This window comes from Coffea eugenioides, chromosome 9 (assembly GCF_003713205.1).
Source record: "Coffea eugenioides isolate CCC68of chromosome 9, Ceug_1.0, whole genome shotgun sequence".
Lineage (NCBI taxonomy): Eukaryota > Viridiplantae > Streptophyta > Magnoliopsida > Gentianales > Rubiaceae > Coffea > Coffea eugenioides.
This window is the reverse complement of record NC_040043.1, coordinates 37,860,744-37,925,950: the sequence shown is the minus strand read 5'-3', so window position 1 is coordinate 37,925,950 and position 65,207 is coordinate 37,860,744. Positions and strand designations below refer to the sequence as shown.

The following is a 65,207-nucleotide window of genomic DNA, read 5'->3' as shown; positions in this document are numbered from 1 at the left end:
AGCCAAGGCAATTTGGGAAGCCTTGGTAACAAAGTTTACTGCCGAAGATGCAACTAAGCAAAAATTCGTCGTAGGAAAATACAACCAATGGCAAATGACTGATGACAAGGAGATGAAAATCCAAATCACCGAATATCAAATGCTGCTAGAGGACTTGAAAAATGAAGACATCAATCTTCCTGAAAAATTCGCTGCAGGCATGCTGATTGAAAAGCTACCTGAGTCATGGGCCGACTATAAAAACAACTTGAAACACAAGGAGAAAAATTATACCATGGATGAGCTCGTGAAGCACATCCTCATTGAAGATTCAAACAAAAGGGAGTTGAGAGCTACCAAGGCAAAGGAGATGGCTTACAAAGCCAATCTGGTGCAAAGCAATAATAAAAGGTACGCCAATAAATCCCAGAATTATAAGCCCAAAAATTTTAATGTCAAGCCTAACAATCCCAACTTTAAGAAGAAGAAAGGCAATTGTTTTTATTGTGGAAAACCAGGACATTATGGAGTCCAATGCAGACATAATGAAGGTGACAGAGCAAATGGTAACCCTCCTAAGGTGCACTTAACCGAAGGAGATGATATAATTGCTGTTGTCATCTCCCAAGTGAACATTGCAGCCAATGTCAAAGAGTGGGTGGTAGACTCTGGGGCTACTCGGCACATATGTGCGAATCGAGAAGCATTTTCCTCCTATACTCCTATAGGGGATGATGAAGAAGTGGTCTACCTTGGTGACTCACGAACGGCTAATGTTCTGGGTAAGGGCAAAGTATTCTTGAAACTCACTTCAGGAAAAACTTTGGCTCTCAATGATGTGCTGCATGTGCCCAACATTCGGGCAAATCTGGTTTCCGTAGGATTGCTAGGAAAAGTTGGAGTGAAAGTGTCATTTGAATCTGGAAAGATCATATTGACCAAAAATAATGTATTTGTGGGCAAGGGCTATTGTAATCAGGGACTTTTTGTACTTAATATTTCCAATGTGCATCTTCCTCTGCTTATATTATTGATTCCATTTCTTTATGGCATGCTAGATTAGGACATGTTAATATTGGTTATATAAAGAAAATGCAATCATGTGGCCTAATTTCTGGTATTAATGATAATATGGACAAATGTGAAATATGTGCAGAAGCTAAAATAACAAAGAAAAGTTGTATAACTGTCCATAGAGAAACTGAATTATTAAATTTAATTCATACTGATTTAGGTGATTTAAAACAAACAATGACTAGAGGTGGGAAAAGGTATTATATCACCTTTATAGATGACTATTCTAGATATACCAAAGTTTATTTACTTAGAAATAAAGATGATACTTATAATGCCTTTTTATCCTATAAGTCTGAAGTAGAAAATCAACTTAATAAAAGGATAAAAAGAATTAGATCAGATAGGGGTGGAGAATATTTAACTTTAGATAACCTTTGTGAACAGGAAGGTATAATACATGAAATAACTCCACCTTATTCACCAGAATCTAATGGAGTAGCTGAAAGAAAAAATAGAACGTTAAAAGAAATGATGAACTCAATGTTAATTAGTTCTCATGCTCCAGATAATTTATGGGGAGAAGCTATATTATCTGCATGTCACTTACAAAATAGGATCCCACATAAAAAGACTGGCAAAACACCTTATGAGTTATGGAAAAATTATAAACCAAATTTGAAATATTTAAAAGTTTGGGGGTGCCTTGCTAAAGTCTTGTTGCCTGAACCTAAGAAAAGGAAAATAGGTTCTAAAACTTTTGATTGTATGTTTATTGGATATGCTGAACATAGTGTTGCATATAGATTTCTTATGTTAAGAAGTGATATGCTTGATTGAGACAAAGAATGCTGAATTTTTTGAACATATTTTTCCACTGTCTAGTAAAATTTCTCATGCACCTGTTGAAATAAATAAGGAAATTATTCCAATTGAGGAATTAAGAAGGAGCAAAAGGCCAAGAAAAGAATTTTCATTTGGAAATGATTTCCAAACCTTTCTTGTTGATAATGATCCTTTAACAGACTCCGATGCTATTTCTTCTCCTGAGTGTAAATTTTGGAAAGAAGGAATTAAATCTGAAATTGATTCTATCTTGACAAATAAAACTTGGATTTTGGTAGACTTACCTCCTGGTGCAAAACCTATTGGTTGCAAATGGATTTTTAAAAGAAAATATAACTCTGATGGCTCTATAGAAAAGTACAAAGCTCGTTTAGTAGCAAAAGGATTTTCTCAAAAACAAAATATTGATTATTTTGATACATTTGCACCAGTAACTAGAATTGCGTCTATTCGAGTCTTATTTGCTTTGGCTTCTATCCATAAACTTGTTATTCATCAAATGGATGTCAAAACAGCCTTTTTAAATGGTGATTTAGAAGAAGAAATTTATATGTTTCAACCTGAGGGATGTATTGTATCTGGATAAGAAAATAAGGTTTGTAAACTAATTAAATCTCTTTATGGCCTAAAACAAGCTCCTAAACAGTGGCATGAGAAATTTGATCAAGTATTGATGAAAGATGGATTTTCGTCTGTAGAAGTGGATAAATGTGTATATGTCAAAATTATAAATGATCAATATGTGATAATCAGTTTATATGTGGATGACATGCTTATATTTGGTACTAGTCTAGATATTGTAAATAGTACTAAATATTTTTTGTCTTCTAATTTTAATATGAAAGATTTGGGTGAAGCCAAAATAATATTGGGTGTTAAAATCATAAGAAAATGTGATGGTATAATGTTGTCACAAGAACATTATACAGAGAGACTTCTTAGGAAGTTTGAAAATTATGATGTGACACCTGTGAGTACTCCTTATGATGCTAACACTCAATTAAAGAAAAATAATGGTGACCCAATTGCTCAGTCTAAATATGCTCAGATTATTGGGAGTCTGATGCATCTGATGAATTTTACTAGACCTGATATAGCTTATGCTGTATGTCGACTGAGTAGATATACTCATAATCCCAACCGTGAGCACTGGTTTGCATTAGTCAGACTAATGAAATATTTGAGAGGTACCATGAATTTTGGTATCCTGTATAGTGGATTTCCCACTGTATTAGAAGGTTATAGTGATGCTAATTGGATCTCTGATTCAAATGATACGAAATCCACTAGTGGTTATGTGTTCACCCTTGGTGGTGGTGCAATAGCATGGAAATCTGCTAGACAGACAATCATTGCTAGATCAACAATGGAGTCAGAGTTTGTAGCTCTGGAACTGACAGGGACTGAGGCCGAGTGGTTGAGAAATTTCTTAGCTAACATTCCTTCAACTAAGGATTTGTTGCCTCCTGTGTCCATACATTGTGACTGTCAAGCAGCGATTGCCATAGCTAAAAATAAATCGTATAATTGTAAAAGTCGACACATGAGATTGAGATATGATGTCGTAAAGCAGCTGCTTAGAGATGGAATTATTTCCATTGATTTTGTAAAGTCAGAGTTGAATTTGGCCGATCCTCTGACTAAACCTGTAGGAAGAAAATTAATTCTTCAAACTACAAGGGAGATGGGACTTAGGCCAACAGTTGTCAATAGAGATGGTAACCCAACCTATGTGATTGGTGATCCCATGAAATAGGTTCATATGGGTAATAACAAGTCGATATTGACAGTAAAGCACTTGAAATTTAAGTCCCTTCGAAAATAAGTGCTTTGGCTGCCAGCAATTGTGAGGCTGAGTTTAATACTCTTAATGAGTTTATATCCCTTTAGGTAGGTGTATTTAGGGCAGTATACACTTGATAAATTCACCTATATGTGAGTGGAGTGGGGCCGCTCCTATAAGATTTTTTGGCCAAATCTTTAGAGCTCTCATGAACAACCAGGCAGGCGCACGGCCTAAATGCGCAAAACTGCATTGAACAGCAAAATTATGGGTTATAACATGATTGATAAGATCTCTGTCATACAACAAGAATTATTGGTTCATAGAAAGATATTTTTCACCAATAATTCTGTAAGACATATTTTATCAATTTAAGTTTGGTTCATAGTCCAAAAGACACCAAACTGATTACATTGAACTCAGACAAATCCAGCAGATGTTTATACTCCTTTGTCTAAAATCTTTTGAAATAAGTGGGAGATTGTTGTAAAAATAGATATTCCAAAAGATTTTATCATGTTTGTTACGGTTTGGATAAGAGTCTTAGCTGACAAAAATTTCATCAGAAATGTTTGTTCCTATTTTGAGGAAGAAATCTGCTAAGATAAGATTTTGATAAAAGGGCTAAAAGCCAAATTCAAGATTGTGAGACGTCTTGCTTTCTCGATCAAATGGCCTTCTGATGGTCTGACTATTTCCAACTTTTCCCAATAGTGGAAGACCTTTGACCACTTCAAATGCTAAAACTGGTACGGGAAGCATGCATGTTCTCACGGAAAATCAGCTCTCAAAATCCTATCCTCTATCACTCTATTCCGTATTATGTAGCCTATAAATAGAACCATTTGTCAGGTTCATTGGCACGCTGATCAACGAAGACTACACTTCGTGAACTCTCTATTCCTTCTACTCTATTTGCTTTCCTTATTTTTTTTTATTTTACCTGCTGGTTTTGGAACAAATTTTGCTGGTTCTACATCCCTCTAACAAAGTAGAGGAAGACTTGTTTAATCCTGGAGAAATATTTCAATACTCTGAAATAGTTTCTTAGGACAGTGCTTTCAAGTACGACTCAAGTGTTCAAGTGTTAGCATTGTTCAGGTAGCTTTTATATCCAACAGATTGTACCAGACGCACGTAATAAAGAGGCAATGCGTACTCTTAAGCAGGAAAACTAATTTACGCTTTACTCGTCCTCAAATTAGGAAATGACAATTAACAAAGAGATGATGGTCATAATGAACATAGAATCGGCAGATATTAGGGAGATTAACGCCCATGGTGTGAAGATGCAGCAGATTCAGGTGTGTCTCTATTACGGGAAGGGGATATTCCATGGAAAGGCTGCTGGTGTGATGATGCAACTAGCCCAGATTGCCTTTCTGTGTTCAGTTGAGCCATAGATTGTGGTGATGAGTGTCGAAGCAGCGTAGAATCAGCACCCTGTGGTGCAGTCTGCTGGCCCTGCATTTCAGAAAATTAGTCTTTGATTGCACACAACTAATGGCAATGATACAACTATGAACTAGAAATCCGTACAAGGAGCAGATTTGCATTGGCACCAATGAACACATAAAGAAGACACATACAAGGACTGCTAGGTAATTGAGTTGTTGTGTGATAAGGGCTTGCACATCAGATTCTAAACCACCATGTCAGGTACCTCAGAAGTCAAATCATTCCTTAGTATGTAGACATAATATATAAATATAGCCCAAGGACTTCCAGGTAATTGAATTGTGCAACCAGTGCTTCCCTTGCACTTCAACTATGAAAACCATGATCATGAAGTACCTTCAGAAGTTTAAATGAACTCTTTGCTGCATTCTGTAATATAAATATACAAACGTGTTTGTGTACACATATTTGGTAGAGATATATCTGTCTCTTTGAGTCTAAGAAAGAGCCGAATCTAATTAGCCAAGATGATTATAAAGAAATTAATGCAGCTTATAAAGTAAAAGGGTAAGGTTGTGGTTGCAGCAACAAAAGTCAGGGAAAAAAAAAACATAAAGGGACATTAAAACCATCACAAGGGGGATGATGTTTAAGAAACAGGAAATTAATGGAAACACTATGAAATGATTGATCCATGGACTCACTGAAGCTTAATCTCCTAATCTCATAGTTCACTTAGTTTCCCAGTGAAGACAGACAAATTTCTGATTATATTGCCTAGCTACTTTGGGGAAAGGCCAGGTATAGGAAGTATTCGTCAAATAACAATAGAGACCTGGGTTAAGGAAAGAAAAAGGATCTGCATCATAAAAGTGGAAGAATGGACAAAAGCAAAGGAAGAGCTACCATATTCCAAATTGGTTTAAGCTACCATATTCCAAACTGGATGAATATCCAGAGAAAATCTTGTTCAGAACATCCATGGACAGCCTCCAATACAAGGCATCATTACAAGAGTGAATTCTGACAGCAAATCAACGCCAAAACTAAGTCTAGGTGTCAGCACTGATGGCATCCATAATATTTCAATGATTGCAATTACCACCATCCTGGCTAAATGTCACCCGACGAATATGCAACGAATTGACATATGTCACCTCATATTGGAAATATGCAAGAGTGAATCTAATTTATAAAACCATCCATACCAGTTAAGCTTTGCTCATTCACCTAAAATGTTATCTCTTTTCAAACTATATTCACTCCTTTTGCTCTACTTTTTCCAGTAAACGTGTAGATGAGAATGTGCAAGGTAACAGGGTTGCACCACAAGCCAATAAATTGATGCTAATACACTAAAATAAACAGATGCTATTGGACTCAGTTCTTATAGCATTATAAAAGAAGTCATGGATATTAATTTTTAAACCAGTCAACAAGCTCTATTTGTTATTCAATAACAGTTACTCTCATACAGAACTTTCAACTGGAAATAATTACTCCCACTTTGACATGACCAATGAGAGCAACTACCAAGATGTGTTACCTTTGCTTTGCTTCCATGAAAAAGAAAAAAGTTTGATCTCATTTATAATTGTTGAAAAGAAGATTTGATAATCAGATGAAAAGAACTCACCCATAGATGTTGACTGATGCCTTGTGATAGATCCTGATTTGAAGCTCTCTTTTGATGATGCTCCTGCTGTTCATCTTGTTGCTGATGTTGTGGGGGCTGCTGCAGAAGCATTTGATTATAATGATACGGATGCTGTTGATGCTGCTGCAACATTTGTCCATAGCCTTGTTGATACAATTGGTACTGCTGGAATAATGTCTGATGTACTTGTGCTGCATGTCCTTGATATCCCTGTTGATGCATATCATAGGCAAGCTTTTGTGACTGATGATATAGCTGCAGCTGTTGCTCAGGTACTGGTGCAAATTGCTGCTGCAGTTGCTGAGCATGCTGTAGTTGTAACTGTTCTGCTGACTGATGGTAATGCGGCTGTACCTGTTGATGTATCTGCTGCAAGTGGGGCATCTGTTGCTGAATTTGCAGTCCTTGATATGGTAATGAAAGCAGCTGCTGATGTTGCTGATGATATTGCTGTTGTTGCCAGGAAGACGCTTGCTGCTGATGTTGTTGCTGTTGTTGTGGCAGAAGCTGCTGGTGGTGCAAATATGATTGTTGGTGTTGATGATGCAGTGGCAGCATTTGAACTAGCTGCTGTTGGTATTGCTGTTGCAGAAGATGTTGCTGATACGGCAATGTCTGACTTAATGTTTGACCATGATCTGTTGCGATATGTGATGGATTTGTGGATGAGGAGCTCATGTCTGGCATACTATTGACCAGCCAGACATGTTTACTTGCTAGATTCTCCTGTGGAGCATTTTCCTTGCAATAAACTTCAGCGTGGTCCCCTTGTTTCCAAACTAGGGAATGCTGAGGATATGGATGAGTAGTGGGCATCTTAGAGCCCAGTGCAACAGTTGGACTCTGTTGAAGTGTCAAAGGCTGCTGATGTAGATGCTGCAGATCCTTGGACTGCAAGTGCATCTCTGAAGATTTTCCTTCAGAAACTGTACCCTTGAGCATTTGATGGCATTCTCCACCGGCACTGGGGGACAGCATTGAACTTGGATGCATTTTCGTTGGTGTACTCACTTGTTGAGTTGCTGAGGATAACAAGCCAGCCGATCTAGTTTCATCTGGGGATTCTTGAACTTCAACAGAATCAGCAGCTGCAGTTCTGTTTGGAGGACTATTTGCATTCAAACAATCTGTAGACTTGGAAATATCTGAAGCAGCATCATGTTCATCAGAAGCCATAGCAATTAATTTCTGAGAGGCCTTTTCCTGAGAATTTAAGGAAAGATTACCAAAAGAAACTGGATTAGGATGCTGTTTGTGCTTTTGGTCTTGCATATTCATTGGACAGGAATGCTCTTCTGCAGATTCTAAAATAACAGTTGCACTTGACTGGCAATTAGAGTTAGAAGTCAATGCATTTGGTTCTGAGGTAGCTTTACTTGAAATTTGAACTGATGCAGGAGTCATCTGTGCAGGCACATTTTCTTTATGCTGTTCCGTCAAGTTGTCCATTGATTCCATTACTCTAGGTGTATCATCTGCTGATTGAAGCATTGAGTGATGAGCTACTTCATCCACTTCAAATGCACCAAAGTTTCGCTTGTCTGCCTCCTGGGTAGATAAGTGTTCCCCTCTCTCGCAGTCAACTGTGTTATTGCATTTCTGTGGGGTCTGATCAGCAGAAACCAATTCATCCTTGCTGGCATGATTTGCTGGTAACAAGCTTACCTGCTCTTCGACTGGTTGGTTACTATGCTGGTCTTCATCTAGCAAATTAGGAAAGGCACAAGAACCGCTCTCTCTTATGACCAACATTTGATCAGACAGGCATTTTCCTAAGTCGAGCTCCTTATCCATTAGATTGTTCCTGACCAACTGTGGAAACAATTGAATGTGACGATTCCATGCCTTACTAATATCGTGCACTGTTCCACAAAGGTCCACAAACTGCATAAATATCAAATTAGTCAATTATCAGAAAAATGTTTTGGTTAAGCAATATCGTGCTCTTCAACACAATGTGTAGTAAAGTCAACCAAATGAACCCAAAAAGAAAAAAACAAAAAAGTTTCAATTACCCCAGTGGGCATCCTTGCTAAGCTTAGATGTCAATTTGAAGGGATGCCAAAAATAAAAGCCCAAAAACAAAGAAGAGAGATAGCAGGAAATAACAAATTTCATAAGCAGATAGAATGTAAAATAAAAACAAGCATTTTATGAAACACAGTATTCTGATAGGCATGACGGCGTGCTTTTTTGTTCTCTTAATTATGTGAACAGGGCCAGCAATCGAAATCCAAAGCTGACAATAGTTGCACTAGGTGGAAATTAATGAATTTAAAGAAGTCTAATTCAGAGAGATACCAAACAGATGTAAAATTCATTTGAAAACGCTTCTATTCTGGCTTTTGTAGCAGAAACCTGAACATTTTTAATTTATATTCTCCTTCGGGGGAAATATAATAGGAAAATGGGTTCGAATCAAAGCATGGTTGTATTGTAATCAAGTTTTCTAATATATGCTTTTTCCAGTGAACTATTAAATCAGACTCCTTCAATCAGCCAGTAAAACAAACTAAAGTTACCATAATTTGTACCTAAATCAACATAAGATCAGCTCCAAAATCCACATAATCAGGCCTAAACTTGACATAGAAACCCACAGAACCAACACAATCCACCTAAAGTTTCTATTATTATATTACATGCAGAAAATCTGGTCAGATGGGCCATTTGAGCCTTAATTTCATCATTCAAGCAAAATACCCAGAAAGGCGAGGAATGACCATGGGGGCTGTGCAGTCAGGGAAACAGATAAGTACAACAGGTGTGTACGATGGGAATAAGAGAAGCTAGGGACAAAAAGAGGGACTGGAGAGGGACAGCAAAGTCTTTGTAGTGGTTTCCATGCTACAGGAAACCCATTTGATTTCATTTCTTGGATGAAACTGGGATGAGAATCCACAGGGAGTGGCACTGCAAGGAATGAGATCTGAATGTCAATGAACTGTCATTTAAAAATGCAGAAGGCTGGACAGTTCCTTGTGAAATAACAGGTTTTTCCAAACATGATATTAAAAAAAAAATTGCAACAGGCAAAAAGGTATATGACATTTCTAATACCTGTAGTTGTGATTTTCTTATTGGCCACTCTTATTTCTTTAGAACAGGAATCTACATTATAGTACTAGATTGATCTGGCTAAAGCAAAATGCAGAAGGATAAAGCCCAACTTACCCTGTATTTTTATATGCGATTATACAAATATGCAAATGTGTCACACAAAGATCACTTCAAACATTGCAGTCCAGTGTTAAAAAATCATTAAACAACCCAATGGTCATCATACATTCAACTACATGTAGTGTACTTGTCTGCAGATGAGATGTATTCATAGTGAGAGTTTTTATTTACTTATTTTAGCGAAATTTATTATCATCTTAGCACACATGACAGTTTCTCTGTCAATCTTGCATTATACTGATTTGCTGGTTCAGAAATTAAGAATGTCCATAGAAACAAGTGCCAATTTTCAAGGGTAATTAATTACAAACCACCATAAGCACATGCTTGCTTGGTACACAAATCAAGCAGTAAATCTGGTATATCCAGCAGCATTAATCACTACATTCAGATATGCATCCTGACAACACATGCATAACAGAACTTCGCAAGCAACTATGTTGATAGTCTTGTAGTTTCCAAAAATGATATTTACAGATTTCTTTATAAGCAAGAATTAGGTTAACAGGCATAATTCACTGGTTAGAACTCAAGTAATATTTGTTAGAAGATACCCCCACTACCCAACCAACTGATCCTTTCTGTGATGAAAAAAGGCCAGAGAATCTCTGTCAATGGAAAACTGCAAGAAATGCGCAATAAACTCGTGAAATGGTAGAACAGATAGAATTTTACAGAATTTAATAGAATTCTCAAACCTCCATAAACAAAGATGATACGTGTTCTCGATCTTTAAGGGCCAGACCAGAGGTTCCCTCAGAGCTGGGAGAAATTGCATGACCTATAATTGAGTCTATTAGATCTACTTGTTTGGCTCCTTCATGCATCATTGCAAATTTAATCAATTCCTGCAGAAGTGAACTTAACACTTTTCATTATATCCTCTCTTTAACAAGGGAAGAAATTGAAAAAAGTTATAAAAAACTGATTATAGTTACTCAAACACACTCAAGATCTGCACATCAGCACAGCATCAAGACATGCAGCAAATATCCTTTGTCCACAATCCAAAGAACACGAAAGCAGCTATTGTACAAGTTACAGCAAATGAGAAGCAATTCGATTTTCATTTCCTATGAAATGCAGAGTGTTCAACGAGAGCCAGCCTAAGCAAATAATTAATGGAAGTATCAAATATTCTTTTGACCATGAGTGCAGAGTTTTAGTCAACCAGAGGCAGCATAATTGATAATTTGGGGGGGGGGGGGCGGTGGGATGGTGTGGGGGGCTGGGATTAATACCTCCAAAAGTTTACTGCAATGAGGAATCCGTTGAATTCCATCTATTAAAGCATCTCTAGCAGCTTCTGCACTTCCTGTGATCTACCAATTATTGAATAGTAGAATTAGTACAACAAATATTATGCAATTGCAGACCACAAATCATGCAATAGAATCCAGCATATTTGGAAATCCAGAATATGAAGAATATATGTACACGAAACAATATACATGACACGACAGGGGACTGGAATTGAGTCAAATCAATCTCAAATGAGAATCTCTTACATGGCTGTTTAAATTTTTTCCTTTCTAACTCCAAACCAGCATTTAATTAGTAAATACAAAGATGGTTGCAAAGTAATATATCCTGAAGTATTTTTCCTTTTTGTTTACTCAGATGGCTAAATACCCAAGCTTGTCAAACCAGCAACAGGTTTGAAAGCATATACAAGCCAGACATACGTATTATAGATGAGATTTCATTCCTTAGGTGTTGTAGCATTTGGCATTGCAAAAGGGAAATGCGTTCTCGATGATCATATAATGCTTGCCCAACTTCTAAGTTTAAAAGCTTTGATAAAGAATTATTCAATTGACAGCCAAAGCATTTTTTAGTATGAATGAGATAAAAGGAAGGCTATCGTCGGTTGCTCTGGAAAGTAGACAGAGTCGTAAGTTCATCTAGTCCTGATTGAACTTAATCTCTATAAATTTTGACTAAGTTCATCTAGTCCTAAGGAATTCTGTTACATGCTATTAGTCTCTTAATAAATTTTGACTAGCTTTATCGTATACTATGTTCAGATCATCAATAAGGTCAATCAACTTTTAATCATAATCCTGGTAGGGCTACCAGTCTCTAACCCTTTACATCTGCTTTAAGAATGCAAAGAAATTGATCCGAATAGTCATCAGCATGTCGTTCAAAATTTGACAATCTTATACCATTACATATTTCAGTGACCCCAGATTCATCTTTATTAGAGAAGGTTCAGGACACAAAGGATAATTTGCATAAAGTTGAGCCACTAAAAGGCTATATTGTGTGCCATTTAAAAGAATTACATCTAAAACAAGCTCACATTAGAGATATTAATTTCTGTATCTAAAGTAGTTTGATTAGTTAGTCCTGCAACAGAAAGTGCTTTGGCAACATACAACTATCAGTCATTATTTCTACACTATTAACTCATATGCTATTTTTTGTCTAAGAAATAATCAACAAATATTCCATTTTTGATTAAGGTATAATTTAAAAATTAGAGTCAGGGAGGACAACAAACTCTGCAAACATATTCAGCATAAAAAGAAGTAAACTAAGATAATAACATCTTGTCCATTCTAGACACTGCTAGTTGATATTGACTTGATGCCCGGGTTCTTTCGTATTGTACAAAGACTGAAGCCTTTGTTCATCCACTCCCATGTTCATAGTTCCACTGCTACTTGGTTCTTTCTTTCCAGGCTTAGAGGGTTCTCAGGCTTCATTCAGCCTAACTACTGAGATTTATAAGCTTCAGTATAGTAACCAACCAGGCTTCATGAGCGGTTTCAGTTTTCAAAGGCCATCGTCAATTTCAACCTACATGTCAGTGGGGATGTCAAAGTTCAATGGTAACCCGGGGTTAAAGAACAGGTGGAATCCTAGATTCTAGACCATAGTTAAAATCCACCTTGCCTAAATTTGGTTCAAAAGTAAAGTAATGTACTTGTCATCTCCGATACACCAGCGCAAAAATGGGCCGGATGATTGTCAGAGGGCAGCAGATTTCAGACCAAGCCGCCTATTCTACTAAAATAATAAATTACCTACCTCATCCATAAGCTCAAGCAGGAGAGAGCAACCTATGAACTCATATAACTAAGTGATTACTAGCTGTCCCACTTTAAAAAAAAAAAAAAAAAAGTGACTACCAGATGAATGGTGTCCACTAAAAGGGGTGGGACCTATGAATCTTTGCTAACATAGTTAAGCTGCTTTCTCCTGTCAACAAACACTGAATTTCAGATGGGGAATCAGGAACTTTAACCCCGAGCCTCCCTTTCCTTGCGTAATTTCCAAACAAGGTTTCTATTTTTTATTGTCCATTTGGTCAACAATGACGCTATCCTATCATTTGACAAAAATAGTAAATGCTTTCTTCATTGGGTTCTAGTTTCTTGAGGAGACAAGATCCTGCAATGTTTGGACACAAAAGTCCACCAACATAGGATTTCATTTTAGGCATTTGCTTTCGGGTAAAAAGTCAGGAACATTGTTTAGAACCCATTTCTATCTAACCAATGAGGTGTCTTTATTGCTTCTGGCTTTCTTGATGGCTTCTAATGTGCTACTCCCTATTAGGTTCTAATTATCATCAACCTACTAGCTACTACAGATTATGTTGTCCATAGTTTTTCAGCTGTATGGATGCTTGCTTACATCACAAAACAAAAACATTCGTGGACATACCGTTTTCTGTCTTAATTGAGTGATACTAAAATATCTAGCTGCTCTCAATTATTTCCTAGAAGAAGCATAATCAAAGGACCCTCTTTGTAGATTTTCTTGCTACTCAAAACATGCATAAATTCCTTGTATCAGGCAACTCTCCAACTGGTTATGAAGACAACTTTATGTAACCTTCAATTGTAATCAGCAGCATATAGAAACAAACAATTGACTCTCGTCTATAGATAGTATAGCACATAAGGTCATGTCTCACAGCAATGAAGCAAGGATAGATCAAATTAAATTGGGTGTACCATGCTTGGCCTCTTAGGATCAAGCTTTTCGACTTATGTGGCATAAAAGCTAAAAAATAATATACTCATAAGCAATATAACCTTTTCCGTGAGTGGCAACTCAATTGAGGTGCAGAACTGAATTTCTTCATGCATGTTATTGAAATAAGAGAAAGAGGTCGATGTTACTTTAAGTAGTAATTTTGCAAGCAGAACACAGCTTAAAAAATGCACAAATGATGGCTTCAAAATTTTGAACCGGCACAAAGAAGAAAATTGGTCATCATTGCAAAGTGCCTTATGTCTCGGCTTTACCTGTACAGAACTGAGAATAACTACTTGAAGTAGATTGAAAGGCAAGAAAATCTGCAAACCTCTGGTGAACTTCATCTACTTCTTGTTCCCTTTTACCCTTTACCCATTCCTTATGTGTATTGCTAAAGTTCAATAATCACTCTTCCAAGGAACTGTAATTCTCATACTAGAATAAAGGCACAGTTCTCTTTTATTATCAACCTGAAAACCGGCACGAAGAGCTTTGACCAATATCAACATTTCTTCATTTAAAATTGCTGTTCCTCTTTAGACACCGCCATTTAAATAAAATCATCCATACCTAAAATGGTAGCGTAGTTGATGCAGGACAGCAAAGCTATCACAATACCTGAAGAAAAGAAAATTTACTTTTGAAATTATTTTAGCTCTAGAATTGATTTAAGACTTAACATTTGTGGCTCATTTGCTGAATGTGGTGAGCGTTTGATTTGCAAGTATATGTGCTAGTTTCGGGGGTAGCCTTGGTTAGTAATGGTTGACTGCCAAATAAATGACACCGAGATGCAGCTACTTGTGGAAGTTTAAGGATCAGGCCTCTATAGGACTTTAATGGCCAGGCCTTGCTTAGAAGTTCAAGAGCTAGGCATTGCTGGAAGTCCAATTGTCAATCCCCAGTGGAAGATCAATAATCAGCATCAATAACATCAGCTTTTGCAGACTACTTTAGCAATCAATCTGTGAAAGAAAGTTGCCAGTTTGTTGTGTCTAAAGAGTCTATAAATATGTATTAGTGATTTTATACGAATGAAAAAAATTTGAGAATGACACCTCTCTCTCTCTCGGTGTGAATCCAAAGTTTCCTTCCCTTTCCCCTTCCTCTTCTTATTGTCTCTTCTCTTCCTAGATTCCTTCTTCCAATCTCTAAACAGATTCCATTTGCTAGATCCTGATTCCACTTACATTTTCCCAAGCACACACCCTATCCTCAAGTACATCCGCTGAAATACCAATCCATGACCAATACAGTTAAACCAAGTAAGATCCTCCAATAATCCTAAGTTTTAATAGTCTTCTGCAAAAGATTCAAAAAACTATTGAAGAAAAGACAAGCAAAATGTTGATCCTAACATAGTCCATCATTATGAGAGCACATGCATAGAGTGGTGGTGTCAACCTGAAGGTATCACATACTATCAATCAATGGTCCGTGTTATGCCTGTTGCCTGCCAATCATGTTGGGTCATTTATGATGGGCTGCAAAAACTATGCTAATAGTAAGCAGGCATCAATACAATTAAGACAAAAAATAAGCGCACAACTAAGCAAGCTACACTGACATTATAAGCTACCTCATGTAAGCATATCTGGCACTAAAGTGGAAGCTATGTTAACTACTAATTAATGCAGGCATTTCAGCACAAGCTAATCCCCAAACAAGTTTTCAGAGAGAAAGCATCTATGAGACATACTTCCAATTTTGTAAACTCACTAATAGGTTTACCAGCTCTATATACAGATTTTGATCGCTATAAAAGATAGCAAAACCTTGAACATATATTAATAGTACTATATTAAATGCATTACCTACTGCTCGTTCTACTCCTCTCAAGCATACCCACCAAAAGCTATACACTCTTTTCTGGCCAAGCATAAAGCTCTACTGACCAAAACACTATTAAGACATAAAGAAAACTAAGTAGCTTCAGATGCAGCAGATTCAGGTACTCCTGGATTTCGTACCATATATTTGAGCCGAGAATAGTGAATGAACAGGCTAGGTAAACTATGCAACTTCTGCTTCTTTTCTGCCATATTAATTGCATTTTTTAATGTATCAGAAGCTGCTTCCAGATTACCCTGCAAATTAGCATGGCAAACTTTACTAAAATCCATACATATTGCACAAAGAAAAGGGCAAGTTAATCCGCACCAGACGCCTTCGCATATTTGCCAGCTCTACAATATGTCTGGGTAAGGAATCAGATAGAACGTCAGAGTTGAGAAATGCAGCAACTGCAGCATTCACATCTCCAATTCGCTCCTTATACCTGGCATTAAAAAGATGGATTTCGGGCACACCCTGAAAAAACTCCAAGAGTTCCAAACAATCTTAAAGTCATGAATTTTGCAAGTCTAGCCAATTCTTGCATGAAATTAATAAATAAAACCTCTGAGAGTGTATCATCTATTAAACCAACAACAGAGAAAAAGGTGTGACATTCTAGGATAGCACTTTACCCTGATCAAGAATACTGACATTTAAAGGTTGGAAAAATAATATGACCATCTCATTCAGAATTTATCATGGAATCAAGACAGCGTAAAAAGGATAACAGATATTTGAAGACAGTATACTCTCAGGCACTACATACTTGTGATTTAACATATAAGCTGATCTAGGCACTATTATCACAGTGGACTTAGTTGCCACAGTTATCTAAACATCTTTGAATCTACATCAATAAAAAGTATCCATAGTACATTCACATTGATAGTGTTTTTACCAAAAAGAAGTCAATCTGCTATGTAGGTATTGTATTATTTTGTGTGCAACATCAGCTGTTATGAGCAGAAGTTGATTTCCATAAGAATGTTATCAACCAGATAGGACAACATCATGAACTTCAGAAATTTAAAAATCTTGATACAAAAATTTTTCTTATTTTAGGTTCAGAATGGAGCAAAATTCACTCAGCGTAAACAGGTTAACTCAGATTAGCCAAACAATCTATCATACTATGAATTAAGAATAAATTTAGGTGCAAACAAGATGGAAGGCTTAGAAAACAGAGCAGAAGACTTAGACTCAGTTCATAGTGCTATGGCATGTCTGAGGAGTAAAGCTAGAGAAAACTAAGGTCAATAATGACTAAAAGTTGACAAAAAACTAGCTAACAAAAGACTTAACTCATCGAACCCAAATCATTGGGCAGATGCAAATCGACTCGATTACACGAACTTAAAGGAAATAATGCTTCTGAAAGGGCAGGAGAATGTTAAACATTGTTTTTGTGTAAACAAGGATTTGTGAGCTAATATTTTAAGTAAACTTTCATTGACAGATGAAAATGAAAACATTATAAAACTCTAAACATTTAGATTAAGGTCCAGTCTCTGGGTACTGCTAAGTACAACAAACAAGATGTCCGTACAACACTATGCTGTCACCAAGAGGGCTTGGCTGATAAACAGCTAAATTTGCTTTTCTCACTGCATGACTTTGGCTAATTAGCTTTCAGGAACTTGAGCATCCAATCCAAATCAAAAGCCTTTAGACTTGTTTAGAGACCGTTTCTTTTTGTTGTAGCCTAGATTATACACTAACTCATTTAGAGTCCCTTTGGAAATCAATTTCAACTCTTCCCCGAAGGTTAAAACCCCCTAGGCAACGAGTCTAGTGTTCTAGTTTGTTCATTAACTTGTTCAGAGGCTCTTCTGTAATTAATTCAAAACTTTATGGTCCTCAACTTGTTATCAAAAAGACATCAATTTTAATCATCTATCTCACCAACTCACAAACATAAAAACATACATGCAACCATACGAACAGATATTATATAAAAGATAGCTACAAATTGAAATTGTATTTCAAAATTGAGCTAAACAGAGCAGAAACTAATTTTAGTAAAAACCAGATATCCTATTGGCAGCATTCATAAATAACATAAAACTGTGTAATGACTCCGGTCAAGCGTTGCGTAAAACTATGCAGAAGTTATCTCAAGTACTGTACCTTCAGAAAGACTTGCGTAGCTCGTTGTAGTGCAGAATTTGCCAGTTCTCGTCCTCCCTTGCTTTCCATGAACTCCACATAACGCATCCAGAACTCTGGATAATTAGTGCAGGTAATCAAGCATCTCTCATACAGTTGCAGAGCCTGTAAAAAAAAAAAAAAAAGATGTATTACAATTAGCAACATAAATCTGGAAACATTCAAAAAAAACATATGAAAAAGGATCCTACCCAATCAAAATCATCTTGCTTCTCGATAAAGTCCAGATAGTGATGCCAATTTTTCAGCTGTGCATCATCAAGTGGTGCGGTATCAAAATATCGTCTCTGAATATTAGTTTCAAAGTTTTTTATTTTTTCATCCAACTCCTTTGCTTTCTGGTAGAATATTTCACCTATAAGTTTATATTTATTTACTGCTTTTCGTAGGAGGGCTTCATTAGAAGCATTCTGCAAGTCCTCAATGACTTGAATAATTTCATCTTCAGACAACTTAGCTGAATGGTTTGGCAGAGATCCAGCGTCTGCATCTGCACTGCAGTTCTCGTGCTTCTTCATCTCCTCATCCAGTCCCACAACAAACTGTTTGAAACTGACAAAATAAAAGGCATAACAGTTAAAGGTCATTGTTGCAGTCAGATATATAACTGAAAATAAAAAGTCAATGGTAGGGAAAGAGAAAGCTTCATGCTGAAGATCTCAAATGTAGATAAAATTGTATAAAACAACATGGTGACATAAGATATAGTCATTGCTAGACTGGAAAGGCATGCTTCTGTAGCCATTATGCAATGCCAAAAGGTTGGGAAAGTCTTTTTGTAATTATAGACCAGAAACTATATGGGATGGGAGACAAGGTCCCAACCTAGGTAAATTTTAACTGTGACAGTATTCAGATGACAAGAAAAAGAATAACATCACAGGTATTTTCGCCGTCATCTTCAGATTAGAGGAGCACTATATGAAGAATTTTTCCAATTCCAGAAGGCCAAGCCCCAAAAATGTTGTAAAACCCTGTTAGTACAGAAAAGAAGAATGTTTTGCCTGATGAAAGGATATGCAAACAGTTAAGAATAAAACCAAGAGCAAATAAAGTTAGAAACATCTAAAAAGGAGGAAGTAGCAAATAAAAAAGGAGGTGTATATCAGATGAGTGAACTCTAGAAAAACCAAGAGACAAGGAAAATCCAGAGCATAGGTATTAAGATATGCAAAAGATGTACATGGTACCTAGATTCTATGATATTGTTAGTGTAAACAAAGATTTGATCAACCAAAATGGATCCTTTCCAAGTTAATTTTAATTATTTGTTCTTTATCTCGTCCAAAAGCTTAAATTCTCATTAAGCAGACAATTCAATTTCATGGGCACAAAACACCAAGTTTAGTTAATTTCGGAATTCAAGATATAAATAATAAAAAAGGTACAATGGGTTGAGTTGGGCTCGGATGTGATTCAGCAGAAAGTATTTTTCAAGAGTAGCACAAAGACATAAATCTATTAACCTGTACAAACAAGTTAAAACGTGCAAATTTTTTTTACAACATTCACACTCTCTTCATACAGACTTCATGCTACTTCTCAATATAAAAGGCCATAGTTATGTTATAATTTTTAAGAACCTTAAGGCGTCACTCATCTTATATTCTTGACATGTTTCTACTTATTAGAACCAACTTTTTAACGAAATTGATGGTGATTTAAAGTCTACTTCACACCACAGCAGTAAAAATGTAAAAATAGAGAAAACACCATGAATGCCAAAACAAACTCAGAATGGTATGATCAGCAAAATTCAACAAGGAACAATCTGATGAAACACGTACTTCTCATAATATCTATCCAAATACTCCGTAGGGAACTTGAGAACTTGGAGGTAAATATTTGCAAGAAAGCCCCAGTGTTGCTGAGTAAATTCGTATTTTATGTACTGATTCCATAAGGCATGACAAAAGTAATCTTTCCGCACAAACAATAGGGCTCTTTTGAACAACCTGTCAGATGAGTAACAAGAACATAAGAATCAAGAACAAGTGCCTAAGGTTCAAAATATGAAGTCCTCAAAATTGAGATGTATCGTGCAGGGTAAGAAGCATGGCAACAGAAGACTTGTCCAAAAGATTCACATATTTTCATACAAGGGAGTGTTAAAAAAATTATTTGGTGACTGAAACCAAGCACATAAATGTATGCACTGGATAATGCAAAAGTAGCTCACCAGTCAGCCAGAACTCCAGACTTATCAGTTGACAGGAAAACAATGCTAAGCTTATTGAGAAATAAAAGCTCAACTCATACACCTATCAGTAGGACATCCTATTCCCATGCATTACCCCAAAAAAAAAAAAAAACTCTTCTGCTATTATTCACAAATTATTGCTAGTCACAGATGACTGAGAAAACTACATAGTTATAAGTGAAATATATGCATGGGATCCCCAATGCTACATCAATTATAAAGGGAGTTGGTAGGAATTAGCTGTAATTAGTCTAAGAATACAGCTATGTAATTAGTCTAAGATAGCTGCTGTAATTAGTCTAAGAACACAGCTATTAGTCTAAGATAGCTGCTGTAATTAGTCTAAGAACACAGCTGTATATAGTCTGTAATTACAGACTATATACAGCTATACATGGCTGACCATTTAACCTAGTTACTTGTATAAATAGATCAATGAAATATATGAAAAAGATACTTTCAGCATAATAAATAACTTGGTATCAGAGCATTGGGGTTTTTCCTTGCTCTCCTCTTCTCTGAAAATTCCAGCCATTCTTTCAATAGCCCACACTGCTGAAATTTCTTCTCTAAAACACTAAATACATCACAATATGTCAACCAAACCTGATGTTGAATCTCCTAACAGCAAGAATCTCTCCACTCTAACCATACAAGATGCTTCTTCTTCCATCCACATTAAATTGGATGGCACTAATTATCGCGTTTGGTCCAAGATATTGGAGATGCATATTGCTGGAAGGAAAAAAATGGGCTATATTAATGGAAAAAAGGCTGCACCAGCAGTAGATGATTCAAGTTATGATGAATGGGAAGCTGAAGATTCTCTTGTCAAATCTTGGCTTATTAGTTCAATGAGTGATAATCTGATATCTCACTTTGTACAATGCGGCACAGCAAAGGAAGTTTGGGATGCTGTAAAAAGAAGTTACCTTGATGTATCAGATTCCTCTGAAGTTTATGAACTAATGAAGAAGACTTTTCATTTACAACAAGATGGTCGGCCTCTAGCAGAATATTACAACGAATTAAACTCAACATTTATGGAGCTCGACTATCGACGGCCCAATGACATGACATGTGCTGCTGATATTGAAAAATATAGAAATCGTATTGCCGAAGATCGAGTTTATATTTTTCTTGCTGGGCTTGATAATAAGTTAGATCAAGTTCGCAGCCGTGCTCTAGGTACTTCTCCTTTACCAAGGTTAGAAGAAGTCTACTCCATGGTTCGTAGAGAACTACAAAGACAAGTTGCCATGGGAGCAGAATCACACTTTGAGGCTTCAGCTCTCACTGTTCAAAAGAGCACTCCTATTGCCATTAATGGAAATTCTACAGCCTCTCAGTCTCGATTTTGCACCTACTGCAATAAGAATACACATACAATTGATGCTTGTTGGAAGAAGCATGGCTATCCAGAATGGTATAAACTTAAGCAAGCTGAGAGAAAAAATAAAAAATTTGTTCATAATACTGTTGTTCAAAATGTTGCTGCCATAGACACAACTCCATCTTCTGTTTCTCATGTGTCTCGGGCATCTTCTCAAGAAGGTATTTTTGGTTTGTCCGTTATTTCTGCTCATCCTAGCACTTGGATTATTGATTCAGGGGCTACTGATCACATGACTAGTAACTCTTCTATCATTGACTCTCTTACATCTCCACCTGTGAAGTCTGTACAGGTTGCTAATGGAAATTTTACGCCAATCATAGGCGCTGGAAATGTGTCTCTTTCACCAAAGTTTTCTATGTCCTCTGTTTTACTTGCACCTAAACTCTCAAATAATCTCCTCTCCATTAGTAAAATAACAAAGCATCTTAACTGTTCTGTCATTTTTCACTCTACTCATTGTGTTTTTCAGGACAATCTTACGAAGATGACGATTGGCATTGGTAAGGAGAGGGATGGTTTATATTATTGGGAAGACAATCGAGGCATAACAATATCTACTCGAGGTTTTCAAACAAAAAGTGGGACATTAGACATAGAAAGAATAATCCTTTGGCATCGTCGACTAGGACATCCATCTTTTTCTTATCTAGAGCATATGTTTCCTAAGTTATTTTCCAATATTTCAACTTCTAGCTTAAGATGTGAACAATGTGTTTATGCAAAAAACCATCGTGTTCCTTTCAAAGTTAGTTTTAATAAAAGTGTCACTCCTTTTTCATGTGTTTATACTGATGTGTGGGGTCCTTTCTCAACTACTTCTACTTCAGGACATCAATATTTTGTATCTTTTATTGATGACTGTACTAGAGTCAGTTGGGTATATTTGATGAAATCTAAGAGTGATGTTTGTCATATTATTCCTCAGTTTTATAACATGATTCTTACTCAATTCAACACTAGAATTAAGGTTTTTCATTCTGATAATGGTCGTGAATTTGTGAATCGATCTCTTGCTGATTTTATGATACAACATGGCATTCTTCATCAAACCACTTGTGTTTACACACCCCAGCAGAATGGCACAGCAGAACGGAAAAATCGTCACTTTCTTGAAGTAGCACGAGCCTTATGTTTTACTATGCATGTTCCAAAACATTTTTGGGCTGAAACTATTATGGCTGCTGTTTTCCTCATTAATCGAATGCCCGCTAAGGTTATTGATTTCCAAACTCCTTTGAGAATGTTATCTAAATTTCATTCTATTCCTTCTGCTCTTAATATTTGTCCAAAGGTTTTTGGTTGTGTATGTTATGTTCATGTTCATTCCCATCATAGAGATAAACTTGATCCTCGTGCTATCAAATGTGTTTTCCTTGGCTATTCTAATTCAAAAAAGGGATATAAATGTTTTCATCCTCCTACAAGAACCTACTATGTGTCTATGGATGTTCAATTTTGTGAAAATGAGTCTTATTTTTCTGGACATATGTCTGCGGTTCCTCTTCAGGGGGAGATTAAAAGTAGAGAAGAGGAAAAACAATGGCTAGAAGAAAAAAGGATATGGATCTCAGGTATAGAAAATGCAAAGGAAAATGGGGAATCCTTAGTTTTAGATGATGGTCAGGAAAATAAAATTGAAACTAATAGTGAGAGATCAGCTCATCTCTTTGAGAAAGGATATTCTAGGAGAACAAAAGATATCACTGTTATGCCTTCTGATTCTTGTACCTCCCTTAATGATAATACCTCCCTTGATGATACTACCATGCTATCGAATGAATCTTCCAAGATTGACACTAAGGTATGTACTTCTTCTGAAAGTCTTGACCCGTATCCTAATATTGATCAGAATAGAAGATATCCTCTTCGTGAACGAAAAGAACCTGATAGACTTGGTTTTTCAAAAGCTTCCAATGTTTCTTATCCAATTTCTGATTTTATATCCTATCACCGTTTGTCTAAGGCTAACTTGACATTTGCTCTTCAGTTGTCTTCTGTATATGTTCCTAGTCATTTTCAGGAAGCCCTTGATGATCCTAAGTGGAAAGATGCAATGGTAGAAGAAATGATGGCTCTCCAAAAGAATTCTACTTGGGAAATGGTTGAGTTACCAATAGGAAAGAAGACCGTAGGGTGTAAATGGGTATTCAATGTCAAATACAAGTCTGATGGGACAGTTGAAAGATACAAAGCTAGACTGGTTGCAAAAGGCTACACTCAAACCTATGGTATTGACTATCAAGAGACATTTGCACCGGTTGCCAAGATGAACACTGTTCGTGTCATATTGTCACCTGCAGTTAATTTAGACTGGCCTCTACGACAATTTGATGTGAAGAATGCCTTTCTTCATGGTGAGTTGACTGAGGAAGTTTTCATGGATCCTCCTCAGGGGTTTACACTAAGAAGGAAAGGTGTGCAGACTGAAAAAGGCATTGTATGGATTAAAACAATCACCAAGGGCATGGTTTGGAAGATTGAGTCATGCCATGGAGGAGTATGGATTCAAGCAAGCTTCAGCAGATCATACGTTGTTCTATAAACGTAACTACAATAATATTACCGTGCTTCTTGTCTATGTTGATGATATGATTGTAACAGGTAATAACAAAGAAGAAATTGAGAACCTTCGAAGCTACTTGGCCAAAGAATTTGAGATTAAAGATTTGGGGACTCTTAAATATTTTCTTGGCATTGAAGTATCACGGTCTAAGCAAGGACTCTTCCTTTCCCAAAGGAAGTATACATTGGAACTCCTAGCTGAAACTGGTATGTCTGCTTGTGAGCCGATAGATACTCCGATTGAAGTGAATCATGGCCTAGCCTTCTTTTTTGATCAGATTCCAACAAACAAGGAAAGATATCAAAGGATCATGGGTAGACTAATCTATTTAACTCATACCAGGCCAGATTTAGCATATGCAGTCAGTGTTGTTAGCCAGTTTATGCACAATCCAAGTGATCAACACATGAATGCTGTTAATCGAATCTTGGCTTACTTGAATCAGCTCCAGGAAAAGGTGTCTTATTCTCCAAACACGAACATTTTGATGTTGTTGGATATACAGACTCTGATTTTGTTGGTAGCAAGTTGGATAGAAAATCAACTTCTGGATATTTGGCTTTTGTTGGAGGCAACTTGGTGTCTTGGAAAAGTAAAAAACAGAACGTGGTTTCATTATCTAGTGCAGAGGCTGAATATCGAGCTATACATCATGCTATCACAGAACTCTCTTGGCTGAAAATTCTCTTAAATGAGATTGGGTTTGGTCCAAATGGTCCTATGGTATTATTTTGTGATAATATGGCAGCCATTAAGATTGCAAATAATCCTGTTCAACATGATCGGACAAAGCATGTTGAAATTGATAGGAACTACATCAAAGATAATCTTGATTCCGGGACAATTGAAATTCCCTATACTAGAAGTTCAGATCAGTTGGCTGATATTATGACTCATGCTGTTACTAGTAGCTTATTCAATGCATCTCTATCCAAGTTGGGCATTTGTGATATCTATGCCCCAACTTGAGGGGGAGAGTTGGTAGGAATTAGCTGTAATTAGTCTAAGAATACAGCTATGTAATTAGTCTAAGATAGCTGCTGTAATTAGTCTAAGAACACAGCTATTAGTCTAAGATAGCTGCTGTAATTAGTCTAAGAACACAGCTGTATATAGTCTGTAATTACAGACTATATACAGCTATACATGGCTGACCATTTAACCTAGTTACTTGTATAAATAGATCAATGAAATATATGAAAAAGATACTTTCAGCATAATAAATAACTAAGGGTTTCAAAACCTAGAAGTTTCTACAATTCTATTGTTGATGCAAGGAAATGATTTACATAGGGTGGCTCAAAGGCCAGTTAGTTTGCATTACAACAGATCAAAATTCAATCTCTAACTACTACAAGCGGGAAAGCAATTTACTGCATCCTGATGACACATGAACAAATGTCATAAGATATGCAAACAGGTGCAAATTCTGTTTTTGCAGCCTTGACCCTAGAAAATATTTCTGCTCCTGAAAATACTTTATGGGTCTGTTTGGTAGAACTGAAAACATTTTACTGAAAAATACTTTCAGCATTTTCCCAGGCACACGCAGAAAAGTTTTCCTGATTTCCCTGCCTCTGGTTGAAACTTATTTATGGATCATGTGAACAAAAGATCTTTTCAACAGCTAAACAGTACTATCAATCACATATGAGAAACTTTATAAATAGTATTACCAAAATTATTACCACTTTAATTCATGTCTCCATCCCTCCAGCTCATTGTTGGCTCAATTATTACAATATAACCATCAACTACTATATTTTTCGAATCCTTACTACCCACTTTTACCTAAAAAGAATCAATATCAAAAGATCTTTAAATTGTCATTGAAAACCTGGTTAAGTTAGGAATATGACTTTATGCATGTAAAACAATACTTGAGGAAAAGTCCTTGCCATGTAAACCATTAGATATTGAACTCAGTTACCCTAACAAGTTGCAGAAAAGCTTATGGAAAGGTGAATAAATGATAGCCAATTACTATCATGTAACGAGGGTTATTGAGTTTGTTTTGTATGTTATAGCTCAAATCCTCAAAAACTATTGGGAAGAGGTTTCACAGTATAAGAACCGCTTGCTTCATTTAAATTAAATGCTGCACTTTTGGAAGTGATACACATCCAAAGTATGTACAACAGTTTAGCCTATATCAATAAATCGCATATTTTGAGTCCTTTAGTTTGTCTAATTGTGATGTTTGAGATTTTTCTCCAATTTCTAATGTGGATGGACATGCCATAGGTGATCATCTTTCTCATCCTACGCTCCATAAAGAAAAAATAATAGACAGAGTACCATTTATTGCAATAGCTTTTCACTATTTGCGGTGAGTCAAATTGTTATATATATATATATATATAAAACCCTGGATTATTACGCAAACACACACACACATATATATATAACACTGGATTATTATGCAAACACCTTCAATATTTCTGAGAAGGCAATGGTACTTTATCTCAGTCATTTTAGAATCCCCAGCAGAGAGGAAAACTAAATATGAAAAGTACTAGATCCACTGGCACAACCAGAGCTTGGGACTTTTTCGGCCTTTTTTTGTGTGTGTGTATGTGTGAGGGGGGGGGGGGAAGCGAGATTTATGAAGACACATATTTAAGGGGCATTCTTATATTTCCATAAACAATCCAGGGGACAAATTACAAATTTACAGGGATTTTGAAAATTTTTAGTATTTTAAAGGGATATAAAAAGACTTCTAAAATCTTTTTTTTTGTGGGGGGGGGGGGTGGACAGAACCTTATTTCTGCAAGGATTTATGTAAAACATTTACAAATTTTTGGGGGGTCATAAAAGAAATCGTAAAAACTCGGGGGAGCGGTTGCCCCTCCCGGTGCCCCCTTGCATCCACCAGTGATTAGGTCACTCCTGTTCCACCAAAAATCAACCAAACAAATTTTTCATCTAACGCTTTTCTAACTGCACGTTGTGTCATCAACGAAATGCCAACAGCACTAGCAATGCAAACTCTGTGCTAATGATATCTCCTCATGCTTTACCTACTTATTTGGATCCCAAGTCTTTGGATGCATTACATTTACTCATATCCTTTTGTTAATTCTAATAAAGCCTGATTACGGATTGTAGTGAAGGCTAGCTCACTAGCTTCTTCCAAAGGTGTAACCAGAGAAGTCACGTAATGCAAAGCCAGTCAAGAAATTCTAAACTTAAGCTTCCAAAAAGTTTTAGGTCAAGCATAAGTTTTGGCACACCTAAAGGACATGTTGCCAATTTGGGGGCTTTATGGGTCATATTTGAGGATACTTTATTAAAAGCATACTTTTTTTGGCTTGGTAGTTATTTCCGATTAATTAACAATGGCACTTATGACAAGTGCCTCTGTTATCTTCTCTGAAGCAAGAGTTCATTCATCCCAAGGTCTTAAGCCAATAGTTCTTGACATGAGGCCAATCCTGTGTTCCATGTTTCTGGGGCTATTTACTTATTGCATTTGCTAAGAAGTAAATCATACTCAAAAGTAGGAAAATGTTTAGGAACCTGTCTGTACTTCTCTTCCATACTAACAATGCAATTAATGGTTCCTGCAGACTTTAGTCTCTTCTTGAGGTTATTTCATGCAATGTGAAATTTAAGCATGATGTAGAAAGGTTTCTGTTGTGGCATTCCTAGATTTTCTGCAGCTTTTCTTATCATGTTCTCAGTTTTTCCACAAATTACCTTGATTTGTACCCACATCACCAACCATAAGCCTACAAATGTATCAAACAAGTCTCTCAACATTATTGGCAATTTGCTTCTACATCATTTTCTAAACTATAGAGTCTATAATCCAACATTCAAATCTTTCAGAATCCTCTTCAAGAAGAAAATAATTAAGTGGAAGAACAATGCTTGGTGTCTATCTGTCCAGTGTTTTCTTGGCCTTGTTATCATCTAGTTGACACCCACAAAGATTAGTATCTTCCACCCTCTTCACCTAATATTCTTTCTTTTACAGGTTCAAGGCAAGTGAGAACAGGTATTTTGGGAGGAACACATCTAGTCACTGCATTATGAGTGACCAACTAGTATTTATAGGAGTACAAACCTAACAAAATATTTATAAAAATACCCTTACTAATTTATTATCTATAAGAATACTTATATTCTCTTAACACTCCCCCTCAAGTTGGAGCATATATATCATGAGCACCCAACTTGTTACAAATGTATTTCACCCTAGAGCCCTCTAAACTCTTGGTAAACAAATCAGCCAGTTGATCTACAGACGATACATGAGATATCTTGATGACTCCATCAAGCAATTTCTCTCGAATGAAATGACAATCAATTTCAATATGTTTTGTCCTTTCATGAAACACTGAATTAGACGCAATATAAACAACCGCCTGATTATCACACACTAAATTCATAGGCTGTTTATGCTCAAATCCAAGTTTAAGTAACATGCTCTTCAACCAAACCAACTCACACACAGTGTGAGCCATAGCGCGATATTCAGATTCTGCACTTGATCTGGAGACAACTGTTTGCTTCTTACTCTTCCATGACACTAAATTACCACCAACAAACACACAATATCCTGTGGTCGATCTTCGATCTGAGGTAGAACCAGCCCAATCTGTATCACTGTATCCTTCAATATCAGTGTGTCCATGATTTTTGTACAGCAACCCTTTTCCAGGAGCACTCTTAAGATACCTAAAAATCCGTATAACAGCATCCCAATGACTAGTACGAGGGATCTCAAGAAATTGACTCACGACACTCACTGCAAACGAAATGTCAGGTCTCGTTATAATGAGATAATTTAATTTGCCCACAAGTCTTCGATATTGTCTAGGATCATCTAATAATGCACCTTGATTTCCTACTAATTTCACATTAGGATCCATAGGAGTATCCACAGGTCGGCAACCTAACACCCAACTTTACTCAGCATATCAAGTACATATTTTCTTTGACATAAATAAATCCCATCTTTAGATCGAGCTATCTCAATACCCAGAAAATACTGTAAATGACCTAAATCCTTTGTCTGTAAGTTTGCCTGCATATTGGATTTAAGTTTCTGGATCCCCACAACATCATCACCTGTAATCACAACATCATCCACATAAACAACTAATAAAATCTTACCAGCATTAGAATGTTGATAAAATACAAAATGATCTACTCCACATCTTGTCAGACCGAACTCAATGACAACACTACTAAACCGGCCAAACCAAACCCTAGGAGACTGTTTCAATCCATATAAGGATTTTTTAAGACGACAAATCAATCGCGAATTCTCCTCCTGAACAACAAAACCAAGAGGTTGTTCCATATATACCTCTTCTTCCAAATCTCCATGTAGAAATGCATTTTTCACATCCAACTGATGCAATGGCCAATTATAAGTTGCTGCCAAAGAGATAAGAAGACAAACCGAGATAATCCTTGCAACAGGAGAAAATGTTTCTAAGTAATTTATTCCATACACCTGAGTAAATTCTTTAGCTACCAGACGAGCCTTCAATCGATCAATAGAACCATTAGGCTGCACTTTTATAGTGTACACCCATTTACAACCAACAACAGGCTTACCAGAGGGAAGAGGGACAAGATCCCAAGTACCATTTTGTTCCAAAGCAGACATCTCTTCTTGCATAGCTAATCTCCAACCAGGATGATTAAGAGCATGGGTAATAGACTTAGGAATGGAGACAGAATCAAGTGAAGCAACAAAAGAAGAATATGACATAGAGAGACGAGAATAAGAAACAAAATTCGAAATAGGATGAAAAGAACAATGCCTCTTACCTTTGCGTAAAGCAATAGGAAGATCTAACTCAAAGGAGAGCGTCATACCTGGATTTGAAAATTGAGAGTTAATTGGTGAAGTGCGTGGCATATCAAGAACTTTCTCAATCATGGAACGACGAGAATAAACTTGAAGATTAGGAAGAGATAATCGAGATATGGAATCTGGTGGATTAAATAACTCAGATAATAAAAAGGAAGGAACTGGTAAAACAGGAGAGGAAAAAGAGGGACACTGGTCTAACTCACAAGGCATACCATGTTTCATAAGATATGGAGTAGATTCAAAGAAAGTAACATCAACACAAGTAAAAAATCGATTTAAAATTGGACTGTAACTTCTATACCCTTTTTGCGCTCGTGCGTATCCTAAGAAAATACACTTAATAGCATGAGGATCTAATTTATCCACTCCAGGAGCAAGCTGATGAACAAAACACACACATCCAAAAATACAATGAGGTAATTTAAACACAGGTTTATGAGGAAAAAGAATGGAGTGAGGTAATTGGCCTCCAAGAATATTAGATGGCATGCGATTAATTAAATAACATGCAGTTAAAACTGCATCACTCCAAAATTGTTTGGGCACATTCATGTGCAACAAAAGTGTTCGAGCAATCTCGATTAAATGTCCAATTTTTCTTTCAGCAACTCCATTCTGTTGTGGAGTGTGAGGATAAGAGAACTGATAAATAATACCGAACTTAGTCATAAAGGTATTAAAAGGAGTGAACAAATATTCTTTCACGTTATCACTGCGAAGTATACGTACAGGCACACCAAATTGATTCTTTATTTCTGTAACAAATGCACAAAAAATGGAATATAGTTCTGAACGATCTTTCATTAAATAAAGCCATGTAACTCTGGAAAAATCATCAACAAAGATTACAAAATATTTAAAACCTAACTTTGAAGTGACTCGACTAGGACCCCAAACATCAGAATGAACCAACAAAAAGGGTTTTGAAACCCGTTTATTGACTCTAGGAGCAAAAGAAACACGATGATACTTTCCTAATTGACAAGACTCACACTCTAACAAAGACAACTGACCCAAAGTAGGAACCAACTTTTTCAAATTTTGTAAAGACGGATGACCCAAACGACAGTGAATTTCAAGAGAAAAAACAGTAACAGGACATGCAATCGGACCATTGGAGTTGAGAAAATAAAGACCATTATGCTCATGCCCTCCACCAATCGTCCTCTTTGTCTTCAAATCCTGAATGACAACACAATCAGGAGAAAAAGTAACTGAACACTGTAGAGATTTAGTAAGTTTACTAACAGACATTAGATTAAAGGGCAAATTGGGTACGTAAAGAACAGAAGACAGTGGAAGAGATGGGTTAATTTCTACAGTGCCTAGTCCTTTAACTTTAGTGGTAGATCCATCAGCTAAAGTAACATGAGAAAAGGAAGTAGACTCTTGAAAATTAGAAAAATTTTTAGAGGTACTTGACATATGATCAGTAGCCCCGGAGTCAATAATCCATGAGTCATTACCTTTTTGTGCTGAAAAAGCAGAGGGAAAAGATGCGTTATTTGTACCTTGGTACTGTAGGAATTTAACATAATCTTCCTCGGATATAGTAAAAGTCTTCTGGGACCCATGTGCTGAAGAACTTGATTCAACTTGGTCAGTGGTAACCGCATTAGCAAAACTTTCAACCATAGCGAATAGCACTTCAAACAAAAAGGCAGTCAAAATTCGCGATGAACAGTAACGCGTGAACAGTACTTTTGAACAGTCTCGTGAACAGTCCGATGAACAGTTCGCATGACGCGATGACCAATATCGCGTGAACAAGACTTTTGCTAGATGTTTAACCCTAACCCTAGAACTTTTGCTCTGATACCATGAGAACAGGTATTTTGGGAGGAAAATATCTAGTCACTGTATTATGAGTGACCAACTAGTATTTATAGGAGTACAAACCTAACAAACTATTTAGAAGAATACCCTTACTAATTTATTATCTACAAAAATACTTATATTCTCTTAACAGCAAGATTCTAACACCATACCTCCAACATTATCTGCCATGCAGGCTAGGATGAAATTTCTTGCCAATGACAATAGCAAGTGCAGAAGAAACCAAGTAATAATCAAATCCACTCAAGAACCTCTCATTATCAAGGTGATGTGGTACTGCTCTTTTAGATCATCTTTTTGATGGGGAGGGAGGGAGAAGAGGAAGAGGGAGAGCAAAGGCAGGACAGATGCTACTAGCTGATGGGGTGATGGGTGGTTGAGGTGGGGAGGATAAAGAAAATTTTAAAAACACCCAAATAAAGTTTTAAATTTTAAAAACAACCCCAAAATACAACTACAGTGAAATTTTGTAACATATAAAGCTACAATAAAGCTTTTCAAAAACACCCCTAAAGACACCTAATCCATGTGGACCCTATATATGTCTCAGAGTCAAACTACAAAATTTTTACGGTTTGGAAAAGTATCAGCTAGAGAATTCGTTTTTACCAGTAAGAAGTAAATTGTAGTAGTTTATGCGTGAATGCATTTCTCTTCCTGAAGAGAGGTTTCAGATTAATAAAATGTCGTCAAGATCTCAGCATCTTCTGGAGCTTGTATGCTGCAATCTACCCTTAAATGTCACGCCTGGAGGTTTCTTGGAGAGATTATAGACTTTCCTTATCCTTCTCCTTCCTTCAATACTACTTTTTTCACCTATTTTAGCTGTGTATTGTTTAATTGCTATTTACTGCTTGGAAAGCTATCAAAAGAAATTTGCTGGCAACCAGCAGCTTAAACTTCATCCAGTAAAAGCTCGAGTATGTTTAAGAGAAAATGTTTCTTCACTATTCAACAAAGAACTAGGTCAATCAAGGAATACAAGTTGTTGAAGATATGTGATCTGATATTATAAAAAGATTTGATATTGTAAATATTAGGAAAGATTAGATTTGATTTGCTTTGATTATAGTATCAGATATTAATTAGGTAATAGATTGATTTAGATAAGCATGATTTTAGGATCTAAATTAGGTTACACTTGTGTATATATTTGTATATTGTGTAGTCCAAAGGAATATGAAGAAGAGTATTTTCTCTCCCTTTTTTCTTAGTTTTCACAAGTCATGAAAGGTAACAAAAGAACTCGATCAAAAGACTTGACCATAAGGAGACATTTACTCCAAAAGCAAAACTATGCTAAGTACCCAACAATTGTGATCAAATATTTCTGAAAAAGTCACACTTTTGAGATGATTATAGTCATTGTGGGGTAAGGTTTCCCAATCTTGACTAATTAATAATTGCCATTGTATATTAGAACCTAAAGCATCAAGCTCCATGGTGATTCAGCTTTTTCTCAAAAAAAAAAAAGTCATTTTCTAATAAACACATAGTAATTGCATGGCTGATGAGGCCTTGGTCTAGTAGCTAAGGTTGAGGCCTAGGAATCAAAGGTCCTGGTTCAATTCCCCCTTCCCCCTCCCTGCTTTTTAAATTCGACCCCTCCCCTGCATTTGAAAAATATACATATATATATATATATTAATTGCATGTCAACTTGAAAAGAATTACCTACGAACATCAGATGGATCCTCATAGAAACACATGCCAAAACAACAATAGTCGACCCACAAGCCAGTGGAGAATGGTGTTGAATCCACTGCACGTTCATAAACTTTAACAGCTTTATGAGCATCTGATAGCCGTATGATGTGATCAGTATACTTTGTCCAATACCAATGGCACAAAGGGAACATTGATAAAAATGAATCATATGCTAATGCGATGAGATCCAAATTATCCTGCAATTTCAAAGCATATTTTATGTATTTACCAGATATATATACTGAAAGATAATCTATAGTCTCAGTCCCTTACAGCAAAGAATGGAAGAGATAATTATGAAGAACATACATGAATATGGAAATACAGATAAGACAGAATGAGAAAGACTTCATTTCTATTGCAAGGTCAAACATCAATACAGACTGATCACCAAGAAATATCATGTAAGCCATTCACGAATTCAAAGCTCGTTAGGTCACGAAAAATTACAACATGAATTTAGAGAAGGATGTGTTTATAATCAGTCAATAAGACCAATCACGAATTTAAAATTAGTGCTCCGCATCTCTGCAGATATTTTAATCAATACTGATGCCTGATCTTGCTTAAGGAAAATTATTATTTCCTGCACCAATATATCTGGGTTTTACCAAGAATGATTTCAAGCTAAGGTTAGCCAACAATCAGCAAACTTTAGTAGACATGTACACGTTATATAACCGTATGACGTTACACACTCTAGTATAAGGAATATGACATCAAAATTACCATTTGAAGCCGAAGCTGAACAAGGAGGTTGGGGATTATTGATCAGCAAAAGTTACCACTATTTTCACGAATTTTCTTGATAATCTTCATTTCTTGGAGGTCAGTGGTCTCCCCAGTAGATTGAGGGATCTTAAACATCGGAATCATATCACTTTACCCATTCTGATCCATTTTGTCTCTAGTAAATGTGATTACTTGATTATGGCATATACTCATGAATAGAAACACCAAATGGAGCAACATAAACGTCTATGAATCTCAAAACGAGCATGAAGCTTTACACATGGCAACTAGACTTTATTTAAGGAATTGTTCTCCAGGGTAATTGACTGTCTCCGAGATGGCAAGATAATGTTGCAATCAGGCAATTGAATTGACACAAATCACAAATATTAGCACACAGGTAAATTATACGACTCTTGCACATTACAGATGAGATGAATTGTCTTACCAAATTATCCTGCTGTGGAGGTCAAGCTCCAAGAGCCTAGCCCGCATATGGTTTTGTCAATTCTCAATTGTACAACTAATTCGACAAGCAGAAAAAAGGAAAAGTTGGCCATATTTTGTTGACACAAGTAGATTAAAGGGAGAAGGGCATTTTCCATTTAATTATTTCACTGTGGAGGACAAGCTCCAAAAGCATAGGCCTCTTATAGTTCTCTTGTTCTCATTTTTACAACTAATAAAATGAGCAGAAAAGGAAATAAGAAGTTGGTCATATTTGTTTAATACAAATAGATTGAACGGAGAAGGACATGGCCCAAATGGAAATAATTGAAGAACTTCTAATCAGATTGCAGTTTATATTATGCCAACACCCAACAAAGACAGCAGTATTTGAAACCAAAATCAGGATAGATAATTTTATACAACAATAGGTGCATTCAAGATGGACTTACAGGGCACATTCCTTCAACCTCCTGAACTAGTCCAGTCCAAGAATCAAAATTACGTGAATCTCTAGCAACCATTTCATGTACTCTTTTATGAAAAGCAGCTGCTGGAAAAGAACCCAAAAATAAAGCTTGTATATGAGCAAAATGATAAGATTGGATGTCAAGCAAATATAAGAAACTCTAGAAAAAATTAATCAAGTACTTGGATGGTATCCTAATCAAGATTAAGATGCCAAAGGTAAAGGTCCTACTTAAGCCAGATCTAGGACATTCTAGGAGGAAATTGAAATGGATCTTCGAGGCTTCTTTGGAACAATGAGCCAAAGATAAGTTCCAAAACCACCCTAGCAAAATTGAGAGCTTTTAGCTATAGATGAAAGAAAGTTGCAGTATGAAAATTGTAAATTTCATCTTCCATCACTTCAGAATAACCGAGTTAACAGGGAATAATCAATACAATCTAGCATATCAGTCCATGGAAACTACACTGGTTATTGGTATACCGCCACAAGTGTTAGTCTGCACCTGTGGAGCTGGCAAACCCAAGGAAAACAAGTATAAGAAAGTTTCAACCTACACTGGAGCAAAACACTAGCTCCACCAAATCCATTAAATAATCTGTTGTTCCAATTCCAGGTACTTTCTATCGATAATCACAGAGGTGGAAGACTATGTATTACAGTTATCCATTTCTTTTCCTGCCAGGACTCATACACATTACAGTTTGTGATGGAAATTCCTACATTTCCATCACAAACTGACTCAGACCACCAGTCCTTCAATTTAATTTACACAATACTAACACTTGATATAGAAAATAAATGAACAAATAAATAAACAAAAAATAAAAGGAGGTTTGGGCCGGTAATTCATAGGATGATCACCCTTTTAGGCCCATTAGGTCTTACAAGAACTAAATAGCATTTCCTCTCATAAAAACTAGAAAATCCAATTAAACCATATTCTTTCAAGAATAGAACATTTTCCCTCACAAAGAAAACAAATAAAAGCTCGCAAGGATTTCCACTCCTAAAATCTAGAAAATCCAATTAAACCATATTCTTTAAAGAATAAGACATTTCCCCTCACAAACAAAACAAATAAAAGCTCGCAAGGTAGCCTTATCATTTATGCCAGGTCCAAATCCGGTACTTCAGGAAAAATTCATAAGCTAAAATATCTCTCTGGCTTCAAAAATGGCATCCCCGTTCTATACATTATCATAGTATTGATACCCCTCTTTGACAAAAAAATTTTTCAGTTATAAGTTTGGTAGCTTTAGCTGTAGCACTAAAATAACCGTCAGCAAACAAAACCAAACCTTTTCCTTTTTGCTTCATCCTTCAATGTTTGTTTGCAAGGGGAAGTATGGGAAAGTGAAGGAAAGTTAGTTATTTTTTTCCTTTGTGCATGTTTGTTCGGCAAGAAAATTAAAAAATTTCTCTACACTCTCCCTTTCCAGTTTTTGGTGTGTTGCAAATTTTGCAGGATTTCAAGGAAACTGGTTAGTTAGACACAAAAATTCCAAAAACTGCCATTAACTATCACAAATTTCCCATTTTCTCTCAAATTCTTTTCTTGGTAACCAAACGTGTACTGGAAAAAGATTTTCATTTTGCTTCACCTTAATTTCTTAAACTTCGCTTTCCCACACAACCTTTCCCCTATTCAAACAGATGTACAAGCATCATAAGACTTTGGGAATCCAAAAAAACAAAATAACAAGCCAAAATATATGCACATTTACACACTTGAGCACTTGAATTACACTTAGAAACTCCAAAAAAGAAAAAGAAAAAGGAAAAACAAATCCTTCGTTGCTCTTTTGATGAAGCGGGTGGAAAGACTAACCTTTTAATCCAACTAACCATAACCACAAAGCCAAAAAAATGTAGATACATACGTTTGTACACCACAAGCGACTAGATTCACTATTTAAAAACTGGTATGACAAAAATACGCCCCTTTATTAAGAAAAAGCAGGATAAAGTACCAAAAAAAAATGTCTAACCTTATCATTCGCCCGTGACAATGCTGGCATAAAGGGAAAAAAGAAGAACTTGACATGCTTAAGTAATTAAAACACAATTCCTCCACCAGTCTTGTAAGAAAGGAAGTAGAAATCAAAATCAAACATCTCAATTCTCGAAGCTAAGTAAAAAGAATCACAAAATCATTCACCAGAAGCAACTAAAAAAATGTAAACATGCATGAAATTTTACACAATCAGCAACAAAATTACACTAACCAAAAACTAATACCACAATTATTTCCAAAAAAAAAAGAAAAAAAATCACCTTGTTCCAACTGAAGAGAGAGAAAAAAATCATGACCAAAATGAACTCACCTTGAGCTTGCTCGTCTGGATTATGTGGTGCAGCAGCATTAGAATTCTTGTCCGCCTCATCATCCATGGGTAAAACGGCCGCCAATGCAGAAGAATAACTCAAAATTGCTCCTCCGGTGCTTGTTAATCCTTCTCCCAATACTTCAGAGTCTATATACATTTGTGCCTGAACATAGATTAAATGCAGAGAACGTGACAGCTGCCCAGGTTTTTCTTACTGGTGGAAGGAATACTGAAGAAGAAGACGTCCGCCTTTACTTTTCTTTTCTTTTTTTTTTTTTTGGACCTCTTTGTTGTTTTCTATTTTCGTTTGAATTTTTGGAATTCGAGCTGTGGGCTTTGGAAAATTGACTGGAAGAACATCTGGGCTGAAACTATTCCGAGTTTAATATTGTCGCGTTTGGCAAGTGAATTTTTTGGGTGTTTATCTAAAATTTTACTGTAACTTACTGTAGATGTTTTTTAAAAAATTTTTGAAGTGTGTAAATTTTTGAATATTTTGAAGTGTATAGTTTAAAACTTTAAAAAAAAATTTGAGGTTACTGTAGTTAACGTTTTTTAAAAACTTTAAAAACTTGGCAAAAAAACTCAAGTGCCAAACAGTTCAATGATGAAAAACTCCTCCTAGTGGAAATGATTCAGCCTTGAGCTAAGACTTAAGAGTGAGGCTAGATCTACCCTTCTTGATTTAGGCCCAGTATGAATTGCTATTTTTAAAATTTTTTATAGAAAAATATATTGTACCAATTTAATATATGTGAAGGACCAATTTTATCATCCCTGTTCTCCAAATTGTGACAAAAAACACTTAATAATTTTTCTTCTCCCAAAGCTTAAATGAAACCCCACCAGTGAAAGCAACTCTTCAAGAAATGGGTACCCTCTGGCGCCATCTACTATTGTGCCCAAGAGTGATGCTGAAGAACCAGGTACCTATGAATCCATGGAGCTCAATAAGAAGAAAAGAATGAAAAGGTTAGCATATATCGCTGCTTCTGCTATATTTTAAATAATAATCTTTTTTTTTTTGGACCATGTCCGCTAATTTGTCAACAAATTTTGTCCAGGACCTCATATGCCAGTGAGGGCTTTGCTCAAAAGCATACATTTTGTAAAATGCTTGTTTAGATCGTCTGTTGCCTATGAAAATGGTTTTTTCTTTTAATTTACCCAAGAAAATGATTATTCATTCTTTTTTTTTTTGGTGTTTCTACTATGAAATTCACATGTTAGTTTAGTTTTTCTTAAAGTTATTTAAACTTCACAGTTTGGGGTTGTCATGGAGATTTGAAGTTCTTCAAATTTGGTCTGCTAGTGATGAAGAAACCCCAATTTGGAGAATATATAGATATAAAATAAAATAGGTTTTTTACTTTTTCAATCAATGCAGCAACTGAATTGCCAAATTTACCCTTAATATTTGGAGTATGTGGTGGGCCCTTGGCTAATTCCGACTCGAATTGACTAGAAAAGGCATCGGAGGACCAAAATCAATCGCTTTTTACGTGTGAGGGACTAAAATTGCTTGTTTTTATTCTAAGGGACTGAATTTTAACATCAGTAATATGTGAGGGATGATTTATGCATTTTTTCCAAGAAAAAAATAAGAAAACTATTAAATAGTACAAAATAATTTCTATGACAAGAAAGAAAAAATTGCTAGAGTTGCAATAATGCTTGGACCACTCATAGAGGAAAATATGAATTTATGTACAAGAAAAAATAATTTCATGAAATTTTAAAGAATTTAGTAATCCATATACACTATGACAAATGCAAAATTATCCTAACTTCAACATGCGCATCATAAGCCTCTGGATTTGTTCAGCTACTTAAAGGATAGAAGAGTTAATTTAGTTAGTAAGACAATAAAATGCAACCTAATTGATAAGACACTTTAATTGTAATTAATAGACCTTGAATTCTATTTTCAACTCATTAAGGGGATAGGTGAGTCCTAAGGTTGAACCTCTCTTCTTTTCTTTTCTTTTCTTTTCTTTTTGAATAAAGAGTCAATTAGCTGTGATATCCTTCCGTTCTTTGAGTTTGGATGGCATCACTAATAGGGGGCTAGATGTTATTTCACCAAACTTCAAGGTTTGTTTTGTATTTTGGTTAAACCACAAGAGAGGTAAATGTAATTAACCCTAAAATAAAGGAAAGGTCCCGTATCAAAGAAAATGTGTCAATTACAACAATACTTAATGGTGTTTATTAATTATTGAAATTAAAACTATCTCCTAGGTAAAAATCTTTTATTTTCAGCTAATGAAAAATCATTGCCAAAGCCTTCATTCTCTTTATTAAGTTTGAGGATGATGTTGAAACTCTTTCAACGTTTATATTGTTTTTTAATAACCCTATTTTGTTACTAACAATAGGAGAAAATTTTCAATGTAATATATATTTTAAAAGAGTTTTTTGCTATCATCAACATAAAAAAAATACTTTGTTCATCAAGAAGGACGAAAGGATAAAAACAAAGTACAAGTGCCTCGATGGATACCAAAAATTTTTGGAAAATCTCATTTAGGCCACTAAACTTTTTAGTTCTCCTTTTTTTTTTTTAATTGTCAAATAGCTCATCTAAACTCTTAAAAGTAAAATCTCATATTTTTCATTTCTCCTAAATGTAAATTCCAAGACCACTATAATTCATACACCACGAACTTGACATTTTTTAAGTCGAAGGACTTGTTATAGAGCTCTGAAATTTTCAAGAGCATACTAGTAAAGTTGAAAACCTAAAGTCGTTCAATAGATAATGGATGTTGGTAATCAATGGAATTGAACTATCTGGTATGTATGGCAATTGAATTAAAAAACTCATTCTATGATCCCTTCTTAATGCCCAATAAGAATTTTGAGAAATATGAATATTGATCTCATAGGCCCAGTAACATGTATCTTATATTCTTTCATTGCTTTCTTAATCTAGGATGCCATAACATGTCCATATTGCGTGGAAAAAGAATTATGTACTAAAAATATTATTGGAAAAAACTTGTTTATTTTATTTGTGTTAAAAGAAGTAGGTTCATCATTTCATAGAGAGATGTAAGTATATTGTACTCTAGAAACATACTTCGTGTTGTATTGTATGGATTGAGTGGAAAGAGAGGCGCTGAGCCACGTATTGCTGGTAAAGGGAGGGAGATGATTGTAATTTAGGCAAAGAAAACTTGTGACTTTCTAAACATTCCTTGTATATAAATGCCTCCCAAAAGTTTTGTTAAATTCCCTTTCTCCTCAATGCTTTGCCTCCGTAAACAAAATAAAATCAGCATTATTCCCTATCATACACGGTGTTGGAATTAGGGGTGGGTACGGGTGAGGTATCTGCCTCTAACTTGATTTGACTAACCCGACTATAATATATCGGATCAATCATTTTGCGACCCTAATCCGTTCCTAATGTTTTTGGGTACCCGAAAAAAAGGGACGGGTCATAGGATACCCGCCCCTAAAAAAAACCATTTTCCAATAAAAAAATTACTTTCCACTTAATATCAACATGTTTTTCAATAAAAAAAATCTGCTTTCTAATTAATATTGGTAGAGATATTGTAATCAAAATCCATACATCACCATTCTCACACATTTCATCCAATAATCAAACCGATCTCATAAATTTAGTACATATTAGAATTATAATATCTAATAGACAAAACGAAATTTCATGATAATTTTGAGTACATCACCATTCTCACGCATTTCATCCTTTTACAACATAACAAACACAAGGATAATAAGTATTTGGCAACTTTCTCAACTTTCTTAAGGATGTTATGGTACAAGATTACATCCCAAATGAGTCGACTGTGGAATCAAGTCTGAAAAAGAATTGAACAGAGTTAATAATTTCCGGAGAAAGTATAACCAAAATAATCTTGAAAACTTTTCCCCAACTTTCTTACATCTTTGGAATAGATCTTATGGCATTAAAGGTGATGAAAAAGAAAAATAAATTTCTTGCACTAAAATAAAAGGAGACAAATTTAAGAGACATAATTGCAATAAAATAAATAAATAAATGAAAGACACAAATGTTTTAATTATCTAGCTAACAGAAAATTGGAGCTCCAAACACAAATCTTTGATTGAATTGATGAAAAAATTGCAGGAAAGATCGATGGAGGTAGAATAAAAATGAAAAAGGATGAAAGGGATGAACAATTTTTATGATAGAGTTTCACAAATTTTTCTTTGTTTTGTTTATTTGGTTCAGGTTTCACCAAGAATATTTGCTTTTTTTAGACAAGATGAGAAGAGGCGGATCATATGAGATTAGAATATGAGGTTGTGAGTCACTTCACTTACACTTAGGATTAAAAATTATAAAATGAGCGCTAAAGTTTTAATATTTATATAATATACCCTGCGGGGTCGCGTCCGTATCCGTTTTTTGTTGGTACTCAACCCACATTTGCCCCGCTAAGAAAAATCGGATCGGATATCCTATTTTTTTGTTCGGATCAGATCGGGTTTTCGAATCGGCAGATTTTTTTGGGGTTAATTCCACTTTGTCCCCCCAAACTTTGGACGATTACCCACTTAAGTCCCTAAACTTCAGAATGGGACACTTAAGTCCCTAAACTTATAAATACCTCCCACTTAAGGAAAATTGTTAACAAATCCTGAATGCCATTGGTGGTCAAAGTGTCCCATTTTATAAGGATTTAGAGATTTAAGTGTCCCATTTTATAAATTCAAGGATTTAAGTGGGAGGTATTTATAAGTTTAGGGACTTAAGTGTCCCATTTTGAAATTTAGGGACTTAAGTGGATAATCGTCCAAAGTTTGGGGGGACAAAGTGGAATTAACCCGATTTTTTTGCCCACCCCTAGTTGGAATGACTAAAAGTCAAATTTTGTGTACTACTTTAGCCCTGCTTGGGATTGTGGTGTGTTTATAACAAAAGCGCTTTTAAGTACTAAAAGTACTTATAAAATGTTTGATAACTAGTTTTCCGTAACTTAAAGCATTCAATTTTTGGTAATTTGAAAACACTTTTGTTAAAAGCACTTATATGAAAAGAACTTTTTTATAAATCACCGCAATCCCAAACGAGATCTTAACTAAAGAAGAGACGTAAAAACTTCTACATTCAATATAGAAAGGTAAATATACCGTCTTTCATTCTAACTGACTTTTATGAGGACTTTACACTAAAACCTTCATTGGCCATGGGTCTAATTTATGCCAATTATTTTCTGAGTGAGTGAGAAAAGCAAAAATGGCTGCTGGGGTACTTTTGCGAGTGTACCTAGGGGTGACAAAGGAGAATCAATAGAGAGTTACAAAATGTTTTTCCATGACTTTTGCATATGCTTTGTTTCTTAGCTTTAATAAACTTGGAAAGTAATTAATTTGGAGGCAAAGGAGTTCATAAAAGGGTGGTAGGATTCAGCTTTGATATCAAATTTTCCATATTGAGTGAAAATATTTTATTTAAAACTAGTGTCACAAGCTAAGAGGTGTTTAATGTCTTAACGGATATACAAAAATATCAATTCTCAAAGGGGCTCGAGACAAATAACTTCAAATCTCACTGTTCTAGGCACTTGGTAAAATCATCAAAGCCTCTTATAGTTTTAACTCGTCATATTTACAGAGTGATCATATTATCCTGCAATAGAGTTTAGAGTTTGGACAACTAAAATTGGCCAATGTTTTTAATAGTAGATAAGCCAAATCGCCCAAAAATCTAATAGTTTGGCCTATGTTCAAACGTTCATTTGCTCGTAAATCAATACAACATCTGAGGGTCAAATGACAGTGCATCAGGATGTATTAGATTGAAAGCTGCACTTCAATGTTGCAAAGTATCTAACATTGCAGGATATGGTACAGCTGCACGAGATGGGAGAAACCAAAATTTAATGGGATGGGCTATCAGAGAAGGGATGACCCGCAACCATATTCATCAGCAGGCTGAAGCTCTCAAATATGTGCTTATCAAAGCAGTTGAGTAAGGATTTTTTTTTTCTTTTTCTGACACGATAGATTCTATACTATAACTACTCCTACTCTACACCAAAGGAAAAGGGGAACCCAAAGAAATCAAGGGGAATCCGGTGAATCACCGCCCAGATCTAAGCAGTTGAGCAAGGATGGAGGATCATCAAAGTGGAAGTCCCAAAGAAAGATCTCCTGAAGCAAATTCAAGGGAAGAAAGCTATGGATACATAGATTGCAACCCTACCACTAGTTATCCAGGAACTAAGTATAATGGCTTATAAAATACACCTTTTGTCTGAATGAATTAAACAAGAGTGATCTTAGTTATTATTCTAGTGCTTAAGCCTTGGGCTACTACCAAGACGTGGAATGGGTTAATCCCAATCTACGGTGCTAAATGCATAATTGTACAGAAATTTGAGCGTTTGCTCAAACTGTGTATACTTTTGACCAATCATTACAACTTATTGTTTGAACCAAAAAAAATAAAGAGATTCGAGTCAAATAATTTCAAATCTAACAATTCTAATTCTAGGCACTTGATAAAATTATCAAACAACCCCTTATAGTTTTAGCTGGTCATGTCTACAAAGTGATCACACTATACTACACTAGAGTTTAGAGTTTAGACAATTAAAATAGGCCAAAGTTTTTTATAGTAGATAAGTCAAATTGCCAAAAAATTTAATAGTTTTGGCCAATTGTTAAATGTTCATTCATTCGTAAATCAATACAAAAAATGTAAGAGTTTGGTGAAGTCATAGACTATTATTGATGTGGTTGGTCTTGGATCACGGACTCTAAATGTGATTTCAAATGTCTAATGGTGTAACCCATTCAACCATAATGATGTGGTGAAATTCAACCATCAATGTCTTAGAAGATTAATTAATGCAGTTCAATTTTGTATGCATGATTAAGGCCTTTAGCTTCGAAATGCTATAGGGCACTGATTTCCAAAACGAAATTGGATCCGGACGGCTTGACATTACTAATAAAGAATGCGAAGAAAAGGTAGAAGTATGAGTGCTTACATGTCCCCCAAGCAAATGTGAACAAACGAATTACGCTTCTATGCTAATTTTATACATCGTATATGCTTTTTCAAATTGGATTCTTCTAAATTTCAACCCCATTTATCGTCTTCTTTGCATATGTTTGTATGCTTGAAAGCAAAATGCCTATTAGTTAGTAGAAATGTCAATGGAGTCGAACCAATCCAAGCTCGTCACGTTCGGCCAGAAAAAAAGCTCATTAAGCCTAAGTTTTAAGTTTTAATTGAATTGGATAGAGATTGAACCAAAATATTAGATTCAAATTAAATGTGAATTGAGCTTGGGCTATATTAGGCTCAAACTCAATTAAAGCCCAACCATATATGAATATAATTATATGCGTAAAATATATATAATAATATCTATAATTTATAATTATCTATATGATTTATAAAGGAAAAAGAGGGGGTTTGAGGTAAACAAAAATTTGTTACTTTGTATACTTCTTAAATTACCCTTGATGATGAGGAAACTTTTGGTATAAACAAAAATCTATCTATCTTTGATAACTACCACTACCAACATGATTTTTTACCAAGTAACATGTATTTTTTCATATTCTATTTTTCAACTTATTCAGTAAATCTTAATTTTAATTAGCAACTACCAATTATGGTTATGAATAACTATCAAATAACTTCTTTTTATAACTTTTATTTTGTTGAATTTTTAACATATGTATTTTCAAAATATAAAACCAATTTTCTTAAAAATGATTTCAATAAATATACTCAAAATACTTCACAAATATTTTTCTATTAGTAGCACGCACATTAGTGTGTGCCTTGAAGACTAGTATATATTATGACATAAAATGTTAATAATTTATATATAAATTTGTATTAATTCATAATTATAAAATATATATGATATATAATTATGAATCTGAGCCAAGTTTGATTTGAACTTGAAACTCATATAATAGTGTGAGCTGAATTTGACCCATTTTAATATGAGATCGAAGCTCGAAAATTCGAACCCGAAAATCCATATAACTTGTGAGTCGAATTTGGGCTTGCTGAAATCTCTGGTTCAAAAAGCACAATTGACATCTTTAGGAACAATTTTGTAGTCCCTTTAAAGTACTATTCTCTCAACTTATATCTTTTAATAATGATGAGGATGAAAACACTTTGTATTTTAAGTCATTAAAACTTTTACAATTTAAAGATAAAAACACTTATTTCACCATTCAATGGTGAATTTAGCTTGAGAATATGATATCTAAAAGGGCATACATAATCTCCTTTATAGAATCTTCTTGATTTAAAATCAAACCATGCTTAGTGTTCAAATCTTTTACCAATATTTAAAAAAAATCAAAATCCTACTAGTTACATTTTGCAGAAATTATTGTATTTAATTCTTTTTCGTCGAACGGTGCATGTTAATAACCCCGAAAACATATAAAATTGGCATTTGCTTTTGTTTATTTGCCCCTCTTCAAACTATGATTTTTGCCCCCCTCATACAACAACTATAAAAGGGACAACATTGGTTTCTAACACACGATCCATAGTCTATAAAGATCCAAAATCCTTTCTTGGTGACCAACTTATTGAAGGCAAGCTGGTCCTTTTTCAAACTATGATGCTTGTGCATTAAAATCATTTTGAAGCCCCTCCATAAAATTTTACAGAAAAGCAAAGTATACATTAATACATATTTTTTTGATTAATTACTGACATTTACATTATTCCTATTTTAATCTACACTATCGAGGACCCAATTGAACTATTGGCGATAATCTCACATTTAGATCAAAGGGATATATTACTACTAGCTCTTTGAATTTTACTACAAAATACCTGATTTACAACCGGACATGTATGTTATGCTTCTTCACCTGATGGTCTTCTTCCTAAGCCAGTTGGTTTACATCACCCATTTGATCATGTTCTGCATTTTCTGCCGTAAACATACATGTCATCGCGATTGATTGAACTATTTTTTTTTTTTTTTTTGCTGACGGAGTGGGTGTTCGGGTCAATCCTTGCGGGACCCGACTAATCCCACTCCGGCCCGGGAAGAGAGACCCCATCCCCCGAACACGATAATCACGGGACTCGGACCATTGCGGGCACTGGACACCAGCTCTTAAGGAGACTTGTTGAGACCAACTGAATTACCCATGAGGGACAGACAATTTGGTGGGAGGCAAGGTTGAACCTGACCTCCCACCCCATCAGGAGAGGCGGTGTGGTTAATTGATTGAACTATTTATTGAACCAAAATAAAATATCTACATTTTACATGCGGATCATTTGCATTGCTGGCGTGACAATAATTACATTAGCGTACCAAATCGAGCGAGGATTGGGTGGCCCGATCTAGACAGTTGATTTTAAGTTTACTTTCTCTTTTTTCTTTTTTCTATTTGAAAAAACTAAAGATCTTTAACGGCCCAAATTAATTAGTACTCCAACAAAACCAAGTTCTCCCTCCGGCGAAGGCCGAAAGAAGCAATCAAACCAAAATAAAGCTAGAAAATAATAAGACGACGACAGCAACCAGAACGAGAAGGAAGAAATGCAGACCCTTTCTCTTTCTTCTACCTCCTCTGCATTTTCTCTGTCTCTCCCGAACAAAAGATTGGTCACTTTCAAGACGAAGTGTCATGCTCCTCAGTCTTGTTACTCTTACCGCCGTCAACAGTATTCTCACACTCTTCAGCTAAATCAGCAACAACAGCCCGCCTCTACTTTTCTTGGCTTTAATCCCTTAAGGTACTAGAATATGAAGAACTGCATGCTTCTCTGCGTAGAGATGATTGAGTGAACAAAGGCTGAACTTATGAGATTTTTTTGGGTTTTTGCTGTTGAATCGTGGGTTTGTTCTGAAAAATCTGTTTATGCAACTGATGCAGAGTTTTTGTTTTATTGCAAAAGAGTTTCAAGATTTTGTGTGGGTTTTTGGCTGTGGGTTCTTGGGGTGGTGTTCCAATGTTTGGTGGTGTAATCAGGGTTAAATTTGTAAGACTGTTTTTTGTGGGTTTTTGGTGCTGATCCTTGGGTTACTTTTGGCTATTTTGTTTATCTGATGCAGAGTTTTAGTTTGGTTGTGAGTTTTTAAGTTTTTTTTTGTCGGTTTTGACTGGGGATTCTTGGGATTATGCTATAACTGTTTGTTTTGTTTGTGTGATGCAGAGTTTCGGAAAATGGCAAAAAGGTTGTGGATGTGATGATGAAGAAGAAAAGGAGTCACGGGTTGAGTGCAGTTTGCTATGCTGCCTCTCTTACTACTACTAATCTCGAATGGGTTGCTGCTGTTTGTACTGCGTAAACTTCTCTTTGCACCTTTGTTTTGATTGTTAATTGTGGATTTTTGAGACTAGATGTCCAATTGAATTTTCATGAAGTTCGAATCCTGATGATCGGATGAAGTGAGATTTGGAATTAGATAGTTTTTTCGATGATTAAGGTGAAAACAAATTAATTTGTTGTTGTGTCGTAAGTGGCAAATTGGATTGAAAATTTTGTTTATTACATTGCATAGTTTTTTTGATGATTAAGGTGAAAACAAATTAATTTGTTGTTGTGTCGTTAGTGGCAAATTGGATTGAAAATTTTGTTTATTATATTGCTAGAATTTGGTTTTGGTGCCTATATATATATATTAAGAAATCGAAGAGAAAGGTAGTGTTAGATATTAAATGAATTTGAAAGTTTAATTGAATAAAGTTACGTGTGACAACTGTGAGCACTGTGCATTCTCAAAGATGTACATTTCATCAAAACATGCAATCAAATTGGAGCGCATATGACACGGTTATGTTGTTGTGAATGTGGTTTTTAATTTTAACTGATGAGGAAAAGCAGAACAATTGTGTTTAGTGTTTGCATAGGCTTGAAAGCTATCTTCTTTTGAGGATTTCATCAGTAGCTCTCAATTTTTGTTCTTTTGTCTTTTGTTAATGCATTTTCCTTGGGCTTCACTCTGAAAAGTCCATTGCATGGCTACTCTTCAAAGTGGAAGGCAATTTTTTTAGTGAATCTCCTGTAGAATGTAGTTTCATTTCTAATATGGATGACAAATTTGTTTGCTTCAGTTACAAGAGAACAACAAAATTTTATTCTTGCCAAGTGCCATGCACTAACCAACTTATTTTGTGAATCCCACTACATGGATAAAATTCTCCTTGCAGAATTCTAACGCTTTCCAGGGGCACTCCTATTCACAAGTCATTTCTTGTTCCTTTGTTCGCTTTACAAGCTCCTAACAGCATTGTCTCATGGATCAGGTTAACTCTTCTTTAGCAGATTGTATCCTGCTTTTTACATTGGTCATTGTGTGTATCTAAATTTGAAATTATTTGATTATTAAGTTTCAGTCTTACTGAACTAAAAGAAAGTCGATGTGCAGGGGGGAGTATGGATATTGGACTGCATTCTTGGCTCTTCTTGTCCGTCTCTTTTTCTCCATCCCAGGTAAGTAATTCTTGTTCTCTAGCTTATACATTATTTTCTTTTGTATGGGTATGTTATTTAGATGATTCGGGAGATTTCCCTGGAATTTTCTGGTGGCTCTATAGGTAGTTTCTGTTAGGCACTTTTTAAGGTGGTTTAAGTGAAGTCTGTGAACAAGATGGAATCCTTCTTTATTATGGCGGTTGAGGTACATCAAATTTGTTTAATTTTGGGGTAGTCTATTGAAAATTTACGATGTTGTTTCTATTCAACCTCAAATTTAAGAAACTAACAAGTGAAGATTATAAGTTTGCAGTAGTATTATCCATAAATTAATGGTGTATTTTGCATTAACGACTGAAGGGATTTAACTATGACCTGGTAAAAAAGTTTAACCTTTGAAATATAAGAAGCTTGATTCTATTTGTCAGGGGCATTTTTAACGCAGATTTTTGTTTTGCTACATTTTGCAACGGTCCAGACACAATTTGGATCTAACGGACAGCATGAATGTCTGGATCTAAAAAATTACTAATAAAAGTTTGAACTTGAAGATTATGGAGAAGGACTTGGAGCTAGAAGTAAGACAAATTGAAGAAAAAATAGTATGGATTACATTTCCTCGGTGAATAATGATGCAACTAAATCAGGTGATAATGTTGCTTCATTTTGACATTGGAGGTCATATATCTGTGGGCCTATAGAGGATACGCTGTACACCTATTGCAGAAGCCTCATGCCATGTATTTTTTTGTACAAGTGAAATTTAAACAGTCTCCACATAATTTCTGCTACTGGAGAGATATTTCATTTGCATACTTATTAGCTTACATCTTAATTAGATCAAATCTATCTCAATTTGATCTGAGCCCATCATAATAAGATCGCAAATATTAAAATATACCGCAATGATAGATTTGGACATTGTTCAAATCAGATTCAAGTAAATGATAAGCCAGTCGACTTTTCTCTGCATTACTTTTAGAGGATTTGTTTCTTGAGACATTGAGTCATACTTTTTTTTTGTTTTCAGGGGAACTTGAGTTGCTTTTTATAGCACTACTTCTGGTAATTGTGGCACCCTACCAAGTTATGAACCTAAGGTTAGTAAAAGTATGTATAAGGGTTTTTTAGTTTGTAGTGCATCCTCATTTTGTGGAAACTGGTACATGTCTCTTTTGGTTGTTTCTGGCAGGGGAAAGCAGGAAGGTGTTATTATCTCCTTGATAATTGCGGCTTATCTGGCTTTCCAGCATTTCTCGCGGGCAGGTAGCTTGCGTAGAGCATTTGACCAAGGTTCTGTCATTGCCTCATTAGCAATCAGTTGTATTGTTGTTGTGCCATGCTTGCTCTTGATCTGACTGCGATAGGAGTTTGTGACATGACTTCTAAGCAGTGTCCGTAGATTATCGACTGACATACAGGAGCGATGGACAATGAATAATTGTAATGTAGTAACTGAACCACTGGTTCGCTATGTTGAAAATGCTTATTTTGGAGCTTATAACTAATGTTTTCTTAGTTTTAACTATATAGCCTGTCATTACAGGTAATTAACTTGACTATATGATAAAAATCTGTTTTCTCCATTTACTGTTTTGATGCAAGTCTGAGTCAGGTAACTAATGTTTAGACGTTTCTATGACTCTTCCTTGGAAGTAAGAGCCTTGTATTTACAGGGTAATACAAAAGCAGAAAAAACAGAAGAACAATGAATGGCAGGGGCTGTAAAAATTTATGCCAATTGCCTCTAGGTTTGCTCATACGATCAAAGGACTGCCACTCTCACTTGTCCATGTTAAAAGATTGTTGTTATCATATCTGAAGAAACACTTGCATGATTTTCTTATGGCTCTCTGGACCTTATGGACAATAAGTGTCCATTGGCTGACTGGCAGTTAAGCGTAGAAGTTGAACCTTGTGAGATTGTAATTGTTATCCAATAATGTTGAAGATAGTAGGTGTAAAGCTCCGGTGCCTCTAATTAGATCTTTCTCTTTAGTACATGAATACTCCCCAGAGAAGTATTGCAGCAGATACCCTTAGCATGTATGGTAGGTGGGATAATGCTGATGTACATAGTGGGAAGAATAGTTTATTACTCTTCTGGAATTTGGTTAGTGATTGGACATTGTACATGATGCTTCACTAATATAATCCTAGAACTAGATCCTCTTATCTAAGATATTTATTTACTTCTGATGTGAAGGTATAAAGAACCACTAGGTCCTCTACTTGCTATCTGCCTGTTTGCCCTTGAACTAAAAGGCATACATAAGTTGAAGCATAACATTGACCTAAATGAGGGTCTTGAAATGATTAAGCCATGAAAATTCCCAGGCCGCCATGCATATTTGTGAAGTCTGGAGGCGGCCAAGTGAATAGCCTTGTCAATGTTGAGACATTAACTGATTACGACTGCAGTTGTTCAAAGGTAAATTGCTGCAGAAAACGATAGAGTGAGACATGTCATGATTAAGAGCTGCAGCTGTTTGTATGCTACCATCTCCGCAGAGCTGGGGGTACCCGTTGGTTCAGAACCATACTCTGTTGGTTCAGAACCAAAACCACTTGATCCAGGAGGAGTGTAAGGATTCACAGGTGTAGTTGTGCTGTAAAATCAAACCTTGTAAGCTTTCATTTGCCAGCTTCTCATAATCAGAAAAAGTTCATGTCTCTAAAAAGTTTACCTGGGTGGTGTAGTGGGAGTCATGGGTGTTGGTGGCGCTGTTGGTGTTTTGGTAGATGTTGATGCAAAGTGACAGTTCCCGTAACCTATATGAGGCAAGTTTTCCATAAGTACTGCCTTTATTTTTCTCAATCACAATATGGAAGAGAACCAGATAAAGGGCATGACATAGTAATTGTACAGTAACTTTGGCACTATTATAAACAGGAATTAGTTTTCCGAATAGTTTGAAAAGCCATCCTGCTGCTTTAACTAGATTTTGAGAGGTGTTTGAGTGTTCCAAATAAAAGAATTAGATTCTTTTGATTGTATCAATCGGGCATTGGAGAGATGATTGCAGTTAGGACTAGAGTTTGCAATTAGAGTAACACAAGCAAATGTCAACTTACTTGGGTCAGTGTAAGCAAGCTGAGCTGCTCCTCCAAAAACACAGCTGGTTGGAGCTGGATTCTTCTGATAGTAGTCATTGAAAGCATAAGAAGCATGATCTTTGACCGTGTCTGGGTCATAGCAACTGGCACCTGGTTGAATTGGTGAACAGTCCGCACCGCCATAGCCACAAGCATAGTCCAGAGCCACCTGTAATGCAGTTGGCGAAGCAGAAGGGTTGGCAATACACCAAGCTCCCCCTGCTGATGCAGGAGCGTTAGTGTTTGGTGTAGGATTTGTAGTTGGTCCTGTCATGGCGGGTGGTGATGGGCTTCCTGGGTTAGGATTTGTTATTGGTCCGGTCATGGCTGGTGGTTGTGGTCCGGTCATGGTTGGTGGTTGTGGGCTTGCTGGGGTAGGATTTGTTATTGGTCCGGGCATGGCTGGTGGTTGGGGGGGGTTTCCTGGGTTTACAATCGGAGTAGTTGGTGTTGGTGTTGTTGGATTGACAATTGGAATGTTTCCTGGAGCTTCATCTAGCTCAGTAGCAGCATTGGAAGATGAAAAGAAAATCTCATTTTCTTCAGAAGTCAGCTTTCCACTTTGAAAGAGAGCTTTGATAGGAGGTTTCTGTGCAGTGGTTTTATCTGAAGGCAAAACAACCACCATCAATTACTCTTTAATTCTTTGAATTTGTGCTCTGGATGACCTTAAATGCAGGTTGGCTCCATGCTACCATTCCAAGACAAGAAATGTTAAAGAGCCAGCGCTCTGATTTTCCCCTTTTTCCAGTTTTCTGATAAAGTCCGGTCTTGTTAAAAGTCATGCCCCTGTGGCAGATAAGGGCCGGTAAAAGAACTAGCCTATTATTAAGAGTGTGAAGTGTGTTTTAATTAAGTTTTAGCCTATTGCCCCAGATATGATGTGATTGATCAGGAAAAGTTTTCGCTATTTATGAGAATTAAACGAACTAGCTGATAACTTCAATTAATTAACGAGTTATGGTGCTCCAAACAAAATGATTAGTATGCCTCCTATAAACTTTTTCTTGTTATATAATGGCCATCCTCCAGTCCGAAAACATGAATATGATTCATTGTTTTCTAGCAGGTTTAAAGCGTGTAACAGAACAAAAATGCAAAAAAAGAAAAGCTGAAATCATGAAGAGCATGTAGGGTGTATTGTAGAATAATTCCAGTTGAACATAACATTCATGATTTGCAGTCATATGTTGCAATTAGACAGAAGCATGCCAGATTGAAAATGATTCCATGCACCCAATTTGAGTAAAAGATTACTAAATATTTACCTGAAACAAAGAAGATACAAAATAGGAAGAACATGGAAAGCTGAAAAACTCCAGCATCCATAGTGTATCTGGTGCAGTTCCAAATGGATGTTCTGAAATTTTCTTCTTAGGCTGAGATAATACGGATGACATATATGGGATTTCTGGAATGATAGAAGAACTATTGATGTTTGTCAGGAAGAAGTTATCTCCTGCATGTAGTATATAAATAAAGTACAAAGAATCATAGCTTTCTTGCATTGAAGAGGCTGTGAAAGAGAGGCTGGTGTTGGGGGAATATAAGAAAACTTAAGAGAGGAGGCATTGGTAGTTGGAAACTGCAAGCAAGGAGGTGCCTAAATAGGGAAAAAGTTGTAATGAGCAGAAAAGGCTAAAGAATCACCTGGTTGGAATGTACGTCTCTTGTATTTCTGCTCATCGAATATTAGAATCCACACCATACCACCATATTGGAGAATCAAGCATACTCCAATGGTCAAAAACCTTTTTCTTAGTATTAGGATGAACTTTCAGTTCTCACTACTCTTTCTTCCATTTCTTGAAAACACAAAAAAGAAACAAAGAATCAATTGAATCATCATTTTCATTTATTATAACTCGTGAATGTGATGCTGCTGGTATAGAACTCTCTATTCTCTTTTCTGCCTATCTTTCTACTGTTTATAGGACTTGCTCAAAAGGTAAAGACAGAGACAGACACACAGAAATAAGAGAGATTTTATTCCAAGTAGAATTCCCTAGATGATGCTAAAAGGTTTGCTCTCAAATGTCTGCCTCCCTAGCGCATTGGATCTCTCAAACATAGGAACTTGAATAGATGCAACCTGTCTAAAGGAAAAACGTATCCAACACCTTTCCTTTCTCTGTGTGCGCTACAAAAGCGAAAATTGGATCTCTCGCTGACATAATAACAATTAAGTGCACAAGCTACAAACCTTTTTCTTTTTCTGGTCCTGCAGGCCAACAAATACCACAAAAATTGAAGTCTACTGTAGGAGTTGGAACACTTGTTTTTTTTTTATGACAATTTGGCATACTTTCTCTAAAATGACAAACCCTAATGGAAAATATACTTATTTGTCTTGTACGATACAGCGGCACAGGCAAATCTTTAGATACTTATTCATTTACATTAAGGCTTAAACCGTTATCTTGCATATTGGTTATTACGTCTTTTAAAGTGATAATGTATACACTGTCAGTGTATATAAAATTAACAATTAAAGCAAAATAATTATGTGATCCAACATTTTTTTTGTTATTTTAAACGACTGCATAAGGTTTCTGCACTATTCTCCCATGGCCTATCGGATACCTAAATGGCAAAGCATTCTACATCTGAAGATTGCCAGCTAATTCCAAAACAGGAAAATCTCTTAATTCAAAAAATTTATTTTTTTAAAACAGAAGCTAATTGTCCTCAGGGAGACACCGGAGTATGTAATTTAATGGAAACACTAAATAAATGTTAAAGCAATCGTTCTGTAACTTCTGTTGACATCACTGGGTTATTTTTTACAAAGGGCATGGAAAACCCTCCCCCCATCCCCAAGGCCCTAACGTTTATTAAACATATTTGCAATACCACTAAACAATAAAAAGAAAAAGAACACACAGAAAAGGAGCTTAACCGATGTTTGTTGATTTGATGAAATCCTCTTTATCCTAATAAAAAAGAATACACTAATAAAAATGAGTAGATCCGATTTTTTACTTTCTTTTTCTCAAGTAATTAAACATCACGATCTTTACTCCAGTTTTTTCAGCCGGTTTAATAGCAGCATAATGCATTAGGTTACGTTCACAATGTTCTGAGAAGATGGCAAAATAGCCGAATGATATAATTTTTGAGATGATATATTTACTTTCGCTGTATAATTTTTTATGCTTACAAGTGTTATCAGAATCCTATGTTCAAGAGTTACTTGAGGTATCTGTAGTGCTTGAATGGTATGCAGAGTTTGTGATAGAGAAATCTATGCCATAAAAAGGTGCAAAGATTGTAGTAGAGTATTGAAGGATTGGACCATGAGGGTTGGCCCTAATCGGACAGAGGTCTAAAAAAAAGAACTTTGTCGAGATTGTTGGTGTTGTGCAGTGATAAAAAAAAAAAAAAAAGACCCAAGGGTAAAGGTAGGGAGGCTAAGAAATTCAAGCAGAAAATGAAAATATTGTTGGTCAAGGTATGTAAATTATTTTGAGTTGTCATAGAAAGAAAGTTTATCAATAGTAAAAAATTAAAAAATTTGCACATATTGAGCATGTATGATGAAATATTAGAATGGGAGAAAACAATGGAGAAATATCTCGAAAGGCGTAATTTGGATGAAATTCTCAAAATCAATTTTTTCTATGACTCGTCAAAAGATGATAAGAAAAGGAAGGCCAAGTTGTTTCTCAAAATAATGCAGAAATTCGTGGTTGAAGAATATTACATGAGAGTTTTTATTAGTTTTCAATCATCTCTGTAGTTTTGGTCAGATCTTTGTTATATTTTGATGAAATATAATTATGAGTCTAATCATAAATCAAAATTTGGTTTGACATGGAAAGTTAATTTGGAAGAAGATGCGTTTGTTGATTATGAAAAAGAACTCGTGAAACTTTTCATATGGTTGAAAAAAATGATTCGCATGCTTTGTTTGGGGTGATTGATGAAGAAGAATATGTTAGTGGGTGAATTAATTTGATTGTGAATGAGGATGTAAAAGAAATTGTTGGTACTTGTGGGGTGAATGAATCCGTTGACAATCATACAATTGGGAAATTGTTATGGCGTGCATCTAACCATGATAGCATATAAATTGTCAGTATATATAAAATTTACTCAAAAAGAATGCATGAATTATTTTTTAAAGATTGTGTGAATCACGTGCATGAAGGCTCTAATGGTGAATGGGTTAATATGGATGAATTTTTTGGTCAAGCAGCAAGAGCATTTGAATTGTGTGCAAAGTATTAGTATGCCTCACATTTACGGGTGAAAATAAAGATCAAAATTAAATTGGAGTTGCATGTCAGCTACATTGGGGCTGAAATTTGCATGAAGATTGTTGCTAGAGATGAAGTTGGACTTGAAAGTTTTGAGAGTTTGATTTAAGGGAAACATTGTTGTCATATTTGAAACCAAGCCTTTTTAGAAGTTTAGTAATTTTAGAATTACATTTATTATTTAGTAACTAGATTATAATTGGTGTCAAAGTTGGTTTAGAAACTAGAATTAAGTTGTATTTTGATATCACAATTAGGACAAGTTTACGATAGTAAAGTCTAATAAGCAGTTGTTAGTTTCTTTCCTTTATATACGGCCTTATGGCTGAATGCTTATGACGGGTATTTTACATATACGTACAAGTTAAAAAACCGAATTACACCCGTTCACTGCAAGTATACAGATCAACTAGTAGTTTAGAGTATATATCGGGTCGATCCCACAGGGAAGAGTGAACAATTACCGGTATTATTAAAGCTTCTCTATTATTTAGACTATCAATGAATTATAACAAATTTAACCTACTGAAATTATACAAAATAACAAATAAAAACTCCTTAGGTAGTGGTATCCCTAACTACTCATGCAAGTGCTATATTTGGATCATTAATTACTACTATCTAGGCTAGTTATGGTGTAATTTCCTTAAACATGTGAAACCTACTTTCGTAGTGAATCAACTATACTTATAACTAATCCATACCTATTCTCATGGTTATGAAATTAGCTACAAGTTCATTTTTTCAGTGAAATTACATGAAATGAATCACTAAAAACCACATAGGTGCACCTCTACTTTCGTGAGTGTACTCCCTATGTTTAGCACTTCTTGAACTAGTGTTAAATCTCAATTTTCATTGCAGAAACAACACCTTAGATAATCACAATCAATGGTACCAGATTAATCATGATTTAAAGAGCTAAAGTGCTAAATAACTTGCTCAAATCATAGCAATCAAATAACCAAATAATAAACACTAACAATTATAGAAAGTTCAACCAAACCCAAGGCTTAAACTTTAGAGACACATATTAAACACAAAATCCAAAACTTGCATATTAACTAAACTTGGAATCAAGTACAAAAGATAAAGAGTTTGGAAGGAATGTAACCCTTGTCACATGAGTTCATCTCCTTGCCTTCTTCATCCTCCATCTTCATCTTTGCCTAGCTAATAAACAAGAATGGATGAACTACTAGCTAAACTATCCTAAACTAAGAAGAATGGCAGAGCTACATTTTTGCAGTCCAAGCTTTCTCGCGTATCTCTCTCTTTTCTCCTCAATCTTGCAATGAATTTGGCTATATAAAGATGAAAGATTGGTTAAGACTTGAGGTTTACACCTCCCTTTTACAGCTGGGAATGTTTCTCACATGTCTAGCATCACATGTGAGTTGGTGGAGGTGAAATTGAGTTTTACGCGTACATAGCAGCCTTTTCTGACCACAATCCGGCCAGGAATCTGGCCAAATTCCGGCCGGATTGCTACAGTGACCATTTGGTCACTTCTGGTTCAATTTCCAGCTTTGCTTCGATTTTGCATCAACTTCCACTGAACTTTTCCTGATGATAAAAGCTGATTTAGCTCTTGACCAAAACATGAAACTTGTAGCCCTTTGAGTTAGCTTTCCAATGCATGAAGAATCACCTTATTTGGATCTGTGTAGGCTGAGAAATAACCAAAATACCCTTGCCTGCTCATTGCCCTGTTTCAGCTTCGACTAGTAGAAATTTGCTACTGTAATTTAGCTTTTTGACTTTGAAAACCTTCAAACTGGATTCAGATGTCTTTACCAAAGTTGTAGATCTATCTCTTATCTTCAAATTGGTTCAAGAATCATCTCAATCCGATCACTGCAACTCAAGTTATAACCGAAATACGAAAATGTGTCAAAACTGTCAAAATACACAAAATCCCACTAAAAAGTGATAAAAACCTCATTTAATCACTTAAAAGCATTTTTCACCAATTATAGCCAAAATGATTCATTTTCTTCCAATAATATAACTAAAGTGACTAAAAATAATATAAAATATCATACAATTATTACGTAAATTAGTCACTTATCAGCTTAATTGAGCAATTCCATGTAAAAGTTGAGTTAGTATATGTTAAGCATTACTCCCCGCATCTTTTTTTAGTTACTTTTTGCTCCGTTTGGATTAGCTGTTTTTAGGAGTGTTTTTGAAAAATGTTACTGTAGCAGAGTTTTTAAATTATATTTTGGGATATTTTCAGAAAATATTTTGGGATATTTAAAAGTAGAAGAGTTTCTAGAAAATATTTTGAGATATTTTTTAAACTTTTAAAAAAATTTAAACTAATTTTTAGATTACCTTTTAGAGTACTTTTTAAAAATTTTTATTGTATTTGAAAAATTAGTTTTTGAAAAACAGTCCCATCCAAAAATTACTTTGTGATTAATCACCCGAACCCTACTCTTATTCTTTTATTTTTTGACTAATCAAAGTCTTGGTTTGATTGATATTGTGAGTTTATTTCTTGGCCTATAAATTATTCATCTTCTAATTTTTGAAATGATATATTTACTTTAGCCGCATGATTTTTTATGCTAATAGAAGTTAGCGAAAAGAAAATAGAAATGACAAATGTTTCCATATACCTTAAATCTTCATTTAGTTTAAAAAGTTGAACATCCATTTGCCTTCGCGTGTAACCACATGCTACATCTAAAAACAACGGGTTAATTCCACTTTGTCCCCCCAAACTTTGAACGATTACCCACTTCAGTCCCTAAACTTCAAAATGGGACACTTAAGTTCCTAAACTTATAAATACCTCTCAATTAAGGAAATTTGTTGACAGAATCCTGAATTCCGTTGGTGGTCGAAGTGTCCCATTTTATAAGTTTAGGGACTTAAGTGTCCCAATTTATAAATTTTAGGGACTTAAGTGTCCCATTTTGAAGTTTAGAGACTGAAGTGGGTTATCGTCCAAAGTTTGGGGGGACAAAGTGGAATTAACCCAAAAACAACTATTGTTGTTTGGATTGTTTGTATATGAAAAACTAATTGTTTTTTAAAAAACCCATAGCTTGGATTCATTTGTCTTTGAAAAATAGGTAATTTTTGTTTTTCTTTTCCAAAAACTTCTACAGAACCTAGAGGCACATAAAGCACGTATTTTTTGAAAGGAACGGCCATGTAGCGTGTTCAGCTGCAATCTATTTCCGGTGATTGCTAATTGTTCTTCATTTTACCTTACATAGGCAAGAGATGCTAAGGACTACTGGTCATTTCCAAGCTCAACAACATGGTAACCGAGACAAATGCATGTGCCCCATCTTGGAGATAAATCCGTAGAAATTAGTAATCCAACAAAAGCATACAACTATTACGTCGAAACTAACTAGCCCCACCACAAAAGTAACTTTGCATGGTCTTTCAAATCATCTAGATGTATTAGTAGTTAGGAAAGTCTTGAATTGAGTACAGATCTGCTTCCGTTGAACCAAAACACAACACCAAAAAAAATTCAGAAAGAAGCGGAACCGGACCGACTTCCCAAAATGGCCTAGATTCAATAATTGTCAACTGTTATTATTGGGGACCGTGCATTTGCCTTATTCTAGTAGTGTCAATTAAGATCTATATGATTGGCAATTGCCTGCCAATCTTCATTCCACTCAACAATTCCCTATTGCGACAGCTGTGGTGGTGGGACTTGGTAACCTTCTTCGTGTGCATTTTCAAAGGCTTCAATAGCAGCTTCTTGGCTGAAATAGTCATCGTTGGCCACATGCTCCCTCATGAAATTGTGTAGGACATGACATGCAAGCACAATATTATTTTGGGTTACCATCATATAATTTTGCATTGAGCCTTTAAGTATGAGGAACCGCATTTTTAGTACACCAAATATGCACTCTATAATACTTCTAAGGGATGCATGTCATTTATTGAATAGAGATTTAGTTGCACGCTCTTGAGATGTTCCCTGAGCACCCCTAAATGGTACCATAAATTCATGCATATTAGTATATGTGGTGTCAACTGCATGTCCACACAAGTCTCATTTCACTTTTTAAATGAAATAATTTCCCTGTAAGATTCTCCTTCTTCTATTAAGTGGGGTCAACTCCCTGATGTCATCCAAATATTCATTTGAACCACGGGGTGCCATAACATCTTTGGATGTAAGAAATAAAAATTTGAAGTTTGAGCCTTTAAGTATTGAGGAACCGCATTTTTAGTACACCAAATGTGCACTCTATAATACTTCTAAGGGATGCATGTCATTTATTGAATAGAGATTTAGTTGCACGCTCTTGAGGTGTTCCCTGAGCACCCCTAAATGGTACCATAAATTCATGCATATTAGTATATGTGGTGTCAACTGCATGTCCACACAAGTCTCATTTCACTTTTTAAATGAAATAATTTCCATGTAAGATTCTCCTTCTTCTATTAAGCGGGGTCAACTCCCTGATGTCATCCAAATATTCATTTGAACCACGGGGTGCCATAACATCTTTGGATGTAAGAAATAAAAATTTGAAGTTTGAGGGTTAGTTTTAGCGTATCAATTGGTGGCATCGGGAAGGCAATGTTTGGATCAAGTAAAGTGTTTTGCGGAACTCGTCCATTGTGCACTGCCATCCCACCCTACTCTAACATAGACAAATCTCATGTCATGGTCGCACGTTGCTAACACATTTTGTAATAAGCCCCCATGCCTATTTCGGACGTATTCCCTAATATCAGCTCTACACTAGGCCGAGACATAAGTACCATCTATTGCTCCAATGCAATCCTTTAAAATAGCACATCAGGGTTCGGTTAACCTTGATATTACCACATATCAATATGGTGTTTCTTTACCTTGAACCATGGCCAAAACTTTTCCCTATTAAGAATTTGTGGGTGAGTTCCATGGTTATTCCTCAATCTAACTAGATCCCGCCCTAAGTGCACCATTGCTCCGAGACGACGGCGTAGATGCTGATTAATTGTTTCCGTGGAATGTTCAAAGCGCTTGGCTAATACCTAATGATGGTTGTTATGGCTAAGACACACCGGTGGAATGGCAACAGACTCGTGAACTCCTACCCTCTGTGTGGGGTGGGGTTGCCAATAGCCCCGCTCAACTAACAAGTTGCACAAGTGCATGAATAGTGGAACCTCCATGCGCAAGTTCTCGAATATTCTATCCCAATGGCCGTTTATCAACTCAGTAACCCAATCTTGCCTGGAGAGTGCACTATCTCGGATCCTTCGTCTCGGGGGTGGAGGGTTTAGGTATGGGTCAAAAAGAGCCAATCCCAGTGGGACCAACGTGGCGAAGACGAGCTCCAAATCAACATCATCACTATTGTCATCCATATCTCTGTCCTGGATGTGTATGCTATTATCCATGCTTGAACAGCCACCACTTTCCTCAAGGGATTACAAGATTTGTCCTGCAATTTGATGCAAACAAAGAATGGTTAAACCATGCCATAAATGCACTCTAAACCTTTATATTAAAAGAACCTGCTTGATTTCACCATAAACCATCCCATGTATGCACCTTAACAAGCTTTACCGTCCATTTTAAACCCCAAAGATACCTACTAGACATCAGCTAATAGCAATAGAGATACAAAACAGGACTCAAAAAACATTTCCAAAAATGCAAAAACACCACGAATACTCCAGCCAGTATTTAGCAATTAGTCCAAACATGACTCCAACTATCGGGGCAGTAGAAAGATGGAACAAAATTTAAAGCTAAAATGTCCCCGCAAGCAATTGAAACACTAAAATAAAAGAATTGTCACTACAAACGACCAAACCATGCCATGCCTGTGAAAGATAGCTCAAGAATGAACTCCTAACCATCGTTACAACAACATGCTAGCCAAACAATCCAAATAAAAAAAATAGGAAAAATTTATGCCATGGTACATAAGCACAAACTCCACTCAAGTTCCTAAACTCTTTCGGTTGAATGAGCCTAAAAAACACTCAATTGCACATCCCAATACATAAGCCCAAGAACTTGCAGAGGTAAAGAAATGGAAAAAGGAAGTCGAAATTCCCTATTCAGGGGGGAAAGACCCATGGTGCTTCACAAACACTAGGCGGGCTGCTTTTGTCCTATAGGTAAACCAAATCGCATGCTCCAAAGGGTCCTTCAAAATGTCAGCAACCTTCAGATGCACATTGATAACCAAGTGCAAGGTGCAAAGCTATTCCAGGGCAACTTCTAAGTCGGAAGAGGGTCCAGACCGGCCATGATCATTTTTGGAAGACAAATGATAACAAAATACTTTTAAGTAATTAGTGATGCACAGATGCAAATCGTTTTCTCTCCAAGCTGACTTGGCAGTACAAGTACTTAGTCTACTTCTTTCTTGCAAAGCTATGATCATATCTGTTAAGAGAATATAAATACTCTTGTGGATAATAAATTAGTAAGAGTATTGTTGTAAATAATTTGTTAGATTTTTATTATTATAAATACTAGTTGGTCACTCATAATACGTGAGTTAGACGTTTTTCTCCCAAAATACATGTTATTATGGTACTAGAGCTAAAGTCCTAAGGTTAGGGTTAAACATCTAGCAAAAGTCCTATTCAAGTGATACTTTTCATCGCGCTACTGTTCACGTGTTACTGTTTCAGGTTACTATTCACCATGAATTTTGATTGTTTTTTGTTTGAAGTGCTATTCATTATGGCTGAAAATTTATCAAAAAGTGTCATGGCATCCACTAATGTTATGACAATGATGACGCCTCAAATCACAAATTGGAAGTTGAACAATACTCATTATCAACAGTAGTCAAAAGCTGTTAAGATTTATCTAACAGACTTAGAAAAACAACGATATCTCATAGATAACTCTCCTACGGAAGATAACAAGAGACTAATGTGGATTTAGAGGATGTCCAAATTTTTGGAGCACTATGGAATTCTATGAAGCCACGAATTGCTTATATGTGTTCTCATTGTGACACAACAAAACAAATTTGGAATTGTGTCAGATTATTATACTGCAGTAATCTTTCACGGATGTATGATATTTTTTTTGGATTATTTTCAGTTGCAATAAGATAACAAGACAGTAACTGAATACTTTGCTGATCTCAAGCGAATTTCAGAAGAATTGAATTCTGTAAGGGCTCTCTCAAGTGATATTACAATTATGTAGAGGCAAAGTGAATAAATGCTTGTGCTCAAATTCTTGATTGGCCTTAAGCCATAATTTGAACAAATCAAATCTCAAATTTTAGCTGATGAACAATTACCATCCTTTGCAGAGCCGTATGCTTGTGTCTTACGTTCTGGATCTAAGGATAATGCACAGGGTGATGGTGTTCTAATTAATGACAAGTTTGCTTTAATTACGAACAATAATTGGATAAAACAACTTAGTTCTGGACATGAACAACTTAGTTCTGGATATGGCTCTCGTGGAGGAAGAAGTAGATGAGGTCTTGGGTGTCATGGAGGTCGAGTCACCCGTGAGTGCACTTATTGTGATTTGAAAAATCACACGCTTGATACTTGTTAGGATTTAGTTGGAAAACATCCTTCGTTTGCTAATGCAGTTACCACTGATCAAACTAAATCAGATTCTTCGGCACAAGGGTCCTAGAAGACTTTTACCATTTTCGAGAAAGATTATGTTAAATTCCTGCAGTACTAAATTGTAAATCATGCATCTCTTCCCTCTGCTTCTTTAGCACAAAAAAGTAATGTTATGGCTTGTCTCTTCACATCTTCTAATTCTGACTCATGAGTTATTGACTCTAGGGCTACTGATTATATATTAGATATCTCTAGAAATTTTTTTAATGTTCAAGAGTTTACTTCCTTTCCTCATGTTACTTTAGTTGATTGATCTATAACTAAAGTTAAAAACTAAGCATTGTAAAAATCAACCCATCTCTTTTGCTATCTTCTATTCTTTACGTACCCAATGTACCTTTTAATCTAATGTTTGTTAATAAATTACAGTGTTCAGTTATTTTTTCTCCTGATTTTGTTGTCATTCAGGATTTGAAGACAAAGAGGAAGATTGGTGGAAGACATAGGCATAATGATTTTTATTTTCTTAACACCAATGGTCTGATTGCATGTCCTGCAACTGTTTCTCCTCTTGAAATTTACTGTCGTTTAAGTCATCCGTCTCTACAAAATTTGAAGAAGTTGGTTCCTACTTCGAATCAGTTGTCTTCATTAGAATGTGAGTTTTGTCAGTTAAGAAAGTATCACCGTATTTCTTTTGCCCCTAGAATTAATAAACGGATTTTTGAACCCTTTTTGTTAGTTCATCCTGATGTTTGGAGTCCTAATCACGTCATTTCAAAGTTAGGTTTTAAATATTTTGTAATATTTGTTGATAACTTTTCCAGAGTTACATGGACTTATTTAATGAAAGATTGTTGAGAATTATATTCCATTTTTTGTGCATTTGTTACAAAAATAAAGAATCAATTTAGTATACTTATACATATATTTCGCAGTGATAATGTGAAAGAATATTTTTTCACTCTTTTTGATACTTTTATAACTAAGTCCGGTATTATTCATTAATTCTCTTGTCCTTACACTCCACAACAGAATGAAGTTGTTGAAAGAAAAATTGGACAATTAGTCAAAGTTGCTCGAACAATTTTGTTGCACATGAATGTGCCTAAACAGTTTTGGAGTGATGCAGTTTTAACTGCATGTTATTTAATTAATTGCATGCCATCTAATATTTTTGGAGGCCAATTACCTCACTCAATTCTTTTTCTTTGTGAACCTGTGTTTAAAATACCTTCTTGTATTTTTGGATGTGTGTGTTTTATTCATCAACTTGCTTCTGGGTTGGATAAATTAGATTCTCGTGCTATTAAATGTATTTTCTAAGGATACGCATGAGCATAAAAGGATATAGATATTACAGTCAAATTTTAAATCGATTTTTTACTTGTGTTGATGTTACTTTCTTTGAATCCACTTCTTATTTTATGAAGCAAGGTATGTCTAGTGAGGTAGAATAGTATTCCTCTTTTCCTTCTCCTATTTTACCAATTCTTTCATCTTTATTATCTGAGTTATACAGT

The 65,207-nt window shown here is 35.6% G+C and overlaps 3 protein-coding genes across 5 annotated transcripts; 1 reads left to right on the top strand and 2 right to left on the bottom strand.

Annotated features, from left to right (window-relative positions):
- Positions 1-4,664: 4,664 nt before the first annotated feature.
- On the bottom strand, positions 4,665-37,583 carry LOC113781958. 3 transcript variants are annotated; one of them, XM_027327846.1, is made up of 13 exons: positions 37,366-37,583; positions 35,022-35,122; positions 33,358-33,587; positions 19,640-19,807; positions 18,044-18,404; positions 17,814-17,957; positions 16,011-16,160; positions 15,821-15,937; positions 11,099-11,179; positions 10,556-10,705; positions 7,032-8,561; positions 6,657-6,887; positions 4,665-5,086 (listed from the first exon to the last, which is right to left on the bottom strand). In XM_027327846.1, the coding sequence occupies exons 1-13, from the start codon at positions 37,523-37,525 to the stop codon at positions 4,892-4,894; spliced, it is 3,618 nt and encodes a 1,205-aa protein (XP_027183647.1). In that variant the 5' UTR covers positions 37,526-37,583; the 3' UTR covers positions 4,665-4,891. The 3 variants fall into 3 exon arrangements, with proteins under 3 accessions (XP_027183647.1, XP_027183645.1, XP_027183646.1); XM_027327844.1 differs by having other exon boundaries at positions 6,657-8,561; XM_027327845.1 differs by having other exon boundaries at positions 6,657-8,561; positions 35,022-35,119.
- Positions 37,584-46,801: 9,218 nt separating this feature from the next.
- On the top strand, positions 46,802-50,318 carry LOC113782923 (cold-regulated 413 inner membrane protein 1, chloroplastic-like). Its single transcript, XM_027328899.1, has 6 exons — positions 46,802-47,107; positions 47,528-47,659; positions 48,526-48,621; positions 48,744-48,808; positions 49,821-49,890; positions 49,983-50,318. The coding sequence occupies exons 1-6, from the start codon at positions 46,911-46,913 to the stop codon at positions 50,146-50,148; spliced, it is 726 nt and encodes a 241-aa protein (XP_027184700.1). The 5' UTR covers positions 46,802-46,910; the 3' UTR covers positions 50,149-50,318.
- Positions 50,319-50,810: 492 nt separating this feature from the next.
- On the bottom strand, positions 50,811-52,514 carry LOC113782518 (extensin-like). Its single transcript, XM_027328409.1, has 3 exons — positions 51,866-52,514; positions 51,478-51,562; positions 50,811-51,399 (listed from the first exon to the last, which is right to left on the bottom strand). Exons 1-3 carry the CDS (start codon positions 52,512-52,514, stop codon positions 51,216-51,218), a joined length of 918 nt encoding a protein of 305 aa, XP_027184210.1. The 3' UTR covers positions 50,811-51,215.
- Between the last annotated feature and the right edge of the window lie 12,693 nt (positions 52,515-65,207).

What these genes read in the sequence shown, in the direction of transcription:
- LOC113781958 (XM_027327844.1), bottom strand. Translation starts at nt 37,525, where the DNA reads ATGTATATAGACTCTGAAGTATTGGGAGAAGGATTAACAAGCACCGGA. An exon ending in TTGGATAGATATTATGAGAA is followed by an intron (nt 18,405 to 19,639) that starts GTACGTGTTTCA and finishes TTATTTTGTCAG; the next exon opens with TTTCAAACAGTTTGTTGTGG. An exon ending in ATTGCAGTAAACTTTTGGAG is followed by an intron (nt 10,706 to 11,098) that starts GTATTAATCCCA and finishes TCACTTCTGCAG; the next exon opens with GAATTGATTAAATTTGCAAT.
- LOC113782923 (XM_027328899.1), top strand. Translation starts at nt 46,911, where the DNA reads ATGCAGACCCTTTCTCTTTCTTCTACCTCCTCTGCATTTTCTCTGTCT. An exon ending in AGCATTGTCTCATGGATCAG is followed by an intron (nt 48,622 to 48,743) that starts GTTAACTCTTCT and finishes GTCGATGTGCAG; the next exon opens with GGGGGAGTATGGATATTGGA. An exon ending in TACCAAGTTATGAACCTAAG is followed by an intron (nt 49,891 to 49,982) that starts GTTAGTAAAAGT and finishes TGTTTCTGGCAG; the next exon opens with GGGAAAGCAGGAAGGTGTTA.
- LOC113782518 (XM_027328409.1), bottom strand. Translation starts at nt 52,514, where the DNA reads ATGGTGGTTGTTTTGCCTTCAGATAAAACCACTGCACAGAAACCTCCT. An exon ending in GCTTGCTTACACTGACCCAA is followed by an intron (nt 51,563 to 51,865) that starts GTAAGTTGACAT and finishes TGCCTCATATAG; the next exon opens with GTTACGGGAACTGTCACTTT. An exon ending in ACTCCCACTACACCACCCAG is followed by an intron (nt 51,400 to 51,477) that starts GTAAACTTTTTA and finishes TTGATTTTACAG; the next exon opens with CACAACTACACCTGTGAATC.